At 51.1% G+C, this 68168-nt stretch overlaps 4 protein-coding genes across 17 annotated transcripts; all 4 read left to right on the plus strand.

The window, feature by feature from the left end:
- Positions 1-10224: 10224 nt before the first annotated feature.
- PIANP (PILR alpha associated neural protein) lies at positions 10225-13082 on the plus strand. The gene is made up of 5 exons (XM_052641197.1): positions 10225-10241; positions 10445-10956; positions 11715-11796; positions 12560-12781; positions 13061-13082. The coding sequence occupies exons 1-5, from the start codon at positions 10225-10227 to the stop codon at positions 13080-13082; spliced, it is 855 nt and encodes a 284-aa protein (XP_052497157.1).
- A 6320-nt stretch (positions 13083-19402) lies between these two features.
- ZNF384 (zinc finger protein 384) lies at positions 19403-39478 on the plus strand. Of its 12 annotated transcripts, none has more exons than XM_052639924.1 (12): positions 19403-19506; positions 20664-20723; positions 27171-27241; positions 27485-27722; positions 27956-28003; positions 28205-28547; positions 29395-29487; positions 33432-33656; positions 34346-34528; positions 35945-36023; positions 36986-37144; positions 37899-39478. In XM_052639924.1, exons 3-12 carry the CDS (start codon positions 27176-27178, stop codon positions 38298-38300), a joined length of 1836 nt encoding a protein of 611 aa, XP_052495884.1. In that variant the 5' UTR covers positions 19403-19506; positions 20664-20723; positions 27171-27175; the 3' UTR covers positions 38301-39478. The 12 variants fall into 12 exon arrangements, with proteins under 12 accessions (XP_052495884.1, XP_052495887.1, XP_052495885.1 ...); XM_052639925.1 differs by lacking the exon at positions 19403-19506 and adding an exon at positions 19534-19770; XM_052639926.1 differs by lacking the exon at positions 19403-19506 and adding an exon at positions 20033-20170.
- Positions 39479-41479: 2001 nt separating this feature from the next.
- Positions 41480-48661, plus strand: ING4 (inhibitor of growth family member 4). Of its 3 annotated transcripts, none has more exons than XM_052639967.1 (8): positions 41480-41538; positions 44716-44787; positions 46504-46670; positions 46853-46967; positions 47134-47239; positions 47452-47599; positions 47862-47923; positions 48020-48661. In XM_052639967.1, exons 1-8 carry the CDS (start codon positions 41502-41504, stop codon positions 48057-48059), a joined length of 747 nt encoding a protein of 248 aa, XP_052495927.1. In that variant the 5' UTR covers positions 41480-41501; the 3' UTR covers positions 48060-48661. The 3 variants fall into 3 exon arrangements, with proteins under 3 accessions (XP_052495927.1, XP_052495928.1, XP_052495929.1); XM_052639968.1 differs by having other exon boundaries at positions 46853-46958; XM_052639969.1 differs by lacking the exon at positions 41480-41538 and adding an exon at positions 41610-41675.
- A 1315-nt stretch (positions 48662-49976) lies between these two features.
- ACRBP (acrosin binding protein) lies at positions 49977-57984 on the plus strand. The gene is made up of 10 exons (XM_052641437.1): positions 49977-50019; positions 50251-50469; positions 50630-50724; positions 51157-51277; positions 52344-52845; positions 53320-53452; positions 55620-55799; positions 55927-56094; positions 57185-57268; positions 57862-57984. Exons 1-10 carry the CDS (start codon positions 49977-49979, stop codon positions 57982-57984), a joined length of 1668 nt encoding a protein of 555 aa, XP_052497397.1.
- Positions 57985-68168: the final 10184 nt, after the last annotated feature.

Consider the following 68168-nt stretch of genomic DNA (forward strand, 5'->3'; position numbering starts at 1 on the left):
AATAAATGTGAACTAAAGAGTTGAACTGGGCTTCCTCAGAGGTTCAGACAGTGAAGAATCCAACTACAAGGCAGGAGATGTAGGTTCGATTCCTGGGTTGGGAAAACCCTCTGCAGAAGGGAATGGCTACCCACTCCAATATTCTTGCCTGGGAAATTTCATGGACAGAGGAGCCTGGCAGGCTACAGTCCATGAGGTCTCAAAAGAGTTGGACACGACTGAGGGACTAATGCTTCTCACTTTTTCAAAGAGTTGAACTAGCATTTCACAAGAGGAAATCCACAAGGTCAATGAACATGTAAGTGAACATAATGGCCAACCTTATTAAAGAAATGGACATTAAGACCATAATGAAATATCACTGTATACACCAAAATTGAAAAAAAAAAAAAAAAAGACTGGGACAAAAGAAAGACCCAGTGCAACCAACATTAAAAAAAAAAAAAGAAAAGAAAAAGAAAACAAAAATGAAAGAAAGAAGTCAGCTATTATAACAATAACATTGTACTATATAGGTCCTGGCCAGCACAAGCAGAGAGAATTAAAGGCATAGTGTTGGAAAGGAAAAGGCAAACGGCTGTCATTTGCAGACGACGTGACTGTCTTTGCAGAAACTTCCAAGTGTCTATGGAAAAGTTAGTATACATAAAAGAGAGCTTATTAACGTTTTTGGGTCTAGAAATCAATATTGAAAATCAACTGCATTTCTATATACCAGCAAAAAGCAATTTGAAATGTAATCTTAAAAAAACACCATTTACCATAACAAAAGCAATACAGCACCTAGGCGTACAAAATGGAAGATGGGAATTATCTGTATGTGGAAAATGATGCAAGTTCATTGAAAGACACTGCTGCTGTTGTCGTTCAGTAGCTAAGTCATGTCCGACTCTTCGCAACCCCATGGACTACACCACACCTGGCTTCCCTGTCCTGCACTATCTCCTGCAGTTTGCTCAGGCTCAAGGTCCACTGAGTCGGTGATGCCATCCAACCATCTCATCCTCTGTTGTTCCTTTCTCCTGCCCTCAGTCTTTCCCAGCATCAGGGTCTAAATAAATTGAGACATATCCCAAATCCATGACAGGAAGTTTCAGTACCAAAAAAGGTATCAATTTGTTTCCAACTGGACTTTGTATCCAATGCAATTTTAATCAAATCTTGTAGAACTTGACAAGTTGATTATCAAATACAGCAAGAGTCAAGAAGTCGCAAGATACTCTAGAAGAGTATGTTGGTAAAGTTGTGTTCACTCTAGGAGATATCCAGATTTATTTTAAAGCCATAGGATTTAAGCAAGTATGTTTCATGTGCAGGTTTTTAAAAGCTAACCAGTGGAACAAAATAGAGTGTCAGAAATAGATCCATATATATATGGAATTTTGATATCCAACAGAGTCAGCAAAGCGGAAGTCAGAAAAAAGAGGCTATGTAATAAATAATGGTGGATAACTGATTTTCCATATTAAACAATGAAAAATAGACCCTTGTAACACACTATATACAAAAATTGATTCTAGGTAGGTTTAGAACTTAAGTATAAAGAGAAAAAGTTTAAAATCTTTTAAAGATCCTATAAGAAAATGCTTTCCTGACCAAGAGGGCAGAGAGTGATTTTTTTAATACAAGATGCAAAAAGCTTAAAGATAAAATGAAGGGTTGATAAACACACCTTTATTAAAATTAAGAACTTCCAATAATCAAAGTATATGATGAAAAAACAAAAGGATGGGTCATAAATATTTTCACAGGGGAGAAGATATTTACAACACATAAAATTTATAAAAGATTAATATCCAGAACATATAAAGATCTTCTGCAAATCAATAAGAAAAACATAAAACCTAAATGATCAGTCATTTCCCCAAAGAGGAAACCCAAAAGACTGTTACATATATGAAAAGATGCTCAATTACATTTTTAATTAGAGAAATGCCAAATAAACCGCAAGAAGATATTACTGTATGTCTGCTGGATGGGCAAGAATTACAAAGTCTAAAAATACAAATATTGGAGAGAATGTAGATCAATGGGAACTCAAATATGATGGCAGGGGTGTAAACTAAAGGAACAAAGTGGCATTCTTTTTCAAAGATAATTATTCTTACACCTCACAACCTAGCAGTTACACTGTTATATTTATACTCTAGAGAAATTCTTGTAGCATGCAGAAAACATAGTTATGTTCACAGAAATACTGTTTATTATAGCAAGAAATGGAAACAATTCATAAATCCATCCATGGGAGAATACATAAATTATGATACATATCACATATCCACAGTGGCACAGTATATTCCAATGAAAATCTATGAGCTCCAGCAATATGCAACAATATGGACAAATCTTAGAAGCATCATATTAAGTGGGAAAAAAAACTTGTATTAGAAAGCTACATACAATATGATATTTTTATAGAGTTTGAAAATAAGCAAGAAAGACTGGTTCTAAATAGGAAAAGGAGAATGTCAAGGCTGTATATTGTTACCCTGTTTATTTAACTTATATGCAGAGTACATCATGAGAAACACTGGCCTGGATGAAGCACAAGCTGGAATCAAGATTGCCAGGAGAAATATCAATAACCTCAGATATGCAGATGACACCACCTTTATGGCAGAAAGTGAAGAGGAACAAAGAACCTCTTGATGAAAGTGAAAGAGGAGAGTGAAAAAGTTGGCTTAAAGCTCAACATTCAGAAAACTAAGATCATGGCATCTGGTCCCATCACTTCATGGCAAATAGATGGGGAATCAGTGGAAACAAAGGCTGATTTTATTTGGGGGGGCTCCAAAATCACTGCAGATGGTGACTGTAGCCATGAAATTAAAAGATGCTTACTCCTTGGAAGGAAAGGTATGACCAACCTAGACAGCATATTAAAAAGCAAAGACATTACTTTGTCAACAAAGATCCGTCTAGTCAAGGCTATGGTTTTTCCAGTAGTCATGTATGGATGTGAGAGTTGGACTGTGAAGAAAGCTGAGCGCCGAAGAATTGATGCTTTTGAACTGTGGTGTTGGAGAAGACTCTTGAGAATTCCTTGGACTTCAAGGAGATCCAACCAGTCCATCCTAAAGGAGATCAGTCCTGGGTGTTCATTGGAAGGACTGATGTTGAAGCTGAAACTCCAATACTTTGGCCACCTGATGTGAAGAGCTGATTCATTTGAAAAGACCCTGATATTGGGAAAGATTGAGGGCAGGAGGAGAAGGGGACAACAGAGGATGAGATGGTTGGATGGCATCACCGACTTAAGTTTGGGTAAACTCCAGGAGTTGGTGATGGACAGGGAGGCCTGGCGTGCTGTGGTTCATGGGGTCACAAAGAGTCGGACACGACTTAGCGACTGAACTGAACTGAAGTAACATAGTCTTTAAACTTATATCCATTTGTGAGAAATGATATTTTAAAAGAGTGGTGGAAATTCCCTGGCTGTCCAGTTAGGACTCTGTGCTTTCACTGTCTGGTTTGATCCCTGGTCAAGCAACTAAGATCCTGTAAGCTGTGCCAAAATAATTTAGACTTCCCAATTTGCCAAGACTCTGAGTTCCCAATGCAGGGGGCCCAGGTTAGATCCTTGGTCAGGGGACTAGATCCCACATGCCTTGTATCATGGCCAAAAAATAAATAAATGTTTTTTTAAAAGGATGATTCCAAGATTTTTGCCCTAATCAACTGGAAGGAAGGAGATGCCATCTGTTAAGAGAGGAAGTGGACTTTCCTGGTGGTCCGATGTTTGAGAATCTGCCCGCCAGTGCAGGGGACACAGGTTCCATCCCTGGTCTAGGGAGATCCCACATGCTGCAGGGCAACTAAGCCAGTCTACCACAACTAGAGCCTCAGCAAGAGAGGCCGCCGCGGTGAGAAGCCTTAGCACTGCCACTAGAGAGGAGCCGCTGCTCACCACCAATAGAGAAAGTCTGTGTGCAGCAATGAAGACCCAGGGCAGCCGCAAATAAATAAGCTATTTATTTACTTAATTTTAAAAAGAGTAAAGGTGTAGACAGTATGGCAAGACTATGGCAAATATATGGGGGAATAAGAACTTGCGTTATTATTTGCTTGTGTGGGAATGAAAGACTCTGGAAGATTATATAGAAATGAGTCCCATTGAAGGCAGAAGACAGGAACTGGACAAGCTAGTGGACGGGCTGAGAATGAGAACTTTCACTATACAGCTTTTTGTATACTGGAAAGTTTTTTTGCACATGGGGAAATGTATTGCCAATTCAAAAGAATACATCACAAAAATTGAAGTTTAAGTTGATAAAAGGGAAAGAGAAGGAATGGGAGGAGAGGTGAAAGAGTGGGTGAACAGAGAGCATCTTCTGCGATCTTTGCTGTAACGGGAAGCAGAGAAGGACTGATGCTGGAGGAGAAAGGTGGAGCTAAGGCAGGTATGTTTCAAGCTAAAGCTGCACGAAGTTACAGTGTGTTTACATGCTGCTGGGCATAACCAAGCAGAGAGAAGGAGGTGATAGTGCAGGAGAGGGAGAGACAGTCGCTGGAGTGATAGCTTTGGGTGGTTGAAAAGGGCCTGGGATCCCCCACAGGAGAGGTGCAGCTGGGATGAGGTGGTGGAAGTGGGGAAGTTCTCTTTTCCCTCTTTCTATTTTCTCAAAAAAGCAACAAGCAAGATCATCAGCTGAGAGTGAGAAGAATTCAGAAGAACTGGACATCTGAGGACAGGAAAGCGACAGCAATTTACTCTGACAAATACTGGGAAGCCCCAGTGAGCCCAAAGAAGTTGATAAAGATACCAGCAGAGCCAGACACGAGGAGAGAATTTATAGACTGTGGCGTGTGGGAAGGTCCTCAAATTCATCTAAAGACACATGTATCACTTTGTGTTTCATTGTCTCCCTGGCTCCATTCTAAGTTTCAGGAAGACAGTGATGGCTTTGTTCCTGCTCTCCACCATGCCCCAGGGCTGTAACTCAGTACCCAGCCTATAGCAGATGTTCCAGAAATAGTCCCTGTAAGAATGAATCAATCAGGAATACCTGAAATAAGTCATAATGACCCAAAGTACTCAGCATAAAAGGCACTTAGACTGATAGTGAATATTCACTTGATAAATTTGACCCACACTCATCATATAATGAGGCCTCTCATTCTCAGGATGCAGCTGGGGCTCACTGGGACCCAGGACACAGCATGGGTTGCACACCCAGCCTCACATGACTGTGTTTACATAAAATGTGCACCATTTTTCCTGGCCACAGGGAGACACTAGGAGGAGGGCTCACTCAGTGCCTTCTGACCTCAGAATGAAGGGCTGTCAGGGACAGATGAGCAGGAGCGCAGTCCCTGCAGATGCTGATCGGAACAGTAGGTTTCCTTTCAGGAAGCGAGTGTGTCAGGTTAATAACAGTAATAAGGCAGGGGATGAGGGGTGAGAATCTAGAGGGGTGGGAGTGTGAGCAAAGACTTGACTTAGAGCATTCACCACAGGGCAGAGATCAGAGAGGGCAGGCAGATAGACAGAAAAGGCAGGTGAAGAGCAGGGGAGAGGATGAGTGAGCAGGGGTCCCAGGTGAAGTTCACTAAGCAACAGATATTGAGCATCTACTATGCGCCAGGCACTGAAGAAGGATACTGATGAACAAGGCAAATGAGGTCTTTGTTCTGCAGTGTATATGGGGGTGGGGTGGGGGCGGACAATAAACAGGAAACAAATACAAGATCATTTCAGAGAGTGATGAGTCGGAAAGACAGTGAAATCTTCTGATGAGACAGAGTGGGTGGCTGAATGACAAGAGGGACCCAACAAGAGGAGGAGGTGGTGGGGAGGTGGGCAAAGGATTCCAGGAAGTTGGAATGAAAAGTACAGGGGTGTCAAGAGGATAATTTCAGATGTTTAGAACTTTTTAGAAGTCCAATCTGGCACATCGTTTGAATATTGAGGAATACTAATGGGTGGGCCTCTCCTAACAAGGAATTCAGATTTTACTCTAAGTACAATGAAAAGCCCCTCAGATGTTTTAAGCAGGCAGGCGTTAGTCCCTCTGCTGTGTCTGACTCTTTGCGACCCCATGGACTGTAGCCCATCAGGCTCATATGTCCATGGAATTCTCCAGGCAAGAATACTGGAGTGGGCTGCCATTCCCTTCTCCAGGGGATCTTACCCACCTAGGGATCAGACCTGCGTCTCCTGCATTGCAAGCAGATTCTTTACCATCTGAGCCATCAGGGAAGCCCAAGCAGGCAAGAGAATGATATAATTCATATTTTTCAAAACATGACTAGATATTGTGGAGACTAGTTTGTAAAGGGCAAAGGCAGAAGCAAGGAGCCAGCTAGGTAATCACTTCATTATTTCAGAGAGAGCAGATGGCTTGGACCAGGGTGATAGCAACAATGATAGAGTGGATTTCCCTGGTGGTCCAGTGGTTAAGACTCTGTGCTTCCACTGCAGAGGGTCCAGGTTCTAAGATTCCACATGACACTCAGCGTGACCCAAAAACAATGATGGAGAAAAGGAGATGGATTCGTGGTATAGTTTGGAAGTAGAGCTCACAGAACTTGCTGGTAAATTAGATACAGGGTGGGAATCAGAGTGAAAATGAAAAGGTGGGGAGGATGTTTCCTAGGTTTTTAGCCTAAAAAGTGGAAGCCATCCTATTCCAGGATGGGGAACACTACTAAGAGAAAAATGGACTGACCGGGGCGGAGGGTAATTCAAGACATCTATTTTAGCCACATGAGCTTTGCATGGCTATTAGACATCCAAGTGGAGATGTCAAGTAGGCTGCTGGATAAATGAGTCTGGAGCGTTGGATATAAATTTAGGACTCGCTGACATTTACATAGTATTTAAGCCCTGGGACTGGATGACATCACTGGACAGAGAATGTGGAACGAGAAGGGGGCCAAGGACTAAGCCCTAGGAAGCGCTAACATTTAGAGGTCGAGCAGAAGACAGAGAAGGAAAAGCCAGTGAGAATGAAACGAAACTAGAAGCACATGGTGTCCGCTCACAACCCAAATAAAATAGGGTAGCCTGAAAGACACAGGAAGGTACGACAGCGTGAGATTAGGGGCGGGGGAAGCCCATTTAGCTAGAGGGGTTAGGGAGGGCCTCCTAGAGGGGGTGACATAGGAACTAAAGGAAATTTTAATGGAATGAGTGAATCACTGAGAGAAGCCAGGGGAAAACGGTCAAGGCAGTGGGAACAGCAAGTGCCAAGGCCCTGAGGCAAGTTCACCTCCTCTGATTCTAGGAACATAGATCAAGTCCAGTGTGGCTAGGACATGAAGATCGAATGGGGAGCTCCCTGGGGGGCTAGGTTATGCGGGGCCTCCTAAGGCACAGGAAGGAGCTGGGATACTCTGAGTCCTAGAAAAGCTGAGTAATGCAACTCGGTCCACTTATCTGAAAGATCGTTTGGGTTGCTCTGGGCAAGATACACTGCAGCTGGGCCAGAATGGAATCAGGGGATCCAGCTGTTGTGATAATCCGAGGATGGTGCGAGAACATCACTCCCACCCTCATCCCACCTCATCCCCCAGCAGAGGCGAAACAGAGTCAGGAACCCAGAGCTTCGGGTGACTCAGAATCTCAGAAACTCACTGGGGCAACCACGGGTGTCCACGGAGTTGGGGTGAGGGTGGAGAAGCCCGCCCCCGGAACCCGGGGAATCGGACGGTCGCTCACCCTCGGCTGCCCTCTCCCATCCTCCACCTGGGACGCGGCCGGGCGCGACTTCCGAGGCGCGGCAGCGGGAGGGTTAACCGAGCGGGGGGAGGAGGAGAGGCGGGGACCGCGCGCTCCGAGCTGCCGCGCCGAGCCCAGCCGAGCCGAGCCGAGCATCTCCCGCCGCCGCCGCCGCCGCCGCCGCCGCCCCGCGCCCCGGGCGCTAGCCCCCCACCCTCTCCTGCACCCCGTTGCCCACAGAACCCCCCGACCATGCCCCGTGCCCCACGCATTCCCGCGACCCCCCAGGCCGGCGCAGCCCCGAGCGCCCGCAGCCGTCGCGCCGCCGCGCCAGGCATGCAGGTGAGCGAGAGGGCCCCCCACACCTCCACCCGAAGGAGCCCGGCCCTGCCCTCTCCTACTCCGCGCCCTTCGCCCCCTACCCTCCCGACGCGGCCCCCCGCCCGGCTCGAGCCTCCAGCCCAGAAGCTCGCCTCGTCCGCCGCGCTCCGCATCCCACCGCGGGTCCCGACTCCGTCCTGCCCTCCTGCGCAGCGGTCCCGGCGGCTGCCTGCATCCCGCCTTCAGCTCGGCCCCTCGCATCCTCCTGCTCTCGGCGCTCCCTCCCACGGACCCCCTCGCCTACCTCCTCGCCCTCGTTTCCACACACACACCCCCACCCCCCACCCCCCACCCCACTCATCGATTTCCACTGGGGTCCAGGGAGCGCGGGCCTTCGGGAAGGGTGGGCTCGCGGCCGCGCTGGGGATGGGCCCTGCTCCCCCAGCTCCAGACTCCCGCCCCACCCCCAGCTCGTCTCCTGCGCACAACAGGTCGGTGAGGAGCGAGGGGAGGGTGGGGGTGGCGCGCCAGCCGGGCGACTGCGGGCTTCCTGGAGGGGGTGACTAAGGAGTGCGGGGTCCGGGGACTGGAGCTGACGTTGGTTGGGGCGGGGGGATGCACAGGCAGGAGAGGCGAGTGGGTCCCGGCGTCAGCTGGCCACAGCTGGCCCTGGGAACCCGTCTCCGCTCCACCGGCTTCCACTCCTTCCTCGGTCCCCGCAGCCTCGCTCTCTTCTGGCTTCCTCTCGTGTCTTCCCACCAGGCCCCCTTCCCTGCCTCTCTCCGTAGCTCTGTCAGTAATGCCTAATGCGTCGGGAGCCGCGTTAGGCATTACTGGCATAGCTCCGTGTCTCTTTACGTTGGAAGAAACAATTTCCAACTCCTCCATCTTTGCTGTTCCCCAGTCCCTTCCTTGTCTCATTCTATCCTCGGTACCTTGTCGTCTCCTCCCCCCTTTCTTCCTCCCCATCCCTGGTCTCCTCCGTCCCTCTTCTCCCCTCTCCTTCCTCGGTCTCCACTTCCCGTCCTGCCTGGACCTTTCTTTGCTCCTTCTCCCAGGCTCCTACGACCCCGGAACCCTCTCAGTTTCCCTCCCTGACCTTTCCTCTTATGCTCAGCATCCTACAGCTGTCCATCTTTTGTGCGCGCCCCCCACCCCAGTCCATTAGTTCAAGAACCAGCCCCCCTCACCATCTTCCTCTTCACCTTTCTCCTCCTTTCTCACGCCTCACCAGCCTTCCGTCTCTCAGCCCATCACCTCTTCACAGCTCTATCCACAGCCCACTTTCCCAGTCCCTTCCCCAGACTCTCCCACCTTACTCCCCGTTATTCTCTGAGAGCGCTTCATGTCCAGATCTGGATCCAGAAACCAGAGGACACTGAATGTCACATCCTCATTCACTGGGGAGCCTGCTGCCTCCCCCCTGGGTCTGCCACCCTCAACTCTGAGAATGTGTCCTCCTCTTTCAGAACCCTCCATCCCAATGATTCTCCCAGACTCTTTACCCCGGAGAGCGTCATTTGAGGGTCCGGCTTTTCCCCAACTCCACTTCTTCTCAGAGGGCACCAATGCGTTTGGATGACTGAACACTGAGCAAAAATTACATTCTGTAGTTTTCCCCCACCCACCTCTCCCTTTCTTGTCTCTTTCCTTCCATCCTCCATCTCCGTTTCCTCTGCTCCTGAAGATGCAGATTCCTGGGGCCATTCACTCCTCAGAGAAAAGCCTCGGAGGACAAGTAGGGTGGGCAGTCTGGGATGCTCCCCTCTGTGCAGCCCCACACGTTCACACACTCAATCTGATTGACTTCCTCTTCCCTCCCCCTCTCAGACGCCCTCCCTTGCGGTAGGTGCTCAAGGAATCACAAGGTTCTTGGCTCTAAATTAAGATCCAAGAAAACCTAGGAGCTGTGGGCAGAGGAAGTGAGAAGGAAGGAAGCCAGAGAAGTGAGAGTAGACCCTGGGGTGGGGAAGTAACAGGGACCTGGGAAGTTGCAGATAGGGACTGGGGGCTAGACAGGGGACTGGTCTGGGAGTCTCCTCTCCCCTCCCCAGGACAATGCTAGGCAACTGAGAGTCCTGAGTGGTGACAGCATAGATGGGAGCTGCAGCTGGGAGGGGAGGTGGAGGTGAACGGGGAGGATGGATGAGCTGGGGAGGTCCTCAGGGCAAGCCTGGAATGTGACAACCCCTCTCTCCCCCAGTAAAGGCTGAAAATCTGAGCCACCGCTGAGGATCTCGGACATGGAGTCCAGGATGCGGTAAGTTTGGAGGGAGTTTAGAGGTCGTGTTCCCTGGGGTTTTGGCCCTTTCCCTCCTAGGCCCACCCAGGGCTTTCCATCCTGAGGGCTCGACCCTTGGAAGACGGGAAGTGAGACATGTCTTCCCACAGCCACTTTCTGCACAGAGGAAGGAGGCAGCCCAAGATGGCCTCGGACTCATCGCTCGCTCTTCCTTCCCGCAGGCCTGCATTGCTGCTGTCCCATCTCCTCTCTCTCTGGCCACTGCTGTTGCTGCCCCTCCCACTGCCTGCTCAAGGTTCCTCCACCTCCCCTCGAGCCCCACCAGCCCCAGCCCGGCCCCCCTGTGCCCGGGGAGGACCCTCGGCCCCACGCCACGTGTGTGTGTGGGAGCGGGCACCTCCACCAAGCCGATCCCCTCGGGTCCTGAGATCACGTCGGCAAGTCCTGCCGGGCACCGCGCCCCCGGCCACCCCATCAGGCTTTGAGGAGGGTCCACCCTCATCCCAGTACCCCTGGGCTATTGTGTGGGGCCCTACGGTGTCTCGAGAGGATGGGGGGGACCCCAACTCTGCCAATCCTGGATTTCTGCCCCTGGACTATGGTTTTGCAGCCCCCCACGGGCTGGCTACTCCACACCCCAACTCAGACTCCATGCGGGCTGATGGAGATGGGCTCATCCTTGGAGAAGCACCTGCCACCCTGAGGCCCTTCCTGTTCGGGGGCCGCGGTGAAGGTGAGTGGGAGAGGCTGGGAAGGGATATGGACAGGGCGCTGGTTGAAGACTCTCAGGGCAGCAACAGGGGTCCTGTGTGTCAGCTCCTTCCACAAGTGTGCTGGGCCCTGGGCTGGCACAGCAGGCTGAGAGGAAGACGTGTCTGAGCCCTGGAGGAGCTCAGGTCCACTGGTGAAGACAGATGCGTAAACCCTCGGGGATGAGTCAACAGTAATACACGCTGTAATAGAGGTGTGCACAGCATGTTTTTAGGCAAAGAGAAGGGAGAGACTACTACTGCCCGGGGATCAGGAGACCTTCCAAGAATTGACATTTGAGCCAGACCCTGGAAACAGTGGGAATAGTCCAGGCAGAGGAAGGCCCTTCAGGATGACACCTTAACTCAGGGTGCGCAGACACAGGGCCAGTGGTTTGGGGGCGGGGCCAGGGCAGAGATGGACATTTTCAACCGCTAGTGTCCGTGCAGAGAGAGAGAGGTTCTCTCTGACCTTGGAACTCCTTCTCATCCCATATATACAGAAGATTTGGGGAAGTGGAGAAAAAAGATTTGGGAGGGAAAGAGCTGAAAACTCTGGAGAAAGCTGATGATAAAAATAAAGCAGGGAGGCTCTAAAGAAGCAGAAAAAGAGTTGGATGATGTGGCTTCCAATGGCAACACTGCTCAAGCTTCCTGAACCTACAGCCTAACCCCGCCCCCAACCCTGCTTGGCTTCCCCGGCCCCAGGCCTCCCTAAGACTTTTTCCCTGTCCCCAAGCAGGTGTGGACCCTCAGCTCTACGTCACAATTACCATCTCCATCATCATTGTCCTCGTGGCCACCGGCATCATCTTCAAGTTCTGGTAAGCCAGCAGGAAGGGGATGCTGACATCCTCGTGAATGTTTGGCTGGAAGGAGCCTGGGTGGCCGTTTTCCTGGGGGTGGAATAGGAAGTGGTGGATTAAGGCAAGACCTTGGGGAAAGATAGGAAGGATCTGGGCAGGGGAAGCTGTGAGAAATGAGCTCAGGTTCCTGCTGGGGAAATACAAGGAGAGTGGGAGAGGTAGAGAGATCATTGTGAGCACAAGCTGGGGGGCTAGGGCGGCCATCCCTTGTCATTCTGCAGCGCCCTTCTTAAGGCCGCCTTAAAGGGAAGAGGGAGAAAGTCCCAGCTTTTCGCAAGCACTTAATAGCAGGTCACTCAGTTCTTCACCTTTACTGCAAGACTCATTAGACTCAGGGGTCCAGGTCATTAGCTGACTTTGAACTAGAACTAAACCTGCCAGGCACCTGCTGCGGAGAGAAATGGCTCTCTGGGTGTGTGTGGGGGAGGGGCAGTTGTGGGAGGACTTTGTGTGTCCATGAGAGGGGTCGCTCATTCTGTGGCTCTGGACCAGGTGGGAGGGTGATTTAGATTCCCAAGCCCCCCTGGGAGCGCAGGGACAGGAAGTGGTTTTGTGGACAGGGTCTCAGGATCAGGGGCATAGGGAACAGTTAGAGGCTGGTCTCTCTGCTGTCAGATGTTTTGGGTGCCTGGGGGAGGTTGGGGGGTGACCAGAGCCCAAGGGGGCCCAAGCTGGGGACTTCTTGAATGGGTGAGAACCTCTCTCCTTCCGGGGTTGCCAGCTGGGACCGCAGTCAGAAACGGCGCAGGCCCTCGGGGCAGCAAGGGGCCCTGAGGCAAGAGGAGAGCCAGCAGCCCCTGACTGACCTGTCCCCAGCCGGGGTCACTGTGCTGGGGGCCTTCGGAGACTCGCCCACCCCCACCCCTGACCACGAGGAACCCCGAGGGGGGCCCCGGCCCGGGATGCCCCAGCCCAAGGGGGCACCAGCCTTCCAACTGAACCGGTGAGGGCAGGGAAGAGGGCAGGGAGGAGGGCAGTGGCAGTGGGTGGGGTGCTCCCCACCGGGTGGGTGGGGAGGAGGCAGACTTGCTCACCCTCAGGAGACTGGATCTCTGCTCTCTGGGCGGCCCCACCTGTCTCCCTGTAGATCTATGTCGTTTTCATGCTGCCATTTCACTCCACCTTGCCCCCTTAATCACCATCCCTTTTATTTCTTGAACTGCCCTCTTGATTCTGGCTTGCCCCTTGGTTCCTGACTGTGCCCTTTCCCTTTTCCCCTTAGGATTCCCCTGGTGAATCTGTGATGTCCCCCAAGGTTGGGGCACCTCCAGGCAGGGGGCCAAGGGCCCGGCATAGCCCCCATCCTGCTGAGGGCACGGCGGCTGTGGGCGCTGCGGCTCTGCCTGGGCTCACACCTTGGGAACACTCGCTGGCCCACAGGCAAGCCCAGCTGCTCACCCTCCTTGAGGTGGGGGCTTCACCTATCTGTGGCTTCTGGCCCCCCCCCCCGTCCCCACCCTGGCACACTCACATGAGCCTTGCACACTCACCTCTCCCCTCTCAGGCCATCGCACACTCACGCTCTTGTACAGCCAGTCTCCCCACCCACATCCCCGCTCCGAGGATCCCCCGTGTCCTCCCTTTTGTCTCACACTTTTCACTTCCTCGATTTTCACTTCCTCTCCTCCCTCGTCCTGCGCTCGGCCCATCACTCGGCGGTCAGTGGGTGTACCTGTCATGTGCATTTCCCGGCCCCTCGTTGTGATGTTGTAAACGTCGTGTTCACACTCCACTTTGTGAACACCCACAGGTGGAGTTTCTGTGTCCCCTGCATGCTGCCCCGGAGGGGGGTGGGAGATGAGCTGGGGACTCTTTGGGCCCCATCTGTCCCGGTCCCACCCCACTCCACGTCGTGGGTTTTACCATGTCCCCCACCCCACTCTAAGGACTCCCCTGTGGAAATGGGGAGTCATGAGGCCCCCAAAACTCCTCCCCAGCCCCACTGCCAAATTCTGTTGTCTGGGAGATGGCTTTTGGGGAGCCTCCTGCTGCACTGCAGGAGAAAGGGGCCCCCATTTGCCCTCCCCTGCCTCCCAAGTCCTGTCTCTTCTGTCCTGGCTGTCTGTGCGTGTCACTCTGGAACTCAGAGCCCCCTTTCCTCCCCACCGTCCCCCACCCAATCAAGTCCTCCACTTTCCAGTCCCCCTGAGGGCCTCCCTAATTCCACCTAGGCTGCCAGGGACCGGGGCCAGCTGGTTTAAGGCCATCGGGAGCTCTGCCTCCCAACCTGCCCCTCCCTCCCTCCTTGGTTCCTCCAACTCTCCTGCCTTTTGTCCCCTCCACCCCTCAGGTTTGTCCCAGCTTCTCATGGCTTTCCCACCTTCCTTCCTTCTTTCCTCTCTTACCTGGCTCCTATGCTGTGATATATATTTTTGTATTATCTCTTTCTTCTTGTGGTGATAATCTTGAATTCTTGTGGGATGTAAGTTTCAAAATTTTCAAATAAAGCCTTTGCAAGATACCTGAGTCCCCTGGTTCTGCCTCATGAGCCCCGCAGCGAGGAAAGGAAGAAAGGCAATGGGCAGCCAAAACGGAGGAAAAGGAGGATGGAGGGGTGACCCTCCAGACCCGAGTGACCTGGCCTGCTCTGACCTGGAGTTGGGGTTTGAGGGCTTTGATATGGGATGGAGCTGAAGGAAGAGACAGACGGGAGCAGACCTGACGAGGAGCAGCCGGAGCAAACTGGAAGAGTGGCCTGTTAATTACCAGCGAAGGTCAAGAGAGACCATGAGCAAGGAGGCCGAAGCAAAGGGACACTTCTGTAGCAGCTCAGGCGATGGCGCCAGCCAGAAAAGGAAGAGGAGAGCTGATAAGGCAGATGGAGGGTGAAGGGCAAAAGGAGAAGAAAAAATGGAGCAATGGAAATAAGACGAGAGGGAGCAGCAGGAGAGAGGCTGGCTGCCCTGCTTGCTTTATTTTCAGCCTTGCTCCCTAACCTGCCCCCACCCACAGCTGTCCCCCAGAAGCCCTGTGGTTAACTCTCATTAGCTTTTCCTGTTCTGCCCTCTTGAAGAGGCACTACTGGGGTGTGGGGGTGGCATCGAGGGGTGTATTTGAAGGAGGGAACACAGGCTGCCCAGCTGGGATCAGTCACCTCTGAGCCCCCAGTTCTAGGTTTGGCTCTTGTAACAGCCCTGCAAAAGCCCACACAGCAGCCTCTCAGTTGTTGCTAGGCTTTGTTGCCATGGTAACATCCAGGTCCCATTTCTCCCCCCACCCCCATCTGTGCCCCACTTGCTCCCTGGAAATGGGGGAGCTCCAGGGAAGAGAAAACAGTCACAGGTAAGTGGGGGCTGCCCTGGCCTCTGCTGGCCTTTGCATATTTACTTTTGCAGCTAGAATCAGGAGTGTCTATGTGGCCATAGGTGCATGTTTTAGGGGTTGGCGAGCTTTACTGTGTAACACCAGTGAGGTGTGGCTGAGTCTGTGCAGCACACAACGGTGAGTGCGGGGAGGAGGGAGTGTATTTCTCAGGATCAGAGCAGTATGTGGATTCAGGGTGTCAGACTCCCTAAGAAAAAGAGGCAGCAGAGCCAGGCCAAGGAGTGATGAACCAACTGAAAGCAGAGGCGCGAAGCAAACACACTGCTGAGGGAGCTCAGAGTCAATCCAGTGGGACCTGAAGAGACTCCAGCCTGCAGCTGGTGGATGGGACCTGAAGTGCAGGAAGAGGTGCTGCTGGGATGGGTTGGGGCAGCAAGGGAGGGACCCAAGGAATGTGCGGGGTGAGGAGGAGGAGGATGGGAGAGACCTTTCTCTTCCCCTAAGGAATCTAGTCCCTGTTAGGTCGAGGTTGGGGGAAGAGGAGGCACCAAAGGGGAAGAGCTGAAGTGCCTGGACAGCACTTGTCTCTTACCACCTTCCTCTTCAGAGGGACAGTGTGACCCCAAGGCTCATCCATATGCAGAAGGCACGAATAAAGGCCCCTAATGAGTGAATTAATTACCACCTGATTAGACTGCTGTTTCTCTAAATTTAAATAAATTAAAACACACCAGCAAGACACAGGAAATCCTTAACCTGTTCTTTCTCCCTAAATGCCCTCCTTCCTTAGGGAATGTCAGATGGTGGGGGAAGGACAGAGGAGAAAGATGTCTTAAGGAATGTTAGTGGCTCAGTTGTGTCTGACTCTTTGCAACCCCATGGACTATAGCCCGCCAGGCTCCTCTGTCCATGGAATTCTCCAGGCAAGAATACAGAGTGGGTTGCCATTCCCTTCTCCAGGGGATCTTCCCAACCTGAGGATCCTCCTGACCCAGGGATGGAACCTGGGTCTCCTGCGCTGCAGGCAGAGTCTTTACCATCTGAGCCACCAGGGATTCCTGTCTTAAGGAATGATCCCAAGCTACATCCCATTATCAAGCTAACCAGGAAGAGGCCGTGGAGAAGAATCCTAACTTTCTTGTAGAGTTGAAACTGAAACTATGGGGCCTGGGAAGGTCCTGGAGGGCTGCAAATGGCAGAGAGTCACTGCTCAGTCACAGACCAAGAATACAAAGAGTGGCCATACTACCCCTTTGGTTCTTGGAGTCCACACATCAGTACCTACCAGGACCAGCATCTCTCATCTCTATGCTTCCTTTGCCTTCTGAACTGTTGATTAAATGACTAAGGCAGACTTCTCTTAAGCATTTTTCTGGAATGCTTACCATTGTGGCTCAGACCAAACCAGGGAGTGGGGAAGCCCCCAGGAGGAGGGATCTCCCAGGCAGAGCTCAGGGTGTGGAAGTGATTCAAGATGGAAACAGTGTGCCAGCTGGAAAACCCCAGGCTAAAATTAACAGCCCTCTTCCCCCTACGCCCCACATTGCTCTCTCTAAAGCTTTTCTCTAAGGAGTTCAAAGCACTTAAAACTTGCTTCTTATACCAAGGGCAGGAGGAGCAGGGCTAACAGTTGGAGACATAAAGGCCCAAAGGGGTACCAGTTATTGTAAACAGGGAAAGAACAGGAGAACCAGGACTTACAGTGACTATTGCCATTTTGCTCCCGCTTTTCTATCTCAGCCCCCAAAGTTAAAGTTTCTTAAATCATCCATCTCTAACCCATAGAGCAACTAGGTCAGTTCATATCTGCACCTTTCAGACCCTTATTCCGCCAACTGTTGCTCCTGGGTTAACATAGGCTGATTACATACAGAGTCCCAAAATGTGATAAAGAGAGCACTCTAAAAAAAAAAAAAATTTTTTTTAACACCAACAACATTTTGTATTGAGGTATGGCTGATTAACAATGTTGTGATAGTTTCAGGTGAACAGCAAAGGGACTCAGCCATACATATACATGGATCCATTCTCCTTCAAACCCCCCTCCCATGCAGGCTGGCACATAACATTGAGCAGAGTTCCATGAGCTATACAGTAAGTTTTTGTTGGTTATCCATTTTAAATATAGCAGTGAGTACATGACCTTCCTAAAGTCCCTAACTATCCCTTCCCCTGGCAACCATGAGTTCCGTTTTCCAAGTCTGTGAGTCTCCCTCTAAGAGAGGAGACACCTTTAAAAAGATACAGTTACAAGCCAAAAATACCTATCTTCTCTTTAAATGTTTAATTGAAATGTTTATTTTTAGGTGTCTTTTGCTACTTCCTTGCTGTGACCTTGGGAAAAATCACAAGTCTTTATAGTCTTAGTTTCATTATCTGTAAAATTTGGTGTTATAGTTATTCCTATATAGGTTATTTTGATCTCTAGGCAAGGAACTATTACTGCTAATAGGAGGCACTTTGATTCTGTTTCACTCAAAATAGAGCTGAGCCCAGAGGGATTCAGCTCAGATCTGGGGCAGCCTGGTGGCAGCATTCATTTACTCAAATAACATGTATTTATTTAGCATCTACTGTGTGCTCAGCAAAGTAGTGGGAGGGTACCATATATGAGACAGTTTCTCCTGAGCTGCTGACAATTTTGCTGAAAAGTTACATGAAAGAAATTGAAAGTGAAAGTCACTCAGTCCTTTCTGACTCTTTGCGACCCCATGGAATATACAGTCCATGGAATTCTCCAGGCCAGAATACTCAAGTGGGTAGCAGTTCCCTTCTCCAGGGGATCTTCCTGACCCAGGGACAGAACCCAACCCAGGTCACCCGCATTGCAGGCAGATTCTTTACCAGCTAAGCCACCAGGGAAGCCCCATAAATCACAGTAAAAGTCAACAAATTTTGTTCATGAATGAATGAAATAGCTAAGCTGAATGACAATAAGAGGATTGCTAATGGGGTTCCCTGCTTGGATTAACCTCTTCACAGCCCACCAGGGAGGCGGGTCAGCTGGTAGAGAATCCACCTGTAATGCTGGTGACCGGGGTTCAATCTCTAGCTCGGGAAGATCCCCTGTATAAGGAAATGGCAACTCACTCCAGTATTCTTGCCTAGAAAATCCCATGGACGGAGGAGCCTGGTGGGCTACAATCCATGGAGTCGCAAAGAGTCAGACACTACTGCGCGATTAACACACACGCATATACGTACAAACATATGTGTGCGTACTAAGTCGCTTCAGTCGTGTCCGATTCTTTGTGACCCCATGGACTGTAGCCTCCCAAGCTCTTCTGTCCATGAGATTCTCCAGGCAAGAATACTGGAATGGGTTGCCAGTGCCCTTCTCCAGGGGATGATATATATATATAATTTTAAAAAGCAGGGACTAAATGCTGTTCAAATTTGGTGAACGTGGGACTTTTACAGGTTGGAACAACCAAGGAAGGTTTCCTGAGAGAGTTCACATGAATTGTTCACTGATGCAACAAACGTTTACCAACCGCTTATAAAGTGCCAGGCTCCGAGGACACAGCAGTGAACAATTCAGAGTGCCTGCCCTCGTGGGGACGATATTCCGGTGGAAGGACAACAGACAATAAGTATCAGTGAGAGGTGACTGTTGTATTTAAAAGTAAAGCCGCGTTTAAGTAGGAGATAGGAGATGTTCCACAGGAACTTAGAGACCAAAGCAAAGGGAGTAAGGGGTGTGGTCAGGCAGGGATAGGATTCTGACGGTCGGGAGAAGTTATTACTCTTTGGCCCTGAGGGATCTCAGAAAACTACTGGCACATTCTTTTCCTTTCCTGCATATTCAAAGCATTGAGACATCCTTGAGTGTACACAGGAAAAAGGAATGATAACTCCCTAAGTCAGCCTATCGCCCCCTGCGGTTAGGGAACCAGGACCGGTCTTTAAAGAATCCATACCGCCCCTCCTACCTTGATGCATAACTCATGAACCTGTCGCGTTCCCACCCTCCCACTTCCCCAGAAGTCCCTTCCGGAAGCCGAGACCGCTGTTCTGAAGGTTCGGCCCCTTTCCTTAGCAGAACTTGCCTTCACTTCCGCGGTGGCGTCACATCCCTGAAAGGTCTACCCCCTCCCGGGGGCAGAAGCTACTTCCGCCCCTACTAGTCGTAACTTCCTCCCGGGGTGTGCTGGAGCCTGGGCCACGCCGGATGTGCTCTAGCCGCTCCCGGAAGTGACTCGACCTTTGCATTTCCCCCCCCTTTCCCCATTGCCGCCCCCCCACATTGCTATTTCCCTCCCTCCCCCCCTTTTCGTTTCCGGCGCTCCCGCCTTCTCTCCGCCGCGGCTCAACTCCGAGTCAGTGGGGGGAGGGAGGGAGGGGAGGGAGGGGGCGTGGAGGAATCGGGGTTCTCGGGAGCACGAGCTGCAGCACCACTTCCGGGTGAGTGTCGGGGGAGGGAGGGAGGGGGCCACCCACTGCCTCGCGCCCCCGCCCTGCGGGTGTCTCGCGCGCGATCTTTGCGTGTGAGTGTGTGGGTCTGTCTCGCGCCTAAAGTGCGTGCCCGCGCGCTCGCCTGACGCCCTCCTCCTCCCCTCGCCCCCTCCGGGTCCTCCCACCGCACTCGGCTCCCTCCTTCCCAGCAAACACCGCCCCTCCCGCGCTCTGGCTCGGCTCTGGCGCCGCCGCAGCCGCCGCCGCCGCCTGGTGAGTCTCGCCGTCGCTGCAGCCGGCGCGCGCCGAGCTCTCTGCTCCTTCCCCCTCCCCTTTTCCTTGGGGGGGGGGCGGGGGAAGGGGGGGTCCACGATGGGACTGTACGTGTGTCCGTCCCGGAACCGGAAGTGGTTGTGGAGGAGCGGGCGATGGGGAGGAATGGGGGGGTTTAGGGGGCGGGTGTCTGTCTGGTGGGTGGCAGAGTTCAGCTCCCAGGAGGGGAAGGAGGGGCGTCCCAAAGAAGGGTCTTTGAGGAACGGGTGGTGGGCGACCTCAGGAGAAGGCGCCCAGGGGCTGTCTCAGGGCAGAGAAGGTGTTTAGGGCACAGCCGGGGACTGCTGTAGCTAGACCACTGTGCAGGCTGAGGGAGGTACTTCTTGGCGCAGGGCCTTGGGTAGGCAGGGGCGAAGTCCTCGCAGAGTGGGGGGAGGCCAGAGGAAGTGCCTGGGCCTGAGCTGGCACTGTGCCTGACACAAGGCCTTGTGCATCCCCCCAGTCCTCAGCTTTGCCTTCTGAGTCAATCCTTGAGAGGCAGGGACCCTTCTCTTCTTCCAACTCTTCTCTTCTCTGACCCTTGGTGACCTGGGGGCCCCTGGGAACTTAGAAGAACCAGTGTCTGAGCCCAGGGGTGGAACCCACACAGTGGTGGTAGAGTTCTTCTCAGTTGCTGGGAATTGGGTTTGTTTTCCTTGTATCCACATAGGGGGTGGCTCTGCCCTCCTGTCACTGTATCCTTGCATCTCTGGATCCGTAGGTTGGGGTAGGGTGGGGGTTCTGCCTGCCCTCCAGTCTTGAGTGCTGACAGTCAAAGAATTCCTGAGCTTCTGTACAGTTCCCTGGTGGCTGCATCCTCACCGGCCCCTGTAACCCCGACAATTTGTTTACAGAAAGTTCAGGAGCCCTGGAAAGGACAAGGAATAAGACGACAGGAGGAAGAGAGAGAGAGGGTAAGACAATTTGGGGTTAATGACTTTTCTGATTTGGGGGAAGAAGGGGGTCACCATCAAATGGGCCTTTTTTGGGCAACGTGACAGAATTTTTCAAGTAATAGCAATTGTAATCCTGGGGTTTGCTGTGGGAGAAAAATCAGACTCTTCTTGTTATCTCTTGAGGATACCCAGGAGGTTCTGTGCAGAAAGTTGCCACTGTAACCCCCATCACCTTCCATTCCCATCAGTCCTCATCACGAATGAGTTGGGAAATGCTCAAGTGAAATCACTAAGCAGTTGCACTAAGCTTTGCACTGTTTCTAAAGGAGAGATTTATTCTGCTCTGGGGGCACATGAGCCCTAGTTGCCAGTGTAGCTTTTGTGGCATAGCTTATGGAATTGTCTTGATGTGTTTGGAACAAGCAGAACTGAGTTTGGAGTGGAGTTTGTGTCCTTAACATTGCATCGGTGTTTGGAGTGGATCTGGTGAGTGATTCGAGTCTGTGACAAGGGGTTATTTGAATTTGATATATAGCAGGGTGAAGTTTTGGGGGGAAAAGAACTGATTCGTGGGTAGTTTGAAGTAAAAATAGATAAAACTGTATGGAATGGATTCCAGAAGTAGGTCTGAAAGAATTCAGAATAGGAGGCTTGATAGTGATTGGGTTGGTGGTCTGAAAATGACAATATATCAACCCCAAAGAGCTTATAATTCTAGAGGTGTCTTCTGAGAACCAGTTCCAGGCTGGTTTATAAAATGTATTCCCCTGTAGGTTTCTGAGCCAAATTGATGATTAAATATTAGGTGCTTATTCTCTCATCTCCAGCCTTTTTTTTTTTCTTTCCTGCCTCATGTTGTCCAGGCCTGTCAGTTACTAGTGGAATAGGCGAGGCAAGGAGAACCACTATGGTGTCGTTCCTGTAGGGTGCAGGTGCAGTGATCCAGTGGTGCCTAGGGTAGAAGGTTGCCAGCTTTGAGGTTCTGTTGGTCTTTCCCAGTAGAGTTGGGATAAACCTGTTCTGAAATATTTTGTAGTTGGAAGAGTTCATGGTAGGAGGGCCCCAAATCCTGTTGGGATGGCCCTTCTTGAAGGCTCTTAGGACTAGAGAAAAAGATTTGTTTCATAACTGACGAAAAATGGTCCTGGTGCTTCTTCACTTCAAGTTCTTAACTAATATTGCAACCTCTCTGCAGTTGTGCATCTTGGAACAGTTAGTGGAGTGTCTGAGACCATGTGTCAGGCTCTTTCTGTAGTTGAATTCAAGTTAGTTATTCTTTGCATCTCTCTTGTTAGTGCTTCTAGTTGGTCATTAGTAAGCTGGAGGCTATAGTTCTGAGACTTTGGGATAGTTCCTTTGTAATTATGGAACTTTTATGTAACTTCTACTAATTGTCACTACTAGTCCTCATTACGTGGACGTATTTCTCAGCTCTCTTCTTTTTAGGAATACTTCAGGCATTTTATTCTTTTTTGTGTAGTTTCCATCTCATCGCCATATGTCTTATGAATTTGTTTTAAGGGGGTTATACTCTTCCATCCTCTACCCAAGTAGAAACTTAGTTGAGTAGTAAATTATTCAGTCATCCACTGATGTGTAGGGCCACATGTAGATTCTGGAAGCCTTGATTCCTCGGTCCATCCTCTCGCTACTAAATTTGGTTGGTGTATTTCATGATTTCCTAAAGGTTGGTTGGGTGAGAGAATGTTGTTTTCACTTCCTCGGTCTTCCAAGATTTCTTTTGAGATTGGAAGAGGAATATGTAGTTTCCTGAACCTCTTGAAAAAAACGTGCTCTCCAGCTTCTCACTGGTGAACAGTGGAGACATGGTGCAGTAGTAAAGTTTAAATTAAAGTTGGCACATTTCCAATCTGCCAACATCTTCTTTCCACGTATTGTGTTTTCCTTCTTTCCTGCACTTTGGGGCTGTGATAGAAGTCTTCCCTTTCCTTCCCAGTCTAGGATCAGCTGTTCTGTTTGCTTTTGTTTTTAATGTATTGGCATAATCATCAAAATTAGTGCTCTATGGGGAGTTGCCTGGTAGTCTAGTGGTTAGGATTCGGCATTGTCAGTTCCATGTCCCAGGTTCTATTCCTGGTCTGGGAACTGAGATCCCACCAGCTTCCTAGCACAGCCAAAATAGAAAACAAAAAATAAGCAAAAGAAACAACAACAAAAAAAACCTGGCACTCTGTATGGAGATGAATTTTCTCTGTAATATCATTACCGTCTTTGGGTTTTAAGACTGTTGACATGCGCCTGCTTGGATGTCAGGATGGTTTGGTGGAAGTTCTTCCGTGCACCATAGAGAGCTGAAAGGAGAAGGGGTCAAACAACAGTTGGCAGGTATTTGAGTGACCTGGCACCGGCCGGGGCACCCTGTGACACAACCCCAGGGGGCGCCGTTGACATGTCTTCTGGCAGCAGTGTTCCTTCTTGGCCTCTGTCTGATCTCAGGTCAAGGATACAGAGATGTAAGTTGGCCTCATCAGGACAGTGCTGACCCTTCTCAGGTGTCACCCTACCGGCAAGTATTGCTTCTAGTTGGGTGAGCAGGGCTCCCCGTGTACCCCCTTTTTGGGCCAATATGTTTATCAGAAGCCCACAGTCAACGTTTTATCATGCTGTCCTGGGAACAGCCATGGTTCTGATCTGCAGCTTTGTTCCTTTAAGGACTAGAGCAGAGTGAGAGAACAGCGTATGAGGTAAGGGGTTGGAGGGGCCTGTATTCCATTTGTCTGGTCTTTTAACTCAGACTCCATCATTCTAAAATCCCTTATCTTGGTGGCCAGGTGAATATCATCTTTCGCGGCATTTTGCGTCATTGAAAACTTCATTTTGGGGTTTGTTGTTGGCTGAGTCAGGGCTTCTGGGATTTTAGTTCCCCAACCAGAAATTAAACACAGGCCCATGGCAGTACAGTGCAGCGTCCTAACCACAGGACTGCCAGGGAATTCCCTGAAAACTTCATTTTTAAAAGCATTTATTGGGAACTACCTGCACAATGTATAGTCCATCCCTGGAAATGGTCTAAATTTTGAGTTGTGAATCACCCACAGTATGAGAGACCACATACTAGAGCTGGTCTCACCTAGGACCTTTTCCCAGCTTGCTCTTTGGTCCTGGGTTCAGATTCCTGCTCTGCTCTTTACTGTTTACCTCCAGTTTTTCCATTTGAAAGATGGGTAACATCACATTAGAAATAGCTATTTCAATAAAACTTGTAAGAAAAAAACAGGGATTGCGGTATCCTGCTTCATAAAATTGTTGTGGGATTAAATGGTGTGATGGTTGTAAAGTGCTCTGAACAGTTCCTTGAACACAGTCGGCACTTAATCAACGCTAATGGCGGTGGTGATACCGTCCACCAGATCACTTGGCACCCCTGTGTAAGAACCGACAAGCCACGTTTGACCCAGAAACCACTTCTCCGGAGCCCCCGGTGAACACTATGAATGAATGTAGTTTGGAGGTACAGGGGGCCTCGTGCGCAGGAATCCTGTTGGAGGAAAACCTTGTTTTCAGGCTCTCAGTTCCTCCCTCCGACATTTTCACATCCATATGAGTTGACTTCCGTGATTCTTTAGGGGGAAATTATAATTAGACCCTCCTTTCCTTTATTTAAAAACATTTTTTAAAATTTTATGTATTTATTATTTGTTTGGCTGCAGCGTCATAGTCGAGGCACTGGGGATCTTCCTTGCACCATGTGGAATCTTCAGTTGCATTGCAGACACTCTAGTTGTGGCGTGTGGGTTCAGTAGCTGTGGTGCGAGCTTAGTTGCTCCAAGACATGTGGTATCTTAGTTCCCCAACCAGGAATTGAACCCACATCCTGTGCATGCAAGGCAGATTTTTAACTACTGGACCACCAGGAAAGTCCCAGACCCACCTTTCCTTTACTTGCCAGCCTAATTCTCTACTTCATTTCCAGCATAGTCACCATATTTCACCAGCCTCTCTCTCAGCCAGAAAGACGGATGGGGGCTTAGGTTCAAGTTGGAGCCCTGGGCATGACTTTTCAAGATCTGGCTGCTGTCACTGGATTCGCTAAGTACAGAATTGCTTACTAGGAGATGGGCCCTGTGTTATAGAGTCGGGAAACACGTTCGAGATGTGGCCCCTGCCTCTCCCCAAAGCTGGGCCAGATTGGATCCCCTGACGCTGTGATCTCATTGTTTCTCAATTTCCAATGCCTGCAGAGGGCCCTCCCGTCATAAACCAGCACGGGTGGGCAAGCGGGTAGCACCTGGGTGGAGAGTGTCCAGTTTTACTGTATTTATACCTCAGGGAGCAGGGTTTGTCTGTGCTTGACCTTCGGGGCATTTCAGGTTGAGCTTCTCATGTGAAGCTGTGGTTGCCGCAGATTTGGTACATTCCTGTCCTCTCCTTTCTGGGGAACGAATAGACTGAAATTCAGTTCTGTTTACACTCACAGGTTTTAAGAAAATTGAGAGTGTTGTCAATAGAGCAGTAAGTGTGTTGAGACTTCTCAGAGGCTGAGGAACAGGGTTATGTTTGAGTGAGATCCTTTCACTCCACCTCCCTTGTTGGAGAACTTTCCTGGTTTGCCTAGTCAAACAGTTCTTGGTACCCGGTTTCTGTGCCCAGTCTCCCCTCCAGCTATTGGTATCCCTGATGTCCACCTCCAGTGTGTCCTTGGCGGGACCGTGGCTATAAGTCAGCGCCTCCTGCGAGTCTTTCGCCCCTCCTGGAGCTTGATTGCTCTTGGCCCAGAGCAGGTGTTCATGTTTGTTCCCACTTTTCCTCACGTCCCTTCGTAGCGCTCTTTTCTTTCCCCTTCACCTGCTTCTGCTGTCCTGGACGTCCCCTTGGTCCAGGCTTTTGGGACGCTACTGTGGACCAGCAGCCTGCAATTAAGCCTTGGCAGGAAGAGTGATCAGAGTGTGAAAGCAAATGGTGGGTCAGCTGCACCGCAATTAAAACAATACATTAAAAAAATAGAAACTAACAAGAAAGTGAGTGGTGGGATCCCTTGCCTGGGTTTCAGACCCATCGGTGACCTGCAGTGTGATCCTAAGGGATTCCTTTTCTTTTTTCTTATTCCTCACTCCCAGGGTTTTAGGCTCACATGTCATCTGCACACAGAGAACTTGAGCTCATAGAGGCACAGTGTTTTGAGAACTCCAGAGGGGTCTGGTAATGTGTGTGTGTTCTGGCCTACCAAAGTCCCTGTTCTCAGTCCCTTTAGGTGGTGATCCGGGGCCCTGCTGCTACTGCGAGAGCTAGCACCCCTTTTAAAACTGCATACTCCAGGGACTTGCCTGGTGGCTCAGTGGCTAAGACTCCACACTCCCGTGGTTGATCCCCGGTCAGGGAACTAGATCCCGCACGCTGCCACTAAAGATTCCTCATGCTGCAACAAAGGTCCCTTGAGCCACAACGAAGATACAGTGTAGACAAATAAATATATATCTAAAGAACAAACTGGTTACTGCATGTTCTCACTGCTCAGTCCAGGGTGTGTGGTACCCAGTGCAGCACTGAGTTTGTTCTTATACCTTGAGGAGAGCTCTGGGGGCGTGGCTCCCAGATATCATATGGAGCCCCAAAATACGGTGATAATGATTCTCATCAGTTTCATTCTTTAGTTTTCTTGGGCATTTTGGGTTCTGACCAAGAATCTTTTCAAGCTATATGACCTATAGACAGGTGGATTGGAACCCTTGGAATTTTTTTATTTCAAGGAAGATGGATTTGAGGGATGAAGGGAGAAGAACAAGGATAGATGCCCCAGCTCTTTCCAGCCCGATCAGTGATCTGCTTTGTGTGTGCATGGGCCCCTGCCTTCCTCTCTCGTGGAAAGACTGGAGTTTCTCTTCTTCGTTTCTAGTATACGGCTTTATTTTTGCCTGCGCCGGGTCTTTGTTGCTACAGGGGCTTTTCTCTAGTTGCGATGAGCGGAGACTACTCTCTGGCTGTGGTGCTTGGGCTTCTCATTGCGGTGGCTTCTCCTGCTGCGGAGCACAGGCTCTGGGGCGCATGGGCTCAGCAGTCGCGGTTCCCAGGCCCTAGAGCACAGGCTCAGTAGTTGTGGTGCTCAGGCTTAGTTGCCCCGTAGCATGTGGGTTCTTCCTCAGACTGGGAATCAAACCCGTGTTGCCTGCCTTATCAGGCAGGTTCTTTACCACTGAGCCACCAGGGAAGCCCATGACTTCAGTTTCTCTTCTTGTCAGCAAATAAAGCAATACCAGTTCTGTTTCTTTGGGCTACGGGAAGCACTGTGTGGGTAAACGAGCTCCCTCCCCAGCATCTGATCCTGGGAGCCTCGGTTGGATGCGGGTGTAGTGCCGAGGGCCCTGACCCCAGGGACCCATGTGCCAGGTCTGAGGGCTCATTCCCAGCGCTGTGGGAAGAGACCAGGAGCTCCTCTGCTCCTCTCCCCACTGCTGATCTGGTTCAAGTTGTTCCTGCCTGTGATGTGGTGTTTCTTTCCATCTTCAGGTAGAATGGAAGAATCTCACTTCAATTCTAACCCATACTTCTGGCCTTCAATCCCCACGGTCTCAGGACAGGTAGGTGGTGGTTGGCTCCCTTGTGTACTTCTGTCAGCTCTGAGTAGCGAGTTCTGTGACTGGATGCTGAAGCAAGATAAATCCTGTGCTGTCTCCCAAGGATTATATAGCGTTTCCACTCAGCTAATCTCTGGAATCGCAGCTATTAACCGCTGTCCTTTGGTCTCCATGGAGCAGGGTGCCAAGGGAGCATGCAGGCTGGACCCTCCCTCAAAGGCCGCCCTCCCCTTCCTTTCCTTTCAGATTGAGAACACGATGTTTATCAACAAGATGAAGGATCAGCTGCTGCCAGAGAAGGGCTGTGGGCTGGCTCCGCCCCACTACCCCACCTTGCTGACAGTGCCTGCCTCAGTGTCCCTGCCCTCGGGCATCAGCATGGACACAGAGTCCAAGTCAGACCAGCTGACCCCACACAGCCAGGCGTCAGTCACCCAGAACATCACGGTGGTCCCCGTGCCGTCAACAGGACTGATGACCGCCGGTGAGCACCTCCACTCTTCTCCAATCTGAGGTGTTGATCTTCCGCGATCAGTACCCCAGGCTGGAGGGTGCCGGGGACATGGGGAGTGGGATACGTGTTTTGATTCCTCAATCAAATCTTTATTAAGTGCCTACTGTGTGCCTAGCAATGCGCTAGGCATTGTGGGGGAAACGAAGTAGAAGATGCGGTCCCTGCCTTTGAGGAGGTGACATTCTTTCCTTCTCTGAATCAAGGAGTCTCCTGTTCTCAGAGGTGGAGAAGAGAAGGGAGTCAATCAAGGGGTAAATCTCACTGTTACTGGGGCGGGGAGGGGACAGGGGTTAGGAGACCATTGTTTTTCTACAGGGCTTGGGGTTTCCTGTATACTCCGGGCGGGGGGACGGTGGTGAGGGGCTACATAGACAATGATCTGGGGAAAATGAAGTAGGACCAGGGTGAGGACCAGGCAATATGACACCATCTCCTTTTTCTCGCAATCCTAGGTCCTGGCCTGGTTATCACGTCCCCCTCAGGCTCCCTCGTGACCACAGCCACGTCAGCTCAGACCTTCCCCATCTCGGCTCCCATGATTGTCTCAGCTCTTCCCCCTGGCTCACAAGCCCTGCAGGTGGTCCCTGACCTCTCTAAGAAGGTAGCCTCGACCCTCACCGAGGAAGGCGGTGGCGGCGGCGGCGGCGGTGGCGGCGGCACTGTGGTGGCCACTAAGCCCCCCCGGGGCCGAAAGAAGAAGCGGATGCTGGAGTCGGGGCTGCCCGAGATGAATGACCCTTATGTCCTCTCCCCTGAGGACGACGATGACCATCAGAAAGACGGCAAGACCTACAGGTAAGGGTGGAGCCGGGGGCTGGAGTGGGTGCCGCACTCTCAGCTTCCCCGCCCTGTTGGGCTCAGCGCTCTGGCAGCTTCCACCTCAGATCTGTGTGCATGTCAGGCGTTCAGTTGAGGGGGAGGATGACAAGGCTGCTGGCCCTTCTCTGGGGCCTCTTCCCCAGGAGGCAGACCCATTTCGCCCCTTCATTTTTGGGGGTCGTCAGCATTGACTTATTCGGGGGTGACATAATGGAATTTTTGTCTTGTTACGAGGCTTTAGACTAGGTTCAAGACTCTTGTCTCCATCTCCTTTTTGCTTTCTACATTTCCTTTCTTTTTTTTTTTCCCAAGAAACTTTCCTGGTTAAGCAGCTAACCTTAACCTGTGTTCCATCCGCCAGTTTGTGGGCCCTGTTTGAGCATTGAGCCTGCCTGACCCTGCATGGTTGGGATGATGGGATGATGGGAGGGGTCTTTATTAAAAGGTGGAGCAAATAGGAGCCCTCCCCTGTGGAATATTCGCTTGTTAAATGGCTGTTTGCTCACCTTCTCATTCATGGAAGTTCTTTTCATCTCCTACTTCCTTTAAGTTGCCCATTGCCAAAAAGCATTCTAAGGATATTTGCATGTGATACTATACGAAAATGGTTACATTATCTGAACTCCCTATCCTTTGAAAATTGGGAATCTTTTATTTCCCTTGAGAACCATCAAGGGCCTTAGAGGGTTCGGGGAGTTTAGCCCCAGTGTACAGAGTGGAATAACCATTGTCAAAGCTTTGATGCAGATGGGCAGACATGCATGGCTGGGAGACTGGGTCTGTCCTTAGCGTACCGAGATGGGCAATGTTGTTCCCATTTTAGGAGCGAAGGGAACTGCGGCACAGGAAATGGACAGAGCCTTGGGCTCATGGATTCAGTTCCCGGCTCCACCACGAACTTGCTGTGTGACCCTGGGCAAGTCCTTTTCCCCTCTCTGGGCCTCAGTTTCCTCATCTGTAAAATGGGGAGAATTCTGTTTATGCCTCCCAGTTGTTGGGAGTATATATCAGATAAGATTTGAAACGTTGGGAACTTCAAAACAGATAAGAAATGGTCATCACGTAGCATTTATTTATTTTTTATGTGTCGTACATTTCTATCATGGAGAGTTCAGAGCTTTTAAAAGTCATCTTTGTGAATCAGAATGAGGGGAGTGTTGCTGTGCTCTGCAGAAAGTACTGAGCACTGCAGAATTCCAGCTCATAACCTGAAAGTTCACTGCAGCTTTATTATTGCAGGTGTACCCTACTTTATACAGTAAAAGTGTTCCTGAAAAATGTTTACATCATGTCCTATCATAAAGGTACTTGACAAGCTTGATTCATTTAAAGGCATCGTTTTATATATTTCATAAAATGAAAATCCCTTTTAAATTTATTTTGTACAAATCTGGGTTTTTATGTATTTGCATAAAGTGAGGTCATCGTGACATGGAGCCACAGTTCAATGAATTCATTCCTTGTAGAAGTGATGGGAGGGCTCCCTGACACTGGGGGGCCCTTCACAGGGATCGGGGTCCCCTGATTCTGCTGTGGTTTCGCATGTGCTTTCTGGACCCACATGAGAGCCATTTCTGGACTCCTCACACTGCATGTGCAAAGAAACGCGAGCTTACAATTGGAGGGCAGCCGTGACAGGACTTCCACACCCTCAGTGTTTTTGGAATTCTTGACCAGCCCCACCTCCAGGTGGCTAAAGGGAACTCTGAATTTAAGGGGGACTAAAGCCTTAGGTTGGGAATATCCCCTGGAAAAGGGAATGGCAACTCACTCCAGTATTCTTGCCTGGGAAATTCCACGGACAGAGTAGGCTGGTGGACTCTAGTCCATGGAGTCACAAAAAGTCAGACACAACTGAGAAACTAAACCGACACCACAACTATGTTATAGGTAAATGGAATTGCTTCAGAAACTCAGAACTCTGAGGTGCCAGAGGAATCTTTTTAATCATGAAGAATCGCGTTTGCAAATCCATGTGTGGGTCAACCACAACCATTCCTGTGGTCCATAGCATTTAACTGGGCGTTGAGGGAATTGGGTTCTTTTTCTCTGGGCAAGTCAACTTATTTCTCACTCTCTATCCCCATCTGTAAAATGGGAAGATTGATCCTGGCCCCCATCTCTTGTAGAAATGTTCTGAGGAAAATCTGAGTATCCAGATGTTTTTGATCATCTTAGGAGAAAAAAGAGTCGCTAATTCAAAGCTGTTCTTGTAACCAAGGCCATGGCCTTGCATGCCTCCACAGGGGCACCCTTGTGGCGTCAGGTGTGCACAGTGGCCTCCGGAGCTGTGTGCCCGGTGACATGGACACTGGCCTTCCTATCCTGCCCACTGCCACAGCTCCCGTAGTTGGGTTTCTCCCTCCCCCCCGCCAACCCCTCACACACACACCTGGCATTAGATCTGTACTTACTTGACTTCAGAGGATTTTGGAGATGGAAGTACATTAATGGTCACCTAAGCCTCCCTGTAGTTTTAGTGTTTAAATATTTCTGGCAGATGCTGCAGTGGTCTAGCTCTCCCTTGATCCCTTCTAGAGTGAGGAGTCTTAGGTCAGGTGAGAATGAATCATGGGTTGTCCTCTGGCAAGTGGCTTCACCTTTCTGAGCATTTGTGTTCCTGTCTGTAAAATAGAACAGTGCTTGCCAGATTGTTGTGAGGAGTGGAAACCGTGTGTTTAAAGGGCCTAATTCAAGGACCTTCCCTGGTGGTCCAGTGGTTAAGACTCTGTTCCCAATGCAGGGGCCCAGGTTTGATCCCTGTTTAGAGAACTAGATCCCACATGCCTCAATTAAGACCCAGTGCAGCCAAATAAATCAATGAATTATATATATATATACATATTATTTTTTTAAAGGCCTAATTCAGGCACAACAGCGAATGGCATCTATTAACTCTTGTTTAGTATTGAGTTATTATCACAGTCATCTGTATGATACTTACCCCTCTGGAGACGGCACATTTTGTTGCCAGTCCATTTTCGATGATTTTAAGTTTGGCAGATCTTCTGTAGTTGAAAACTTTGATGAAGAGACTTGTTTCTCTTTTTTATAATTAATTCCAGATGAAGGGTACAGTTATGTGTTCAGCATTCACATGCAAACTAACGAGGTTTTATTGGACTTAACGTGAGTGGGTATGTCTTTCCACCTGTCTGAGAAATCTTAGTGGTGGAAGGAAATTAATCTTGCAACTTTAGTGCAGTTTCTCCTCCAAGTGACAGATGTCTAGTTTTTAACCTCGGTGTTAGTGAAATATAGAGTAGCGTGAGCTCGTCCAGCGCTGGTGCTGCCAACGTTAATGCAGTTCTATTACTGGAGAACACTTGGCTTACTGTTGACCATTCTGGGTTTTTGAGGGGCAGATATTTCTCTCTCCATTTTACAGACCAGAAAATCGAGGTCTAGATTGACAAGCAGGACTGTAACTGAACCCTGCATAGAGCCCAGGTGTCCAGACTTCCGTTGGACCCTACTGACTATAAACAGCAACCCCCCCCCACACACACCCACACACATGCACGCACGCACGCACACACGGTGGATATCCCAGTTAATAGCAAGGGGTTGGTCAGCTGGTAATTGGATTTCCTTCAGAGTTTTCAGGCAACTCGAGAATATTTAGCCTTACTGATAGGCATTTTAGTGGAAGCATTAATACAGGAACTGTATCCCCAACTCATTAGAGTCTCATCTTCTCTGAGGAGCTCAAGAGTTCTTTTCAGTCCCTATGTTAATTATTTTCTGAAAATTTTCCTGGGATCAGAAAAAAAGCAGAATTCCCCCTTCACCATCCCTGAGCTCCTTTTCGAGAAGGAGGACCCAGAGCAGAGGGTCCAGATTGCCCTGGCTCCCAGGCTGCGGCCCTTGCTGGCAGCCCACATCATATGCTGCTGAGTTGTTCAGGAGTGATAGGGTTCCAGCTCACGTAGAGACTACATAGCTTTTCCCCAGTAAAGTCTAGATAGCTGTGACTTATCTTGCCCACAGGCCTCCTTATTTGATATTGTTGGGCAGTGTCAGTAGGAGAAGGATTGCCAGCTCAGGTGACGAGTGCGAGTTCACTCAGATGCTTCTGCTGTCAACCTGAGGTGCTGGCGTTGGTGCCAAGCAAAGGTTCAGCAGGAAGCTTGGTGTTTTGCGAGTCGTCTTCTCCTGAACGTTTGAGGGGTACAACCCACTCCAGCAATTTCCTTGGCTCATTGCAGAAGTAGTTCTCAAGTGACTGGCGAGGGGCTGGGGGTGGGGTAGTGGGTGAAACATTGGATACAGGGTGGAGGCCAGACACAGGGTTGGGGAAGGCCTCCTCCAAGTAATCCTGCTGTTTTTCCACCCCGTGAAGGAATCTAGATTCACTGTCAAACAGGAAGTAGGAGAAAATCTGAGGAGACAGCAGAAAAGTCCTTCTGGGGAACCTAGTCAGTTTGTCCTCACTGTCCTCTAAGGAGCTGGAGGGGTTCCCCGAGGGATGTCCTTTCACCATGGGACCCTGGAGGAAGGGGCGCTTAAAAATCTGAAATCAAGTTACAGGCAGAAGGAAGATGGGCACGAGGTCAATCCACGTCAGCCCAGGGCCAGTCATAAGGTTTTCCTGTCTCACCTGGTTGAATTCTTGTTTACGTACACACTGGGGAGTCCAGGCATTAAGCAAACACTTGGATTAAATACTCACATTGTGCCGGGCTGTGTTGGAAGCGTAGGCTGTCAGAATAGATAAAATAGAGCCCCTCCTCTGGAGGGCCCACGGTGCGGCTGGCACAGGAGAGATCAGAGGGGTTGGCGTCCCTGGCAGCGGAGGGGCGGGCTCAGCCACTCCCGCTCGCGGAATGGAGTCCTAACCGCTGCCCTCCCTTGGCCCAGGTGCCGGATGTGCTCCCTGACCTTCTACTCGAAGTCGGAGATGCAGATCCACTCCAAGTCCCACACCGAGACCAAGCCCCACAAGTGCCCACACTGCTCCAAGACCTTCGCCAACAGCTCCTACCTGGCCCAGCACATCCGTATCCACTCAGGGGCCAAGCCCTACAGTTGTAACTTCTGTGAGAAATCCTTCCGCCAGCTCTCTCATCTCCAGCAGCACACCCGGTAAGGCTGCTCTCGTACTCTCCCACCCCCCCACCCGCCCTGCCAAGCGTGGACCCTGAGGCCGCGTGGCCAGCACCTCCTCCTCCTCCTCTCCACGTTTTTTCCTGTGTCCCTTTCCACCTTGCCCCTGGGAGCCTCGACTCCCCATTGCTGTTTGTGAAAACTAATGACATGTCCCTGCAGCTCGGGAGGGGTGGGGCCTGGAGACTTGTGCTCTCTGGCCCCAGAGACTGGACCCATCTGTGCGGTTTCTCTCTGTGTCTGTGTTTGGAAATCTTCTGCAGAGCAGGCCCTGCTCTTACTATATACTTCAGGTCAGAGCGAAGGTGCGCGTTCAGCCTCAGGTCCATGGGCAGCAGGCGGTGGTGGTCTTTGTTCAGATTACTGTGTGGAAGCAGGGTTTCCGTGGTGAGTGTGTGACCTTGGCCCAAAGCGGAGGGCTGACGAGCCGGAATTCTTTAAGGTTACTGGAGCCAGGGGTGCCGCTCTTCATCATCTCACTGCCATTCTAGCCACCGATTTAAGATCAGCAGCAGCGTAGACGCGGGTGTCCTCTTCACCAGCCTCTCCAGGGGGGAGGGAGGCGGGGTGCTCTCGTCTATCAAGCAGCATCCTTGCACCCAGCGGAGAGCTGAGCCCGTGGTGTCGAGCCGCTCCCTCCTCCCCCTCCCTCCTCTCCTCTCCGGCAGGATCCACTCCAAGGTGCACACGGAGATCATCAAGCCCCACAAGTGCCCGCACTGCTCCAAGACCTTCGCCAACACCTCCTACCTGGCCCAGCACCTCCGTATCCACTCGGGGGCCAAGCCCTACAACTGTTCCTACTGCCAGAAGGCCTTCCGCCAGCTCTCCCACCTCCAGCAGCACACACGGTAAGGGAGAGTGGCGGGCTACTGCCCCCGCCCCGCTGGCATGCCCTCCCCACCCCCGCCCCGGACACACACAACAACCCGCATGCGGGGGGCGGGGGAGAGACCCGGCTGGAGGAGAGAGCTGGCACCGGGGAGGAAGACCACGCAAGACTGGAGACACCAGTGGACGTTCAGAGATCTGCCTTTGTGGGTCAGAAGCAGTGCTGAGGAGACGCAATGACTGGGCCATTCCCTGATCTGGAGGAGGAAACCCGCTGGGAGCAGAGCTGACAAGTCCTTTCCTCATCCTCCTGCCTGGAGACAACCTGGCAAGTGTGCATGTCTGGCAAGATTTTCTCCTCGAGGACGTTTGGTTGGAGAAGACTGTCCCTCTAGCCCTTGGGCACCAACTATGAACGGGAGGTAGAATGAGACTTCAGCCAGCTGCCAGCCTGGCGACACCGACAGCACTACGCAAGGCTCCCAGGGAGGCCAGGAGTACAGAACAGAACACATCCCAAATGTGCACAACGAAACAAAAAGGCTCCTACCCCATGAGGATGTGCAGTTTGTCCTGAGTAGCCCGGAGGAGGTGAGCCTGCGTTTAGAAGACCTGATGACCTTCGATGGGATCTCAAGTTGAGCTGGAGTCCAGGGTCTTGCTGGCCATAGGCGGCCTCTCCTGGCTGTTTCTGGAGGTGGCAGTTCTCCTTAATGTGGTCCCACAGCTGGCTTCTCGAAGAGGAGGAATCAGGCTTTCCTCACAAGGAGACTCATCCTGCGAGGTTTTCAGGATTTTTACACCCGTGGTCTCAAAAAGCACCCGGTCACAGAGATGCTTCTGAAGTTCCTGCCGAGGAGCGGGGGTCTGGAGACCCTCAGGTCCTTAGCTCGCCTCAGCATAGGGCCCTGTAGTGTTTGAAGAGGTCAGATTTGTACTAACTTGGGCATTTCCTGCTGTGAGGGCAGAACTAGGCAGAACCCTAGGAGTTTCCAGTGTCACGTTGCCCTTCACGGTTCGCATAACTCTGTACTCTTCTTTGACACCAGAATTTTCTCTGGGAGTGGTGCTAAGGTGGAAGTGATGGTTTCTGGCTGTGTGTTGGGGACCATGGGAGAAGTGTCCTGTGTTTCTTCTCACTGTTTTGTTTATCTTTCATCTCTGAACGTTCGTGAGGGATGATTACTGTGGGAGCTGCCTTGGTTGCCAGGTTGTGGCCTGATTGTCCCTTGGCTGCCAGGCCCCCAGCCCTCCCCTCCCCGCAAAGGAGCCCAGCTTGAGCCGTGTGGCATGGGCAGCAAGCGGAAGTTGGGCCCGTGGCCTGAGCTGGCGCCTCCTGGAGACCCGCGCCATGTTCCCCAAGGAGGCCTGTTGAGGCGCTGGTCCCTGAGCAGCCTTGCTGACGTCTTCTCCCTTTCTCCTCTCATCCCATGCAGAATCCACACCGGGGACCGGCCGTACAAATGTGCACACCCAGGCTGCGAGAAAGCCTTCACACAGCTCTCCAACCTGCAGGTAACTGCTCCACCCTGCATACGGGGCCTGATGCCTGAGGCCTGGGGGTTGAGGCGCCGTGTCACCAGCCAGGGGTCCTCAAACTCTTTCAGGACCCTTTACACTCTTAACAGTCATCAAGGAACCCAAAGAGCTTTTGTTGACATGGGTGACCACACCTAATTACAGAGCTTATCAAACTGAAAAACTGTTCAGTAATTTGCTTATAAAAGTAACAAACAAAAAAAAATAAAAGTAACAAACAGGGATTTCCCTGGCAGTCCAGGGGTTAAGACTGCACTGCCAATACGGGGGGTGTGGGTTTGATCCCTGGTCAGGGAACTGAGATAATATGTGCTGTGTGGCTCAGCTAAAAGATTTTTTTTTAATAAATAAATTTTTAAAATTAAAAAAATAAAAATAACAAACCCTGTTGCACATCAGCATAAATATCTCTAAATCCTCCCCCCACTGCCCGCCAAAAATATTGAGAAGAATGGCATTGTTTTATGCTTCCTTCTGTAACATCGGGCTCACTGGAAGATGGAGGGACTCTCTTTGTGCTGCATTTATTCTATTCCTTATTAGCCATCACGTTATCTCTGTGCAGTCAGGCAAGAATGATCATGAAAAGGCACACGGTGTCTTATTACCACTATTTTGACAATACTTTTGACCTGGCAGCCCCCTGAGAGGTCTTGGTATTCTCCAGCAATCCCCAGACCTCTCTTTGGGAACCACTGAATGAATGGCCCTGGCGTAGCCGCCAGTCTGACATTTGGGATCCTGGTGCTTGCTGCCCTACGGCTGCTGCTTCCCTTAGCTGGTGCCTCCTGAGGTTTCATCTGAAGCAGTTTCTACTGTCTGTGGACAGAAACAGAGGCCAAGAGTCCTGGCGCCAAACTCGGGGCCTTCCATTAAGGTTGAGGAGGCAGGAGGGCAGAGTCTGGCACACCCATCCTGATTCCTCCCAATTTTCTCAGTCCCACAGGCGGCAGCACAACAAAGATAAACCTTTCAAGTGCCACAATTGTCACCGGGCGTACACAGACGCGACCTCGCTGGAGGTGCACCTGTCCACGCACACAGTGAAGCATGCCAAGGTGTACACCTGCACCATCTGTAGCCGGGCGTACACGTCGGTGAGCGCTCCCCCCACCCCCCTCAAGGTGCTGCACCTCACCTTTCTGATAGAGAGCCGTGACCACACCCCCTCCCTTGCTCCACCTTGCAAGGATCAGGAAAGAGAACCGAAGTGAAAAGACGCAGAGCTGAGGAATGTAGAGGATGCCTGGTCCTTTAAGCCTAGATTGACTGCTCAGCAGTGATTCTTCATTTTCCTTAGACATAAGACAAAAGAAAGCACCTTGAAACTGTGAGAAATGAGATTTCAGTTAGACCTCTTCCATTAGACTCCAGGGCTTCCCAGGTGGTGCTAGTGGTAAAGAACCTGCCTGCCAGCACAGGAAATGTAGGACACGTGGGTTCTATCCCTGGGTTGGGAAGCTCCCCTTGAGGAGGAAATGACAACCCACTCCAGTATTCTTGTCTGGAGAATCCCATGGACAGAGGAGTCTAGTGGGCTACAGTCCATGGGGTTGCAAAGAGTCAAGACACTGAAGCGACTTAATACACACACACATAAGATTCCAGAAAAATGTGTTCAAGTTGTTCCATTAAGAGATTTTGGAGAAAATTACAGCATTCCCTGCGCCAGTTGAATGCCCATGGTGAATCTATAAAGGTCCCCATCTCTTGTCCACCCAGTAGTGAGCCCTGAAAGTGGCTTTAGGGGAGAACCTGCGAGGTTTCAGAACACCTCTGTATCCATGTTCCATTTAAAGCAAAGTAACAGCCCTTCTTTCCTCCCCTCAACTCCTTTTCCATCTCCCCCAGGAAACGTACCTGATGAAACACATGCGCAAACACAACCCTCCTGATCTCCAGCAGCAGGTGCAGGCAGCAGCGGCAGCAGCAGCAGTGGCCCAGGCCCAGGCCCAGGCCCAAGCTCAAGCTCAAGCCCAAGCCCAGGCCCAGGCCCAGGCCCAGGCCCAGGCCCAAGCCCAAGCCCAGGCCTCTCAGGCTTCGCAGCAGCCACAGCAACAGCAGCCACAGCCACCACACTTCCAGTCCCCTGGGGCAGCCCCCCAGGGTGGGGGTGGTGGGGACAGCAACCCGAACCCTCCACCCCAGTGTTCCTTTGACCTGACCCCCTATAAGACGGCGGATCATCACAAGGACATCTGCCTCACCGTCACCACCAGCACCATCCAGGTGGAGCACCTGGCCAGCTCGTAGAGACCTGTGCTGCCAGCCACTGGGAAGAGGGGGAGGAAGAGCCGGTCCCTCCTTTCTCCAGCTCCTCCCAGTGGGAAAAGTCCTCTTCTTCTTTGACAGGCCACAGCTCCACCTCCTTGGGCCTCAGGCGCGGCCTTCCTTCCCAGGATACCATCCTTATTCTCAGCTCCTCTTCAGAAGGAACGTCAGCCCTCCCGATGGGCAGAGGAGTACTGAGCTGGTAGCGTAATCCGGCAGCCTCCCTGCCTAAGCATAGCTTTTAAAATTGGGGGTTGGTGCTCAGGGGAGGGGTTTGCTATGACCTCATAGAGACTATTCCAGCGGGGCACTTACTCTCTCCTCACCCTCGTGATCCTCCAAGCTCGGGCTGATAAGAGGACTAGAGGTTGGCCCTCCCGGATGTCAGAGAGGAGGGAGCCCTGAATGCGACCAGCCTTCTGTTCTACTCTTGCCTGCGAAAGAACAGAGGTTCCTCCTGTGCCCCTGTCCCTGGGAGCCATTTTCTTTCCCTCATGACCTCACTTCACTTCTACCTAATACCAGAAGGAGGTCGGGGGGTGGGGGATCAAGGGCTGAGATGTGGTCCCCAAGGGGCCAGAGATCCCCAAAATGGTCAAGGTGGCTTAGAAGTGTGGGTTATGGTTTTCCTTGGAGTCTCTCCTCTTCTCTGCCAGCCGAGGCCCTGTGCTCTGTCTCCCAATCCCCAGCCCAAGGAGCTGTGGGTTCCTTATGAAACCCCACAAGGGAGTGCTGCAGAGAAGGGAGAGTTCAGGGAAAATGCAAAGACTGGACTTAGCTCCCGAGGTGCCACGGTCAGTTGCCGGACACGGATTTATATATAAATATATATATATAAATATATATATATCCACTCATCACGGCCATCTTTGTTGTAACCATTTCTGTGTTTATAAATGCATTATCTCAGAATTTTCATATTTGATGTTTTGTTTATTTTTGTCCCCTTTTTGTTTTTCTCCACCCTGTCTCCTGGCCAGCAGCATTTTTATTTTTCTGTCTTTTTTTTTTTTTTAAATCATGGCAGATTTCCGAGAAAAGAGAAAATGGGGAAAAAAAAAAAATCAGGAAACAAGTTGTTATAAAGCAATTTAAAATGAAGACAAAAAAAAGAAAAACTTATGTACAAAACCAAGGGGTGTTTTTAGAACCTTGTATAGAAATAAATTCGTGTAAAAGGATCAGAGGCAGTGGAGCTACTGATGTGAGTATAAACATGGGGGAAATAGCTATCTGGAGAGGCATTCAAGACGGAGGATTGACAGTAGTGTGTGTGTGATAAGAATGAATGCTGTGCAGTGGGGCTGTGTGTGTGTGTGTCCCTAGCCACAGAAGGCCACACAGCCTTGAAATTTCTGAAGTGGAACTTTGGTTTACGAGCGTTCTTACGGACAAATCCTGTGGTGAGGACTAAGTGCCCAAGTATGTGAGAGCAGGGTATCAGTCATGCATTCAACAGGACACCATGAAGCTCCATATCCAAAAAGTGGAAGCACAGTCTCCTGGAAAGACCTGTGGATCCAAGGGCTCAATGCTAACTTCAGCTGTGTCACCTAACACCAGAGGTCTCCAGTGGTGGACACCATCACCAGGACTGAAGAACAACAGGATGGTTGTGCTGAGGAGTAGTGCATGGTTGGGGAACCTTGACTTTAGCCCCGGCTCTCTCCTATCAGCCAGTATTGGCGGTGATGCTGCTACAGGTGTTAAATGAAGGGATTGGGCCAGATCACCTCTTAAGATTTCTTTTTGAAAATTAAAGGTCTTTAAGCCACTGAAAAAGCTGTGACAAAGCTCCCACATCCAACAATGTGGCCATCGTCTCTGGGACTGCTGGGCACCCATGCTATTTCCCTGGTGGGTGTGGATAATCAATGAAGTAAGGCCTCTTGGTTTAGGGCGCAGGATCTTGTGTGGGCATTAGAGTCTCAGTCAGTCTGTAGTGTGACAGGAATGAAGGTACCACATGTGATCAGGTAGGTGGTCTGTTAGTTTCCTGAATATTTACTTTTTCCCCTTGGTCTCACTAACTTGAGTTGACACTATCAGCCCTACCTTCATCACAGGTATTACAATCAGAATTTACGCTCTTGAAGGATATACTCACACTCATAGTAACAACACCATATGGTCATTTTGTAGAGAAGGACCTGGGTGTGGAGATTAAATGATCCAAGGGCCTGCTGCTTGTGAGGTAGGACATCATCCAGATTCTGTGGCCAGATGGTACCACCGGCTCAGTAGTATATCGGGTTTCACCGTGTCCTTTTTTAAACGTTTTATGTGGCTGAAAATGTCATAAAAACCTGCCATGTGACATTGATAATTATCAAGAATGTGTGGCTTAGGGGTGACAATGATCTCCAACATTCTTCCATTCTGGTCGCTGACATCTGCATCCCTAGTGTGGTGGCCTGTCTGCATTTGGTGGCTTTCTATCCTGCAGAGACGTGTATTTGTCATTGTGCTTGTCACGGGTCAGGGTGATAGCTGGCATCCATCTGGCCCAGTTGTGACAGCTCTGTGCCAGTTAACATCATACATAAATGAGTAAAAATGGAGACGAACACGGGAGGACAAGGCCAGCAGTACTCTTGTCACTTTGCAAGCGGGAACGTCCTGGAGTGGCAGAAACCCTTACAAAAGGTGAGGAGAATCGCAGCTTTATTGTGAGGAGTACTTTGTACTTACAAGCAGCGTTTATAAATAATGATGTTTCCACATCAAAACATAATCCTGGAGAGTTGGCGTTCGCGTGAGTGAACAGAAACGGGGAGGATTTACACCTCGCACCGTAACAGGAGAAGGCACCTGCCCTGGTCGCGAGCTTCACATTTTCCGGCTGCTGAAAACAGTTCTTTGTGGACGAAAAGCCCAAAAAGACAGGTTTCTTCGCCCGCACGTCCCCCTCCTGGAGGGAACGGAAGTTTGAGGACGCAAAATGGCGCCCTCAGCCAACGCCGCCGCCGCCCCCGCGCTCGACCGCCCCGCCAGGGACGAGTGTCCTCGCCGGCAAGAGGCGATTCGACGGGTGCTGTACTCAGACCGGAAATTGACCTCGTGAGGGCGGAAGTTACCCTTGAGGGCGGAAGGGCTCCAGGACGGGGGTGGAGGACCGCTTCGGCGCCCGTTGCGTTCAGTCACTTCCGGGGCGGAGCGGAAGTTGCTTTGTTTTGCTTCAAGATGGCTGCGGGGATGTATTTGGAACATTATCTGGACAGTAAGAGCAGGCTGGAGGAGCGGGTCAGGGGTCACAGAAGGGTGGGGGTGGGGGTTCGGGCTGAGGAGCTCTATGGCCCTGAAGACCCGATGGTCAGAAAGTCACAATCGTGAAGGGTTGCGTGAGAGAAAATACTGGTGTGTGTGAAGAAATAGGGGGCGGGGCAGCGGGGTCGAGGCCTCTCTCTGAGGTGTAGAAGAGGGAGGGGTTGCGCGGCTGGGCTGGGGGACGGCTCTTGAAATGCTGGTCGGCATACCCGGGAAGATATTTGCTGCCCGTCTTCAGGGTCTCCGGCCTCAGGATAATCTTTTTCTTAAAGTCGTTCTGAATCGGTTATTTTAGTATATCATCCACTGCCATTGGAGCAGCGACAAAGATCTGCTCGCGATTCTCCGCCCAGTTCTTTCGAAGATGCATCTTCTCATGGGGATAGGGGGTTACGAGTGACCACTGTCAGATGAAGGACTGGAAGGCTTCTCCTCTTGGAGTAAAGACCCAATTCCCATCAGATGGAAATTTGGTGTTCTGTTTATGCCATTTGTGTGACCCCCTTCACAGAGCCTGTCACCCTATTCTTTTACCTTTGCCTTAGCGTTGGGAGTCATTTATTCGTTTATTGAGGTCCTGCTGTGGGTCAGACATAATGGCAGGTACTGGGGTTATACAAGAATGAATACCACACGGACCTTCTCCTCAAGGTGCTCATAGACTAGTAGGACACAGATTCTAATAAATAATTATAAAAATGTGGCAAATAACAGAAATACATTAAACATACAGTTGGTAACACTGGAGAAAGAGAGACTAGTTTACCTGGAGGTGTAGGTAAAGCTTTACAGAGGATGTACCGAATCTTGAAGGTTGAGTGTTTATTTGCCGGTGTGGAGAGGGAGAGGGGATTGAAGGTTGGGGGAAGCATCAGCAAAGGTGTTCTGATGGGTTTGTGGCAAGATCAGGGAAAGATGAGCCCAGAGTGTTTGATGTATAGGACTCTGAGGTGAAAGATTGGAAAATGACACTGGAGAATGTAGCTGAGGCTGGGTTGTGCATGGTCTTTAAAGCCAGGCTAAGAAGCTTGCACTCTAAATAGTGAGGAACCAACGGATTTTCTAAATGGAGTGATTTTTTTTTTTTTAATAAAGGAAAGTAATTGATGTCTGGTAAATTGGAGCATGATGACCCTGGTAATACAAGATTAATTAGTAATAACAGTTCTGGTCAGAGATGAGGACCTGAACTCAAAGAGTGACAGAGTATTTAGGAGGTAAATATAACCAAATTGACTGACTGACTGGTTGAGAGAGGAGGAGGAATCTAAGGTGACTTCTCGATTTCCTGTTTGGGAAGTGAGGTAGACATATATCATCAAGAAGATAGGAAATTCAGAAGTCTGTAAGAGTAAATGAGATGGAGATCATTCAGAGAAAGTAAGTGAGGAAATAATAGGATTAACTTAAGTGTAAGCTCAAGAAAATAGTAACATTTAAGGGACAGGCTAAGGGAATGTCAGTGATGAAATTACTTGAAAGTGTGTGAGGAGATTTGGAATCTTAATAGAAAGTTACACATAGGCAAGAAGATGGTGAGAATACTGCAAACATTTTTTTTAGGATAGAACTAATAATTAGATTATTTGATTTGGTAACTCAGTGGTGACTTAATCTTAGTAAACTGATGGTGGACCCGAGTCTATAGGTTAAAGCATTGGATGCATTTTAAAAGTTTCAAAGTGGAGTCATGGAAAGAGAATTTTTTTTTTTATGAGAGAAACGTAAGTATTCATGCCGTTATATTCAATTATTTATTGAGGATCCTCTGTATGTATGTCATAGTTCTGAACACTAGGGAAATAGGAGAGAAGAAGACAGACATATCTAACCCTTCTGGAGAGCTGGGGAGACGTACCATATAACTAATTACATAATTACTTACTTAATTACATTGGATAAGTGCCCCCAGAGTATCTGCCCTGCCAAAGGGCAGCCATAGAATAGCATGACAGCATAACCTAGGGCACTTGGAGTCGGGGGCAGTCAGGGTTGAGCTGAGCTTTGAAGAATGAACAGAAGTTCAGGAGGCCAAGAGGGATGGTGGAAGTGGGGTGAAAGAGACGGGGCAGGGCGTCCTGGGCAGAGAGAGCAGTGTGCGGAAAGCCAAGTGTCTGGAAGAGCACCGGAAAGTTCAAGGCACTCAAAGAAGGCCAGTGTGACAGAGCAGAGCGCGCACAGACGGGGACTGACCTGAGTTAGGTCTGGTGTGCAGCACGGGCCAGAAAGTGCAGAGTAGGACTTGGGAATATTGCAGTGGAAGTGACTGGAGGTTTATAAACGGGAGAGTGACTTGATCAGATTTGCATTTTAAAAAAACATTCTGGCTACTGTTTGGAGAGCAGATTGGAAGTGTGTGTGTGATAAGTGGAGGGTACCAAGAGGGTATTTGTATGTTGAGGGCAAAAAGATCTTTTTGTAAAAAAAAAAAAAAGTATTTATTTGGCTGTGCCAGGTCTTAGTTGCAGCATGTGGGATCTTTCATTGCAGCATGTGGTATCTAGTTCTCTGAGCAGGGATTGAACCCGAGCCCCCTGCATTAGGAGCATGAAGTCTTAGCCACTGTACCACCAGGGAACTCCCAAGGGCATGGAGAGGGAAGGGCTGATTTGTAAAGTTACTGAAGAGGGAAGGGTGGGAAAGCTGTGCAGAGATGGGGAGCTCGCTGTGGAGACCGGTGGACATGGCTCCTCCTGAGAAAGGAATGATGAGTGCTGTCACAGATAGTCTAACGGTTTGAAGGAGGGATAACCAAGTGCTCTTTGGACCTATTTTTTAAAAGTAGCTAGTGTGTGTGTGTGTGTGTGTTAGTCGCCTGACTCTCTGCAGGGTTTATGCATGTGTGTGTGTGTGTGTTAGTCACTCAGTCGTGTCTGACTCTTTACAACCCCATGGACTGTAGCCTGCCTGGCTCCTCTGTCCAAGTTCTCCAGGCAAGAATCCTGCCATTCTCTTCTACAGGGGATCTTCCCGACCCAGGAATTGAAGCCGGGTATCCCACATTCCAGGGGATGTGGGATACCAGGGGTTGTGTCTCAGATTCTTTACCATCTGAGCCACCAGGGAAGCCCCCCCAATGCAATAGGGCTTAGGAAGTCCAGGGAGTCTTAGTTTCTCCTCTTCTCCCCAGGTATTGAAAACCTGCCCTTTGAACTGCAGAGAAACTTCCAGCTCATGAGGGACCTGGACCAAAGAACAGAGGGTATGTGCAGAGTAAGGAGCCCGGTGCCGAGTGAGTGTGTGTGATCGTCTCCCCTCCTGTTTGGTATTACCATATCACCTGGTTTGATCTAGATTGCTTTGTCTTCTCTTTCACTCTCTTGCAATTCTTAAAAGGAGAGTAATGATGACCTGTGTTTCTGTGTCAGCTTTTTCATAACTCGTGGAGTATTGTAACAGTGCCACAAGAATTTAGAGATGCTGTGCTCTTTATATCTCCCTCAGGAAAAGTGAGAAAACCAGTCAATCCTGGAATCATTTCTGTTCTCCATGTTCGATATGTTTGTAGGAAGACTTAACTAGAATGCTTCTACTCCACTGGGCTGTTAACATTATTGTCACAAAATTCAGTGTGGCTTTAGACTACAGTTCACATTGGTACACAGCAGCTTTGCTGCATGAGATGTTAGAAAGAAAGGGGAAAAAAAAAAAGGAAAAGCAGCAATTAACATCAGAATCTCTACACTATATTCTTCAGCCTTACAGAAGCATTAGGTGCCATCTGTGGCCGTCCTTGGACATTGATTAAGTTTGGCTGCATTGAGACATTTACTTGGAGCCTGAGGCTACACTGCGGTGGGCGAGTTTGTCTCTCATAGTCGAAGGTCTCTGTTGGTGCTGTCGACCATGCTTGCTGAAGGATATGTAGGTGTACCCTTATGTATCCCTGCCCAGGGGTGTTAGAATGCCTAAAGTTGATATATTTGAGTTACTCTGGGTCAGTTTGCTCATGGACAAATGAATATCATCTAAGATCCTGGACATAGGCCCCTGAGAGCTCCCTGCTGAATGCCAACCACCAGCTCCTTGCTTTGTAATATAGTTCTGGCTCTTGAGTTCATGCACAGAAAGACCCATTGGGAGATGACTGAACCACATACATGTTTTTCCAACTTCCTTCAAGGGCCTGGAATAAAGCAGAGCATAAACCTAGTATGCTCACACGTCCTCGCTGTGGTTACTTGTTGCTAAACTGTGTTGGGAGTCATGCTTTTGTCTCCATCCAGATTTTCTCTGAGTGCTGTAATATTAGGCAGTAGGCATCTATGGTCTCGGTGTTTGGGGGCATCACCAGCCTTCTCCTAGTAAAATGTTTGGAGCAATAGCTAAAATGAACACACAGGAGAAAAAAGTGATGGAGAATATTTGCAAGTTGCAAATGATGAACCAAACAGGGTGGACAGTAAGCAGAAGAACTGTTCCATTAGTGAACTCGGGCCTAATTTTCAGTACTGAGATGTAGATGTACAGACCCTGGAAGTCAAGAGCAGCAGCAGATGACTCAGCCTGGTCTGCAGCTCTCAGAGCTATCGCAGAATGTTTCTGAGATGAGAAATCAGATGGCTTTTGAGACAGAGGTCATGGTTTAAGAAGCAGCAAGCCGTGCAAAGAAGCATCTTCAGACATTGACAGAAACGTTCTTCATATTAGTGCAGCATGCGAAGAATCCTTCCTTGTGTTTCCATAAGTCCAGTTTCAACTATGCTAGCAACGTCTCCAGCAACCAAAGGTGCCTTCACGACACATGTTGTGGCCATGTTGCATCGCTTGAGTATGTGGCACAGTACCTAGGAATGTTGAGTGTGTTTTAATTCAAAGGTTGTGATGGTCAATGCAAAAGGTCCAAGGAGCAAGAGGAAGAAGTATGTTTAATCTTGCCACTCGGGGGCCATTATGACCAGCCCTGTCTCTGTTGTAGACCTGAAGGCTGAAATTGACAAGTTGGCCAGTGAATATATGAGTAGCGCCCGCAGCCGGAGCTCTGAGGAAAAATTGGCCCTTCTGAGACAGATCCAGGAAGCCTATGGCAAGTGCAAGGAGTTTGGTGATGACAAGGTGCAGCTTGCCATGCAGACGTATGAGATGGTATGGCCCAACCCATGGCTCCCCACTACCTCCCGTCTATTCCTTTGGGGTCCTCCACCCCTCCTTTAGCGTGCTGGGATCTGTTTGGGGTCTGGGAGATACATGGATTCTGCCTAAGCCTGTTTGCTTTTACTGGAACGAGCCTGATAGCTCTTCCTTCTCTTTCCTTCCTTCCCACCCAGGTGGACAAACACATTCGGCGACTGGACACAGACCTGGCCCGCTTTGAGGCTGATCTGAAGGAGAAGCAGATTGAGTCAAGTGACTATGACAGCTCTTCCAGCAAAGGCAAAAAGAGTGAGGAGGGGGGTGGGCCATGAGAGTTGGAGCGAAGATTCCAAGAGGGCAGCCAGCCCATCCCTCAGCTCCAAGGGAGGACCCCCACGTTGGAGGAGAGGAGGGGTCCTTAACCCATCTTTCTGTCCCTCTGCCTTCTGGCTGCCCCTCCCCTCTTCCCTGGAAGGTCGGACTCAAAAGGAGAAGAAAGCTGCCCGTGCTCGTTCCAAAGGGAAAAACTCCGACGAAGAAGCCCCCAAGGCCGCCCAGAAGAAGTTAAAACTTGTGCGCACGTGAGTGAGTCAGGGAGCACCCTGCCAAGTGACAGGCTCTTCTTTGCCCCCACCCCACCCCTTGCCCCCTTCTCTGTCACTCTGGTATCTGCTGGATACAGAGGGGAAGCCACAGACCACTAGCCCCACAGGGATCTCCTCGTGCCACTCTGAGCGTCAAGCTGTAGCGTCCCTTCCTGCAGGTGATACTCTCTCTCCCTCTTGGCACGCAGAAGCCCTGAGTATGGGATGCCCTCAGTGACCTTTGGCAGTGTCCACCCCTCTGATGTGTTGGATATGCCTGTGGATCCCAACGAACCCACCTATTGCCTTTGTCACCAGGTCTCCTACGGGGAGATGATTGGCTGTGACAACCCTGACGTAAGAACCGGTTTGCCTCAGGGCGGGGGGCTCTGGGGGACAGGAAGGGAGTTGGGTACCAGAAGAGGGTAAGGGCTGAAGAGTGGGACCTCAGGACAGGAGGAAGGGAGTTGGAGGTGGTTGGCCTTGGACCCTTCAAGAATCCTCCCACAGGATGGAATAAGGGAATGCTCCTGAGGACTCTCAGGTGGGGGGGTTCTTTTCTTTCCTTGGCCCCACCCTGCTCCCTGCCCTCTGCTCCTCCACCGTCTTCCTTTTCCAGTGCTCCATTGAGTGGTTCCACTTTGCCTGTGTGGGGCTGACCACCAAGCCTCGGGGGAAATGGTGAGTGAGCGCTGTGGTCGGAGCTGGACTACCCTGAGCTGAGTGACAGAGGGCATCCTCCCCTTCGCTTACCACCTCCCCCACCTTCCTTTGTAGGTTTTGCCCACGCTGCTCCCAAGAACGAAAAAAGAAATAGACAAGGGCCTTGGATTCCAACACAGTTTCTTCCACATCCCCTGACCTGGCTAGTGGGGAGTGGGATGCCTGGCTGGGCCGGGGGTCAGGGAGAGGTGGGTGGCACATGTTGTCATCTCCTCTCCTCCCCTCCCCACTTCCGGTGCTGAGGCTGCACCCAGACCCTGGTCCAGGGGTTCTGCAGCCGCTAACGGTATGTGCTCTCATTCAGCCCGCCCCCTTCAGAGGGAAGTGGTCTTGCCCACTGTCCTTTTGCCTCCACGCCGAGGTTGGTGCTGTGTTTTTGAGGGATGGTCCTCTTTTCTCCCGTTGCTTTGTATTTAAGGACTGGGGCAGTAGCATGGGGCCCTCCTCCAGCTTCCTGATTCCCTCCCCTTGTTTTGGGGGGGGGCCATGCGTGATAAACTTCCTTCACTCTCTCCATGCTTTTTCCAGCGGGGGGCTCCTCCGGGTCCTCTGGGCCATGGCCCTGGCTGAAGGGGCACTCCTTCCTCTGTGCCGAGAGGATTTGTCCAGCCTTGTGAGTGGGAGGGGCAGGGCAGAGTGTCAGTATCTCACTTGTAAAGGAATCGAGTTGGTGAATAAAAGCTGTACGTGTTGGCCTGCTGTGTTTATTGTAGAGACACTGTTTTAGCACATGTGCTGAGCATAGTTTGCATCCTCTGAGTTGGCTAAGAGACAGGAGGATGACATGCTGAAAGTAGGACCAGACATGGAACCTGAAGTGGTACCGCTGCCCCAGGACCCACTACCTCTCAGCATGGGAAGGACAGAGCTGGCTGGAACTGGGCCTCAGACAGGGGGTTTCCAAAACCTTCAAGATGTGCATCTTTTCCCTAATATCTTTCATTTAATTTCCAATAAATGTGTACTTGTGTTTTATACATGAACTGTTATACTAAGTATTAGCCTGACTTATTTGAAACACAAAGCAAAAACTTATCACCAATGAATTGTCTATGCCCACCTGGAACCACTTCCATAGATTAAGCCCTCCTTATGCAGGGTCTCCTCACCAGAACCCCCATCTTACTCCCTGCTCTGGCTCACTTACCTGGAGGTGTCCTCTGTAGTTCCTGCCCTCCAGGCCCCAACTTTGTGTTGCATGTTCCATCTCTGCCCCAGTCCTCACATGGGATTTGTTGTTCAGTCAGTCACTCGTGTCTGATTCTTTGCCACCCCATGGACTGCAGCACACCAGGCTTCGTGTCCTTCACCATCTCCCAGAGCTTCCTCAAACTTGTGCCCATTGAGTCGATGATGCCATCCAACCATCTCATCCTCTGTCGCCCCCTTCTCCTCCTGCCCTCAATCCTTCCCAGCATCAGGATCTTTTCCGGTGAGCTGGCTCTTTGAATCAGTTGGCCAAAGTATTGGAGCTTCAGCATCAGTCCTTCCAATGAATATTCAGAACTGATTTCCTTTAGGACTGACTGGTTTGATCTTGCAGTCCAAGAGACTCTTAAGAGTCTTTTCCAACACCACAGTTTGAGAGCATCAATTCTTCAGTGTTCAGTCTTCTTTATGGTCCAACTCTCACATTCCCATGTGACTACTGGAAGGCCAGATTGTAAAGTAGGGAGAAAAAGTGTCCAGTGTGCGGGGCCAGCATGGACATGGGATAGGTAATAAGGTAAAGAACAGATGGGAGCTACGCCATCCTACGGCATCCAACTCCGGCCAGAGTCCGAGATCACTCCTGCCGTCCTTGTCCTCGAGCTGGGATGTGACACACGGGGACCCGCCCCCACCTTTCGGCCGAGTGCAGCCTCGCATCAGTTTCCCCGCCCCCACTTTGTGACGTCGGCTGGTCTCGCCCCCCTACCCACCGCGGCCCCGCCCTCCCGCCTATCTGCTCGCCCTGGCTTGGCCGGTTAGAGGCGCTCGGTCCTGGGAACGCGGGCGACCGTCTGGGGCCATGAGGCATCTCGCCGCAGGGTCCTTTCTCTCACTCCTGAGGGGTGAGCGCGCCTCCGCCCCCGGAACTCTCCACAGTCTCCGAGCCGCCTTCCCCCGGGGATGCCTGCAGCCTCTCCCCATCGCCCGTCCCCGCCGCGCCAGCACCCCTGCACACTCACCCCAGCTTGGCGGCCAGGCGCTCAGTCCCCGAGTGCACGCCCCGCTCTCGGGGTGGGTGTTCCCGGCCGGCGGGTGCGGAGAGGGGTCCATCGTGGTCTGTCCCCGACCCGCAGTGCTGCTCCTGCCTCTGGCACCGGCCCCAGCCCAGGACTCCGCCTCGACCTCCACGCCGGGCAGCCCCCTGTCCCCCACGGAGTATGAGCGCTTCTTCGCACTGCTGACCCCTACCTGGAAGGCGGAGACCACCTGCAGGCTCCGTGCCACCCACGGCTGCCGGAACCCCACCCTCGTCCAGCTAGACCAGTATGAAAACCACGGCCTGGTGCCGGACGGTGAGGGCCAGCCCTGTGCTCCTTCGACCCAGGGAAAGGGGACAGGTGGTCCTGGGCCCTGAGCCCGGGTGCCCCGCTCTCCGGACCCCAGGAGCCCATCGCACCCTCCCTCCAGGAGGGATTACACCCCTGTGTTCACCTGTGCCCCACCCTTCCCTAGGCGCAGTCTGCTCCGACCTCCCTTACGCCTCCTGGTTTGAGTCCTTCTGCCAGTTCACCCAGTACCGTTGTTCCAACCATGTCTACTACGCCAAGGTGAGGTCAAGACAGAGCTTGAACCTGGTGTCACCAAGGAAGGGCTCCAGGCCATCCTTAGGTCCTCCCTCTCAGTCACTGGCTGGCCGACACTCGCCCAGTGTCTCACCTTGGGCATTCAGACTCTGAACAATCCCCTTATTGCCAGAAAAGTAAGGGAGAGAGATGGGAGGAGGCAGAGAGAAGCCCTTGTTCCTCCCAACAGAGATGTCATTCCAGTCAAATGTAAAAGCCTGAAGGCAGGAATGTGGGCCGGCAGGGTGTCTGATTTTGCAGGGGACCCTGTCTCAGATCTAGAGGATTCGACTCAGGGCCATGTCCCCTGATTTCCTCCCAGGAACTGTGAGAGAGGAGACCTGGGGACAGAGGATAAGGTGTAGTGGAAATGTGCCCTTTGTGAAAGGCGTTCCCACTCTGCTTCTCGCCTTGCAGAGGGTCCGGTGCTCCCAGCCAGTCTCCATCCTCTCACCCAACACCCTCAAGGAGGTGGATAGTTCACCCGAAGTGCTGCCACCCACCACGGCTACCTCCCCCATGTCCTCCCACATCACAGGTGAGACCCTGCCAGCCTCTCACCCCAGAGTCCCCAAACCCAGGGCTTAAGGCATCAACGGGAGGGAACTAAGGAGGTGAGCTGCTGGAAGTAGCCTTGGGCAAATGTTTGCATAAGGGGAAAGCCTACTTTTTTGAATACAAGTTAGGGATTTCCTGTATCAGAGTGTTTTCTGACATTACATCTATTTCTGCCCTGAACTGATTTTTCCTTGCTCCCCAAAACACTATTGCATTGAGAAGTCCTCTGGCACATTTCTCAGCTCACATCTTCACTCCAAAAAGGATTGGTTGCTAGGTATTCAAAATACTTGGTGCTTGCTAAGTGAGAGGGACAAAAGGTGGTATTTGAAGTGGGTTAGGAATGAGGATCCTTTGTGAGGGAGGTGGGAAGGGAACCTGTAACACTGCCACCACCGTCACCATAGTACTATTGTTTTGATATTTGTATTCTTGCCTGTGTTTTTTATGATTGGTTGTGTGAATAACTTTCCTCTACCTTTGTGTTTATGTATGTGTGTGTGTTTATGTGTGTGTGTGTGCTTATGTGTGTTTGTGCTTATGTGTGTGTGTGCTTATGTGTGTGTGTGCTTATGTGTTTGTGAGTGTTTGTGTGTGCTTATATGTTTATGTGTGTGCTTATGTGTTTATGAGTGTGTTTGTGCTTATGTGTGTGTTTATGTGTGCTTGTGTGTTTGTGTATGCCTATGTGTGTGTGCGTTTTGTATGTGCTTATGTGTTTGTGTGTATTTATGTGTGTCTGTGTGCTTTTGTGTTTATGTGTGTGCTTATGTGTTTATGTGTATGTGTGCTTATGTGTTTATGTGTGTGTGTTTATGTGTGTCTGTGTGCTTATGTGTTTGTGTGTCAGTTTGTGTGTGCTTATGTGTTTGTGTGTCGGTTTGTGTGTGCTTATGTGTTTGTGTGTTTTGAGTGTGCTTATGTGTTTCTGTGTGTGTTTGTGTGCGTTTATGTGTTTGCGTGTGTCCCTCTGCAAAGACGGAATGCCAGAAGCCTGACCATTCCTTTCCCTTCTCTCTCTTGGTCCCTCGCAAACCCTGTTGCAGCCACCGAACGACAGGTCTTCCAGCCCTGGCCTGAGCGGCTGAACAGCAATGTGGAGGAGCTGCTCCAGTCCTCCTTGTCCTTAGGCGGCCAGGAGCAAGGGCAGGAGCGCAAACAGCAGCAGGGGCAGGAGCACAAGCAGGAGCAGGGGCAGGAGCACAAGCAGGAGGAAGGGCAGGAGCAAGAGGAGCAGGAGGAGGAGCAGGAGGAGGAGAAGCAGGAGGAGAAGCAGGAGGAGAAGCAGGAGGAGAAGCAGGAGGAAGGCCAGGGCACAGAGGAGGCTCTGGATTCAGCGTCTAGGCTACAGGCAGACCCAGAGCCCAAGTTTCGGTCTGAACTTGTGTCCTCCAACCCTTTCTCCTTCACTCCCCGGGTGCGGGAAGTGGAGTCTACTCCCATGTTGATGGAGAACCTCCAGGAGCTTATCCGATCGGCGCAGGAGATGGATGAAATGAATGACATGTATGACGGGGAGACCATCTGGAGATCCCAGAGCCCTGGCAGGTACTGGACGTTCTGTCTCCCCCACCAGCCCCACCCATAACCCCGACAGCCAAGGCCTTTGGGGATGAGAGGCCCACTTGGCCAGCCTTGGCCTCAGACCCACCCAGATCTGCTTGGGCTTTGGGTACACCCAGCGGCTGCCCGCCTCACCTCCTCTGTGGCTTAAGCAGTGTCCTAGATGCCCATCTCTACCTGGCATGGGGTGAGCCCTGAAGCTAGAGCTACCAGACTTGGGTTCTGGGTTTCTCTCAGCCTCTGATGAGCACTGCAAATTTCATTTCCCCTTTCTGGGTCTCAGTTCCTCATCTGTAAAAGGAGGCAGTTGATCTGGAGGCCTATAAGGCCACCTCCAGCATGCTGAATGCATGTGACTAAGACTGGATGGTAAGGGCAGGGGGGAGCGAGTGGGCATGGCTGTCTGCCCTGGCCCTCTGGCCCATCCCCTGCAGTGGTGCCATTTTGGTCTTTTTGCAGCCTGCTACAGCTGCCCCATGTGGAGGCCTTGCTGACCCTGTGCTACTCGATTGTGGAGAACACCTGCGTCATAACCCCGACAGCCAAGGCCTGGCAGTACTTGGAAAATGAGATCCTTGGTTTTGGGATATCGGTATGCCCACCGAGCTGTTCACTGGCTCCAAGTTCATGGGCCTAGGGAGTACAGGATGGGCGGGGCCACAGAAAGCCTGAGAAACTCTCCAAGTGAGAACCCCTTCTTGGAAAGACATTTCCAGCTCCCTTAAAAGGAGGGAGGCTCAAGACAGAGTCTGGAATCCATTCCTGGCCAGAATTCCTTCTGTGGCTCAGTTGCTAAGCTTGAGTCATGTCCAGAGCCAGTTCACCAACTGCAGGATGTGGCTGTACCTTAGATGCAGCTCGTCTTCCGGGAGGGGTCCTAGAACCCGTTCCAGGGCTCTGTAGAGAGATCCCAATCTCGATATGTCCTCAGAACCCAGCAAATTATATTTCCAAGAAGTGTAGGACTTTCTAAAAGCACAAGTTAGCAAATGTGTGCTAAGAGCTGGCATGCCATCCATGCATCTGTCTATTCAACAGATATTGATTTGGCTAGGTATTTGAGACACTAGCAATTCTGTCCTAGGTAATTTAGTGACGAGTGCAACAAGATCCGATCCTCTGTCCTCCTGGAGTCCACTGGGAGAGAGAGACAAAACGGAGACCAGTGTGACAGGGATCGACGCATGACGGATAAGTCCAAAGTTCAGAGAGCAGATGGCGAGCACAAAAGTCATGATGGGGCCAGGATTGGACAATGCCTCTTAGAGGAACTGATGTTTAAACTGAGACCTGGAGATAAAAGAAGTTAACCAGGCAGAAGAAGGGTTTGGTAGAAGGTTCCTGCTACAGAGACTAGTGTGTGCAAAGGCTCAGAGGCAAGAGAGAAGAAATTCCACGAGGGACCAAGAATGAGCACACTGTTACTCTTCCTCCTGCTCGCAGGGAGCTGAGATTGAGTAGCATTATACAAAAGGAGTGTGGGTTGGTAGGTGATGGAAAGAGAGTTATTTTTTGATGGAGATGGACTGCACTTAGGAAGTTCAGGACTAATGGAGAGCTCACTGGATTTTAGGGCTTGGCTGAAAGAACAGTAAGGAGCCCATTTTACCTGGAAACAGAATCAAAGAGGCCATAATGTGAATAATCCCGAATGGCAGTCCGAAGCAGTTGTATTTCATTTGGTAGGAAAGGGGAATTCAGTTATGATTTGGGGTTAGGGACCTGATGATGCCTCCCCCGTGAGCTGTTATGAGGAGTGAGCAAGAGATTCTGTGACTGTGATGCGCTGACGGGACGGCCTGGAGATCATGCCGAGCGAGATCGTCCTGAGGAGACTCACTCAGGGCGGAGAGCCCCGCAGGAAGATGGGCGGCTCCACATCCAAGAAGGTCCTCCAAGAACTTGGAGGCTCTGAACCCAGGGGCTCCAGCAGAGGACCTGGGTTTTTGAGTTGGAAGCAGCCGGACCAGTGTCCCAGGTCCATCATGCATTCGATGTCTGTTTGAGCAAGTGACTCAGGCTTGGGGAGCCTCAGTTTCCTGGCAGGCAAATGGAGCCATGCTTAGTAGCTATTCTATTCCTAGGAAGACCAAATAAGATGAAGGCATTTATCAGCCATGGCGCGCAGCACCGTCCCAGCTCTTTGTAAATATTAGCATTATCATTAGCAGAGAGGAAGGGAGGACTGTGAGCCTTTTTCAGTTAGGCAAAGTTAGACATCTGTCAGGCACTTGGCCATGGGGATTCAAAGCTCAGGAAAGAGATCAGAACGGATGATAGAGGCTTGGGTGTCACCTGCAGGAAGATGAAGATTGTTTGTGAGGAAATAAACCATCCTCAGAGAAGGCAATGGCAACCCACTCCAGTACTCTTGCCGGGAAGGTCCCATGGATGGAGGAGCCTGGTAGGCTGCAGTCCACGGGATCGCTAGGAGTCGGACATGACTTCACTTTCACTTTCATGCATTGGAAAAGGAAATGGCAACCCACTCCAGTATTCTTGCCTGGAGAATCCCAGGGACGGGAGAGCCAGGTGGGCTGCCATCTATGGGGTCGCACAGAGTCGGACACGACTGAAGCGACTTAGCAGTAGCAGAGGAGGGGGAAGAAATAGAGAGCTGATGGGAGGTCTTTGAGGGGAGGACCTTGGGGAAGGGGTTTGGGAAAAGCCAGAGGAGCTTCTGGAAAAGGCTTAATGAGGGGACATTCTGTGGGGGCATGGGACTTCAGCCTCAGGCCCTCAGCCACACCCCTCTGCAGGTCTGTGACAGCCTGGGGCGGCGACACGTAGCCGCGTGTACCCTCTGTGACTTCTGCTCGCTGAAGCTGGAGCAATGCCACTCGGAGGCCAACCTGCAGCGACAGCAGTGTGACAGCTCCCACAAAACACCCTTTGTCAGCCCCCTGCTTGCCTCCCAGAGCATGACCATCGGCACCCAGGTACTGACCCAGCCGGGTGGGTTGCAGTGGTGGTGGGGGGGGGGTAGGGCTTCAGGCAGGGCCGGACAACCGGGAGCTGGAGGGGGTGAGCAGGGTGCCCACTTCTCTCCTGCGCCCCGTGCTACAGATAGGGAGCCGGAAATCGGGCCGCTTTTACGGGCTGGACTTGTACGGCGGGCTGCGCATGGACTTCTGGTGTGCCCGGCTGGCCACTAAGGGCTGCGAAGACAACCGAGTGGCCAGCTGGCTCCAGACTGAGTTCCTGAGCTTCCAGGATGGAGACTTCCCCACCAGGGTCAGTCCCACCCCCCTTACCACGCTTCTTCCTGGTCCCTCGCTCTGGGGAACCCTAGGATGTGGGGCGGGGGGAGTCTTGGGGCCCTGGCTTCTGAGAGCTGCTCCTCACTGAGCCTCCTGCCTCTTTCCAGCAGACTCCCCTCTCCACTCCTCAACACCCTCCCCGCTACCTCTGCCACCTCCGCCTCCCTTGGGCCCCCAGGAGACCAGGATTGTGTTTAGCAAAGGACTAGCAATCCGGGAGGCCAGAGGGTACAGGACTTGGGGGCACGAGACAGGTCTGGTCCCAGCTCTGCCAGTTACCCTCGGTGGTTGGGGGTGGGAGGCCTCATTCCTAAGACAAACTTCTGGGTGATGCCTGAAGTGCCGTTGACGGCGATCCAGTGCTTCCCTGCCTTAGTCTGTAGGCTCCTTCCCGAATCTTCCAGTGCTTTCCCTCTCAATGGGATCAGCTTTACCCCTTCCCGCAAAGTCACCTCCCCTGTGGGTCAACCTGTTGTAGCTAAGAGCCAGCACTGCCCCCCTCACCCCCCCGCCCCCGCCCGCCTTCTGTGTGGTTTAACAGAAAAAAATCAAGACCAGGACAAGTGGAGGCTACTTAAGAAAGGGCTTTTAGCTGAGTAGAAGGGCCTCTTCCTAGCTCTTCTCCCTGAGCCCCTAGATCTGGACGGGCCCTTAGACCATTTCAGCTGTTCCCCTGGGTTTATGGGTGGGGTGGTGAGGGCCACAGAGGGAAGTGGCTCCACCCAGGGTCACACATTAGAAACACTTCCGCCTCTTCCATCCTAAGCCGTCCCCAGGAGGTTCCCTGAGATGAGACTGCCACTTGGGACCCTGCCACGATCTGGAGCCTTGGTACTCACTTCCCCGGTCCTCTCCTCAGCTGCTTTCGCAGCTTGCTGACCAGCAAAGCAGCCCCTTCCTAGTTTCAGCTCCCAGCTTCTTCCCAGACACTGAGGGTGACACTGAAGGGGATACCCTGGTGCAGAGGGTCTGGTTCTCTGCCCTGGTTTCTGCCGTGGGGGGCGCTCTGAAGGGCTCTGAGGCTTCTGAAGTCTTCCACCTCCCATCCCCCGCTCCTGCCTTAGATCTGTGACACGGAATATGTGCAGTACCCCAACTACTGTGCCTTCAAAAGCCAGCAGTGTATGATGAGAAACAGGGACCGGAAGGTGAGCCCCTCCCGCTGCTCCCCCCCCACCCCATCAACCCTTCCATGGGTCACTGCACGCTGACCTGTTCTGGCCACCTTTCCACCTCCCCCGCGCACCCGAGCTGTGGCATCCATCTGAGCATGGGGGTGGGGGTGTGAAGAGCAGGTGTGTCTTCCGGAGCTCTGTCCCTACTCCTCCAGCCGTGAGGTGAGCAGCTCTCCCAGGGCCCCAGGCCAAGAGTTCCAGGATGGGGGTGGAAAGGGGAGGCTGCCATCAGAAGCCCTGGGGACACACTGGGAGGGAAGAACCCCCAGCCAGGTTGGTCAGAGAGGTCTAGGTGTCAGTCCTACCTCCTGCTCTTACTCACTGAGTCGTCTGAGCCAAGTCACTTCCTCTCCAGCCCCGGGCTCCTCATTTCTAAAAGGAGGGGTTTGGGCTACGTGGTGTGTCTGGCTGCTTTTTTAAAAAGCCACATCTGAGCTTCCGGCTTCTCTGACTTTTCCTGCACTCCCTGCAACTACGCCCACCCCCGCGCCCGCCCCCGCCCCCGCCCCGGGGTCTGGACTTCTGACACCTCTGGCTCCTGGCTCTCCTACTCGGACCCTGCACAGGTGTCCCGCATGAGATGTCTGCAGAATGAGACGTACACCGTCCTGACTCCGGACAAGAGCGAGGACCTTGTGCTTCGATGGAGCCAGGAGTTTAGCACCTTGACTCTTGGCCAAGCTGGATGAGCTGGACTCTGTCCTCTCCCCACCCGCTACACCTTCCCACACTGTCTATTGCTTTCAAACCCTAGGTTGTCTCTTACTTGGCCCAAATCATGTGTCCTTTGGGTTGGGGCACCGGTCCCAGAGAGGTCGGTGATGGGAACTCTGCCCATCTTAAAGGATGTCTGTACATAAAATGTTTCTTTTTAACTTGTGTGGCCTGGTTTGGTTGTGATCCCCTCCTGGGCCTGCCCACCCCCTGCTCCCAGGGAGTCAGTCCTCCAACCCCTGGCACTTATGGAGCCATCTGTCGGTAAGGGAACCCTGGGGGTGGTTCTCAGGGAAGCAATCCTGTGCCAGGAGAAGACTAAGAAGTCAGAAGAAGTCATGGCCGGTGTCTTGAGGGACCGTGTGGGCCATGAGGGCATGTGTGTCTCCATTTCTGAAGCTCTGATCCCATGATCTCAGATGTGAGTGTAGGACTGTCCCTCTGGAGGGTCATCTGAATGAGACTATGTCCAGGGGGGGCCAGCCCCAGGCAGTATGGCAGAATTTGCCATTTATAGGAGGGAGGAGGCAACTGGGCTGGAAGCCCTTGCTCTGACATCCAGTCATGGGCCCAATGGTCCAAATGTGGGGGAGCCACGTCATGACAGCTTGCATGGATATGTGACTCCAGCATCAGCCTTTAATAACATGGGATCAGGATTTAGCGGGTGGTCGAGTAGTTAAGACTCCATGCTTCCAATGTAGGGGGGCGCAGGTTTGATCCCTGGTCGGAGAAACGAGATCCCACATGCCATGTGGCCAAAAAAAAAGGAAAAAGAAAATTTCTTGAACTGAATAAAAATGAAAACACAACATATCAACTTTTTAAAAAAGTTTAAAAAAATAACATGGGGGACTTCCCTCGCTGTTCAGTGATTAAGACTTTGCCTTCCAGTGGCATGGGGTATGGATTTGAGCCCTGTTCAGGAAGCTTAAGATCTCAACATGCCAGAAAAAACAAAAACATAAAAAACAGAAACAATATTGTAAAAAATTCAATAAAACTTTATAAAAATGATCCATGTTACAAAATCTTTCAAAAAAAAAAATAACAACAGATCTCCCAAAACATATTCTGGAGACACACACGTGTGGGTAACTATATAGCATTTAACAGAAAATGTTATGGAAAAGCTCAAGCATGCACAAATATAGAATAATGCAACCCTGGTGACTCAGACGATGAAGAATCTGCCTGCAGTGCAGGAGACACAGTTTTGACCCCTGGGCTGGGAAGACCCTCTGGAGAAGGGAATGGTTACCCACTCCAGTATTCTTGTCTGGAGAGTCCCATAGAAGGAGGAGCCTGGTGGGCTACAGTCCATGGGATTGCAAAGAGTCAGACAAGACTGAGCAACTAACACTCTCGCAATGTACCCTCAATGCCCCTGTCACCCAGCTTTTATTATCAACATGTGGTCAAGCTTTTAGGAGAAACCCTGTAATAGAGAAACCTGTTCGACTTAGTGTTTCCCATACTCATTCAATCGCAATGTCCTTTTCCACCTAGGGCTCAAAGCTTGTTTTTTTTCTTTTTTTGCACTGAGTGCAGACAACATGCCTGGCTCTACTGATCTGAAAGACAGGGGGCTCAGCCCAGGCTACGAAGACTAGGGGTTGTCATCTGAGTCCTGCTCCCCCTCCCCCACAAACACACAGAGGGAGGTATAAGCCACCTGCGACAAGAGCAAAACCATCTGCTGGAACCCAGAAGAGACAGACAGCCAGGGGGAACCGGCAGATCAGCAAGAGGCTGGGGGTTAGTAATTTGGAATCTGCAGTACTGGGTGTGACAGCTAGGCTTCCCGGAAACTACAAAGGGTGTGAGAGGGATGGGTGGTGAGAGGGCATTAGTGGGTGAGGGTTGGGGCTGCATTAAGTGACATTATCTGCTGGGGTTTCTTCTCTGGCCAAACTGTGAAGGCATTGAGGTCACGGCTTCCTCCTCTGTCTCTCTCCCTGCCCGCTGTCTTGGGGTTGGGTGCGGGTGTGTGCAGAGTGCCGAGTGCTGGGATCTGCTGAGATCTGCTGAGGTGGGTGTGTCCCACCGCCGGGAGCAGGCCCTACCAGCCCGGCCTGGCCCAGAGCAGGCAGAAGCCAGCTCGGGAGAGCGGTGAGCCACACCGACGAGCACAGGTAAGGGGACCTCACAGATGGGACTGAACCTCACAGGGGCACAAGGAAAGCACCCCTCCTTCAGAATTGGGGGAGGTGGGTGGGAGTGGAGGTGAGAGGGGCCCCTGGGCCTGGAGAAATCTTTCTGAATAAAGAGCTCAAAGGGACAACCTCAGGCAGGCAGACCGCAAACAGAGGACGAGCGCTGGAGCATGAAGCCAGCCCCTAGGCCTGTCTGTCCTGGAGGCTGGGTCTTCCCTTTCACCTACTCTCATGCTGAACTCTGGGTCCCAGGGCCACTGAGGAAAGAGGGCCCTCTGAGGATGGTTTCCAACCCTCTCCCATTCTCAGATAAGACAATGTCCAACGCCCACTCAAGAGCCAGGCCTCTGCCGGTGAGAGTGACCTGACCTGATTAAACTCCAGAGTGGGTTCAAGGCACAGACCTGCCTTCATAGGGACCTTCCCAGCCAAATCCAATGTCTTAGAGGCGCCTGAGAGACACTGCCTTCACCCAGGGCATTTTCTTTATAAGACGTTTGGGCCAGACGTCTCCAGTGTCCTGCCAGGTCTGGTAGAATGTGGTCCAGGAGTGTCATGCAGTAGATAAAATTTCAGATACTGGGCACAGGGTCAGGGTGGGGGTGATATTTGAGGGTGTGCAGGGCCTTCTTTTGTTTTTGTTTTAATATGTATTTATTTATATATTTTTGTTTGTGCTGAGCTTTCTTTGCTACACATGGGCTTTTCTCTAGTTCCAGAGAGTGGGGGCTACTTTCTAGTTGTGGCGCATGGGCTGCTCATTGTGGTGGCTTCTCTTGTTTCAGAGCATGGGCTCTAGGTGTGTGGAGCTTCAGTAGTTGCGGCTTAGGGGCTTAGTTGCCATGAGGCACGTGGGATCTTCCCAGATCAGGGATCAAAGCGGAGTCCCTGACACCTGTGTGTCACATCACTGAGGGCGGCTGTTCCCTGTTTGTGGGGGCCTCCCTGATGGGAAGGGTCCCTCCCATCAGGTTGCATCTCTGGTCCCTTCAGGGTGATCTGAGGTTGTCGCCGAAGGGGACCTGAGGCAAGTGTTGTGTTGAGACAGAAGCAGAAACTTTCAACCCTTGAGCTTCACCTCCTGGCCACCCAGAGACCATAGAGCCCGGCTGTGTCCCTGTCTGGTGCCCTCAGCATGCACCCCAGCAGCTCAGAAGCCTCCCAAGCCCAGGCCCCAGGGGAGGGACCGCAGAGGCTTGACAGCTCCACACCGCACACACAGTGCTGCCCAAGGGCAGGGCCAGGTCCATGAATCCAAAGGCTTCCTGAGGTTTCCATGAGTCTGTGGGACCCAGCCTAGTCCCAAAGCAAGGACCACCAAGAGCACAGGGCTGCCGAGAGTTGATCCCCTTTGAGTCCTGAGTGATCGGGACTTTGTTTCCTGTTTTTCCGGCTCTTGACAGCAGGGTGGAGAAATGTATGCAGGTGGGGAGGTGACAGCCACTCACCGGGCAACTAATCTTTGAACTTTTGGCCTTTTCCTAGAAAGGAGAGATGGGGTGAGAATAGAGAAAGGGAAAAGATGCAGGATGATGTTGGAAGAGCTGAAAGAGAGGCCAAGAGGGGAAGGGTGGGGAGAGGCTGGAGCAGGATCTGGGCTACAGAAAGCAGAGCAGGCCTGGACCAGAGAGGAAGGAGGATGGAGGTTAGACAGGACACGTGGAGGGGAAGACCATGACCCCTGGGTCAGGAGGAGGCCATCCACTCAACCAGGTGACCTGGTACTATCTCCACCTTACAGACTGCCCCAATCAGCCTGCAATGCGGGAGACCCAGGTTCGATCCCTGAATCAGGAAGATCCCCTGGAGAAGGGAACAGCTACCCACTCCAGTATTCTTGCCTGTAGACTTCCATGGACTGAGGAGCCTGGCCAGCTACAGTCCCTGGGGTCGCAAAGAGTCAGACAAGACTGAGCGACTATTAGTCACTTTCACAGACTCCCCAGACCCAGGACAAGCTGATGGGCAGGATTCATCTGTGTTCCAGAGCATCCCTGGGACAGAGACTTTCCTAAAGCCTTTAGACTTCATCATCCTTCTGCTGGATGCTCAGTACAGTTTCCATCCGTCTGGGGAACCTGAACGTATAGGCCTTCAGAGTCTGCATAATCACACGTGTCTGTGGGTAGAGATTGCATCTTCTCATGGCTACCAGGGTGCGGCAGGAGAGGAAGTGGGTTCAGTTAGCTACCCAGGTCTGGCGGCACAGTGTGTGTGGTGGGGGTGGGGAGACACGCTGATGGGCTTTTGACTGCCCAAATCTAAAAGTAGGCCAGAGCTATTTAGAGCTGGTCCTCTGGGGCAAGAAGGATGAAGAGACTGGAGATTCCCACTTTCCAAATTTCTGAAGGGTGTAGATTCCAAAGGAGAAGAGGTGATGAGAGCAAGGCCTTTGGTGGATGTTTGGAGAGGTAGGGAGAGCAGGGGGGAAGGGGGGCAGGAAGCCATGGGGAGGGTAGCAGACAGGAGGAAGCTGGAGGACTCTGTCTTCCCTCCCTGCCCCCATCGGTGTCCCAAATCACCCACCTCCCTTCTGTTCAGCTCCCCTCTGCATCCCTGGTCAGGCGCCAGAAGGGTGGACGCCACGGGCCAGTTGTGTGGAGGAGAGGAAGGGAAAGATCATGATCTAGCCTTCTGTCCACTTTTATCCTCCATTCTCACTTCCTGCCAGAGCAGAAAATAGCCCTGCCCCGCTGACTTATCTCAGCAAAGCGTGGTGCCCAGCCCAGCTCAGAGGGCAGTGGGGCCGGTCCCAGAGGCCCCAGGGACACAGGGATCTGGGTCCTGGGTGTGCTCATGGCAAGCTGAGACGGAGAAGGTGAGGAGGAGAATGACTGCACATATTCTGGTCTGTGCATGGGGTGGAGGGGGCCCGGATGCCGGAGGGGCAGTCCCCAGGCCTCTCTTTGCCTCTCAGTGTCTTGGGGGCAGGGATCTGCTTGTGGCCATCTGCACGCATGTGTGTGTACCCCTGAAGCTGCCCGTCTGTCTGTCCATCTAAGGATGCTGTCCCAAAGTCTGCCCTCCTCCCCTGGCTTGGCTGTCTGAGGCTCTGTGCACACACACACGTGTTACACACTGATCTGTATGTTACTAGTAATCTTGTGTGCCCATCCCTTGGTGCACCCTTACCTGCCTGTGGCCTTGCACGTGAGTGCAGCTGTGTGCTCACGTGACCTCTGGGCATGCTGAGGTTGCTGAGCCTGTGTGGGCCTCCAGGTTCCCCTTCTCCCTGGTGAAATGAAGTCCCTGTGTTTCTGCTCTTCTGGGGCTGCTGCTGTTTCTTTGCCCCCTACCCCCCACCTGACCTCTTACTGATGGCAGGACAGAGAAGAGGGCCTTGCTGTCCCTTCCCCATACCTAGAGCCCTCCTTCCATTTCCTGTTTGCCTCCTTTTTGGCAGTTTTCCCCATCTCTGCCATCTGGCCTGGCACCGTGCCCATTCAATTCCTCTGACAGGGAGCCCCAGGGAAGCAAGCAGATGGGGTGGGGACCAGGGCAGGGGCCTGGCAGCTCTCAATGCTCAGCTTAGGCCATTCTGTGTGAGTCTGTTGGAGAGGGGTGGGTTTTTGAGACATCAACCCAAGGGCTTCTCGGCTTTGGAATGGAGGAAGGAGAGAGCATCTCTGAAGAATTCCTAACTCCACCTGTTAGTGCTGCTGCTGCGGCTAAGTCACTTCAGTCGTGTCCGACTCTGTGCCACCCCATAGACGGCAGCCCACCATCTCCCCCGTCCCTGGGATTCTCCAAGCAAGAACGCTGAAGTGGGTTGCCATTTCCTTCTCCAGTGCATGAAAGTGAAAGTGAAGTCGCTCAGTCGTGTCCAAATCTTAGCGACCTCATGGACTGCAGCCTACCAGGCTCCTCCGTCCATGGGATTCTCCAGGCAAGAGTACTGGAGTGGGGTGCCATCGCCTTCTCTGACCTTTTAGTGCAGCTAAACATTCTGGTCTTACTAACATGGCAGTGTTGTTGAGAGCCTTGTGTGCAGTGTGCTTAGTCACTCAATCCTGCTCAACTCTCTGCCACCCCATGGACTGTAGCCCAACAGGCTCCTCTGTCCATGAGATTCTCCAGGCAAGAATACTGGAGCTGCCATTTACTTCTCCAGGGGATCTTCCTGACCTAGGGATCGAACCCAGGTCTCCAGTGTCTCCTGTGTTTTGCAGGCTGACTGTTTACCACTGAGCCATGAGGGAAGTGCTAAGAGATTTGGGATTCTTGGAAAAGAATTATCCATTCACTCATTCATTCATCCTAGTTGTAAGGAGCTATTGATTCTCCAAAGAATGGTTAAGAATGATAAAATGTTATTATAATTGTAGCTATGGGCTTCCCAGGTGGCTCAGTGGTAAAGAATCTGCCTGCAATACAGGAGATACTGGAGCTCTGGGTTTGATCCCTGTGTTGGGAAGATCCCCTCCCTAGATGAGGCAATGGCAACCCACTCCAGCATTCTTGCCTGGGAAATCCCATGGACAGAGGAGCCTGGCGGGCTACAGTCCATGAGATCCCAAAGAGCCAGACACGACTTAGGGACTAAACAGCAACAAAAATTGCAGCCGTAAACTGTTACAGAAGTTTTATTACAAGCAGTTTCCAAGCAAAGCTCTCCAAAGGGAGATGCTTTTCACTGAGTTGTACATGCGGAAGAGATAGTCAGGAATGTGATAAGAAGAGGCTGGAATGATACATGAAATATTATAACAGGATTACAGGCTGGATGGACATGGGGGGCAGAGGGAAGATTTCCTGCCAGGCAGCCAGTGACTATCACAAGGGCCTGCTAAGTGGAAAGACTGAAGTGTGAGTGAGCTTGGGAAGAAAGCTGTAAAAGGTTTAATCCCCACCCTAGGACCACGATTCTTGCCTGGAGAATCCCATGGACAGAGAAGCCTGGTGGGCTACAGTCCATGGGGTCGCAAAGAGTCGGACACGACTGAGCGACTGCGCGTGAGCGACTAGGACCTTATCATCTGGTTGGGGAAATGGGACGAATACACAGGACATGACCTGAGGAGCTGAAAGCAGAATACCGTTTCAGTAGGTAAGGGGAGATCATCAGGAGGCATATCTGTGTGTGAGATGAGTCTGTGCTGCCAGTGTTTGAAGCGGGAGAAAGAAGGAAGTGGGTTATTAAACAGTACATATTTCTATTGGACAAAGGAGGAAGTAAAAGCATTCACCTATGGGCACAGATTTCATCTAGGCAGCAATAAAAGTTAGGTGCAGCATCCAGCTCATACCCACCCACCCATTCTTATTGGAGGCAGCTTGGACTTTGGAGGTGAGACGTCCTGGGTTTGGGTCCTGATTTCACTGCTCACTGACCACTTTTGAGTAAAAATCAAGAGAAACATTGACCTCCAAGGGCTGCTGGGAGGATTAGAGCTTGCACTTAGAAGGCACCCAGGGAGATGGTGAGTGATCAGTGAGGCAGCTATTATTTTTGACTCAACATTTATAGAGGGAGGGGCTGGGGCTACAAAGATGAGTAAGTCACAGTCCACTGGCCCTCCCTCAAGGAGTTCACGGGTGAGTAGGAGGAGCAGACCAAGAGCAGCTCATGACAGCCTGAGTAGGAAGAGCTGACCTGCATCCAAAGTGCTGGGGAGACACCAAAGAGGGGACTGTGCCTGTTTGGTGGGAGGGTGGGAGTCAGGAAAGGCATCATGGGGCCCTGAGAAGTGGCTGAGTTTACCAGTCAGAGAAGGGGAGAAAGGGCAATCCAGGTTGAAGAGACAGCACGCGAGATGTCAAGTATTTGCAGAGTTATCACTAGTTTGGCATGACTGGAGCAAAGGATCATGGGAGGTGGGCACACTTTAGGAAGAGAACTGGTGTTACTTGCTTTTCCACACGTTTAAGACCCATCCAGCATTATTTTCGTTGATGAAATTGGTATTTCGTAGGGGAAATGTTTCTTTATTCTTGTGCTGTGTTTCTTACAGGTCTTAAACTGCTGGAGTCTACAACCGCTGGTTGGAGGGAGAACAAAAAAACGAGCAAAAAACACACTAGAAAACATATGACAATTAGGTTTACAACTTTGTTCCATGTAAGGATTTAAGTGGTTCTTACTGAAAGGAGTAGGTTCAGTATTTTGGGATAATGGCTCAGGGTCTTTAGATAACTTCTTTCCTTAAGATCCCTAAGTCGGCACGTGGCCACACATGTTCATTACCATTACCCACAATATCCAAAAGATGGGAAAACCCAAGTCACCATCAACAAATGAACGGATGAACAAAATGTGGTGTTTATATGGGAAAATATTTGTTTTTGTTGTTTAGTTGTTTAATTGTGTCCGACTCTTTGAGACCCCATGGACTATAGCCCACCAGGCTCCCCTGTCCATGGGATTTTCCAGGCAAGAATACTGAAGTGGGTTGCCATTTCCTCATCCAGGGAGGGGATCTTCCTGACTCAGGAGTCAAACCTGCATCTCCTGCATTGGCAGGCAGGTTCTGTACCAATGACCCACCTGGGAAGCTCAGGAAAATATTATTCAGCCATAAAAGACTGTAACTCTGATACAGTCTATAACATGGAGGGACCTTGAAAACTTTAAGCTAAGTGAAATAACCCAGACACAAAAGGACGGAAATTCTACGTTTCCACTCAGAGGAGGGGGTCTAGAATAGGCAAATTTACACGGACAGAAAGTAGAATAGAGGTTGCCAGGAGAGGGAGGGAAAGGGGATGAGTAGTTTATTGCTTAAGTTGTTGTTTGGGATGATAAAAAAGTTTCAGAAATAGTGGCAATGGTTACACAATGCTGCGATTGTACTTAATGTCACTGAATTGTACTCTTAAAGATGGTTACAATGGTAAATTTTTAAAGTTCTGTATATTTTACAATAGACACAAAATAGACAGCATGTGGGGATCACAATGGAGGGGTCGCTTCTGTGGCCTTCTGGCATTAAGGAAGGACTTGAGACCAAGTCTTGTCTTCTGACTCCGCTACCTCTGGCCATACCCTTCATCTGCCAGCTTTTGCCTGAGGATGGCAGCGGCTGTGGTCTGCCCATTCCGGCAGTCTTATCAGAGCCCACAGTACTTCCTGGCCTCACTGCCACCTTCTCTGGGCTAAGCGCCCCCTTTAAGCCCTTAGGACCAAACCACCATCTCCCCCCATCATAGAACCCTTACTAGGAAACATCTGAGTCAGACTCTGTAAGGAAGCACCCAGAGAAGTTCAACCCACAAGGCCTTCCCCCACCTGGCAACACTGTGCTGAGGTGTGCCATCAGCCTATGGGACCCCCATTCTATTACTGTCCCCATTTTACAAATGAAGAAACTGAGAGTGAGCAAGGCCGAACCATCCAGCTGGACCGGGTCACTCTGACCACAAAGCTAGCCCACACAGGAGCAACAGCAGAGATGAGGCTGGGATTTCATCCTGTACTTGGGAGTTTGAACTTTATTCTTTAGATAGTGGGGAGCAAGCAGAACAGGCTGGTGCCAGGGGAGGGGCTCCACAGTTCTTCTCACCACCTGCCATAAGAGCTATTGGTGTGCGTGTGTGTGTGCTAAGTCATTTAGTCATGTCCAACTTTGCGATGCTGTGGACTGTAGCCTGCCAGGCTCCTCTGTCCATGGGATTTCCCAGGCAAGAATACTGGAGTGGGTTGCCATTACCTTCTCCAGGGGATCTTCTGGACCCAGTAATTGAACCATATCTGCTGTGGTTCCTGCATTGCAGGTAGATTCTTTACCCTTGAGCCATCCACCCAAGGAGGCCAATATCTATTTACCAATACTTTATCATCTGTCTCCTTTCAGTGGATTGGAAAATAGGTGGGGGCAAGGCCTTTGTTTTGTTCACTGCTGTGAACATGCCTAAAACCTTCTAAAGTCCCAGGAAGCATTTGTAGAAGAAAGGAAGAAAGGGAGAGATATTAGCAGATAACAGTAACCAAAGCATTTCATATATATCGACTCGTTGAGTCTAATGACCTTGTGAAGTAGGAACCCTTCTCCTTTCTTTCTTGTTTT

This window comes from Budorcas taxicolor, chromosome 5 (assembly GCF_023091745.1).
Source record: "Budorcas taxicolor isolate Tak-1 chromosome 5, Takin1.1, whole genome shotgun sequence".
Lineage (NCBI taxonomy): Eukaryota > Metazoa > Chordata > Mammalia > Artiodactyla > Bovidae > Budorcas > Budorcas taxicolor.

What these genes read in the sequence shown, in the direction of transcription:
- ING4 (XM_052639967.1), top strand. Translation starts at nt 41,502, where the DNA reads ATGGCTGCGGGGATGTATTTGGAACATTATCTGGACA. An exon ending in TTCCAGCAAAGGCAAAAAGA is followed by an intron (nt 46,968 to 47,133) that starts GTGAGGAGGGGG and finishes CTTCCCTGGAAG; the next exon opens with GTCGGACTCAAAAGGAGAAG. An exon ending in ACCAAGCCTCGGGGGAAATG is followed by an intron (nt 47,924 to 48,019) that starts GTGAGTGAGCGC and finishes CTTCCTTTGTAG; the next exon opens with GTTTTGCCCACGCTGCTCCC.
- PIANP (XM_052641197.1), top strand. An exon ending in GGCATCATCTTCAAGTTCTG is followed by an intron (nt 11,797 to 12,559) that starts GTAAGCCAGCAG and finishes CGGGGTTGCCAG; the next exon opens with CTGGGACCGCAGTCAGAAAC. An exon ending in CCAGCCTTCCAACTGAACCG is followed by an intron (nt 12,782 to 13,060) that starts GTGAGGGCAGGG and finishes TTTTCCCCTTAG; the next exon opens with GATTCCCCTGGTGAATCTGT.
- ACRBP (XM_052641437.1), top strand. Translation starts at nt 49,977, where the DNA reads ATGAGGCATCTCGCCGCAGGGTCCTTTCTCTCACTCCTGAGGG. An exon ending in CATGTCCTCCCACATCACAG is followed by an intron (nt 51,278 to 52,343) that starts GTGAGACCCTGC and finishes ACCCTGTTGCAG; the next exon opens with CCACCGAACGACAGGTCTTC. An exon ending in TCCTTGGTTTTGGGATATCG is followed by an intron (nt 53,453 to 55,619) that starts GTATGCCCACCG and finishes ACCCCTCTGCAG; the next exon opens with GTCTGTGACAGCCTGGGGCG.
- ZNF384 (XM_052639924.1), top strand. Translation starts at nt 27,176, where the DNA reads ATGGAAGAATCTCACTTCAATTCTAACCCATACTTCTGGCCTTCAATC. An exon ending in TCCCCACGGTCTCAGGACAG is followed by an intron (nt 27,242 to 27,484) that starts GTAGGTGGTGGT and finishes CTTTCCTTTCAG; the next exon opens with ATTGAGAACACGATGTTTAT. An exon ending in AACTTGCTGTGTGACCCTGG is followed by an intron (nt 29,488 to 33,431) that starts GCAAGTCCTTTT and finishes CCCTTGGCCCAG; the next exon opens with GTGCCGGATGTGCTCCCTGA.